Source organism: Trifolium pratense, linkage group LG5 (genome assembly GCF_020283565.1).
Source record: "Trifolium pratense cultivar HEN17-A07 linkage group LG5, ARS_RC_1.1, whole genome shotgun sequence".
In the NCBI taxonomy this organism is placed as follows: Eukaryota; Viridiplantae; Streptophyta; class Magnoliopsida; order Fabales; family Fabaceae; genus Trifolium; species Trifolium pratense.
Window position 1 is genome coordinate 57,808,434 of NC_060063.1, and position 72,089 is coordinate 57,880,522.

Below are 72,089 nucleotides of genomic sequence, written 5' to 3' on the forward strand. Positions count from 1 at the left end.
ATTACCCCAGATTACAGGTTATGTACTATTTTGGAAAAGGATTAAAAAAAAAAAAAAATACACCAAATCAAAATGCAATCACCATCTAAGCAACTTTACAATGACTATACATAATTTTTTTTTAAAAAAAGAAACATCAACTTACAGTGACTAGACTAATTTTGTTTCACTACTAACAAAAGTTTTAAAAAATGCAATCTTTTTTCTTTGTTATTACAGATCCAACAACGATCAACACTTTTTTCCCTTTTTAACAAATGATTGTTATAGATCAATAATAGAATTAGTATTTTTTTTAAAACAAAAAAATAGTATCAACAGTCAAAAACGAACAATAAACCTGAATCAAAACGACAAAAACAACAATGGAAACGGCGATGATGAACAACAACGAACGATTGAAGACATGCGAAGAAGAAGAAATGAATACGCTTCTAACAACAACACAACCTGAGAAAAAAACATGCGTTTTTTGACTAAAAGGAATAAAAATCTAACCTGGGTTTCGACGATGAAGCCCTTGCTCTCTTCGATTTTGTCATTTTTCAAGTTTGGATTGGAAAGGATGGAACTGTGTGTAAGTGTTTTGTGGTGTTAATGATGAGAAGGAGAATATGCAGAGAGTTTTATGTTGGAAAACGAGATAGTAACAGCTCTCCACGCATATATCCGTTCCATCCAAACAACAATTTGGTTTCCACGCGCGTACACATTATTATTTTTTATTTTTTTAAATTTCATTATTTTTATTTAGGACAATTGGAAGGAACCGACAACCCTAACCTTAGACTTAGGTGCTTGGTCCGGTTTCGATATTTGACTACTCGCCTTATCGTTTGACCTAACTAACATATATCGGTGACTTTTAAATTTTAAATGAGTAATTAATTGAATATTCGAAATTTAACTCGTACTAAACTTCGGTTATCTATTAGGAAACGACAACCCTAACCTTAGACTTAGGTGCTTGGTCCGGTTTCGATATTGGACTACTAGCCTTATCGTTTGACCTAACTAACATATATCGGTGACTTTTAAATTTTAAATGAGTAATTAATTGAATATTCGAAATTTAACTCGTACTAAACTTCGGTTATCTATTAGGAAACGACAACCCTAACCTTAGACTTAGGTGCTTGGTCCGGTTTCGATATTGGACTACTAGCCTTATCGTTTGACCTAACTAACATATATCGGTGACTTTTAAATTTTAAATGAGTAATTAATTGAATATTCGAAATTTAACTCGTACTAAACTTCGGTTATCTATTAGGAAACGACAACCCTAACCTTAGACTTAGGTGCTTGGTCCGGTTTCGATATTGGACTACTAGCCTTATCGTTTGACCTAACTAACATATATCGGTGACTTTTAAATTTTAAATGAGTAATTAATTGAATATTCGAAATTTAACTCGTACTAAACTTCGGTTATCTATTAGGAAACGACAACCCTAACCTTAGACTTAGGTGCTTGGTCCGGTTTCGATATTGGACTACTAGCCTTATCGTTTGACCTAACTAACATATATCGGTGACTTTTAAATTTTAAATGAGTAATTAATTGAATATTCGAAATTTAACTCGTACTAAACTTCGGTTATCTATTAGGAAACGACAACCCTAACCTTAGACTTAGGTGCTTGGTCCGGTTTCGATATTTGACTACTAGCCTTATCGTTTGACCTAACTAACATATATCGGTGACTTTTAAATTTTAAATGAGTAATTAATTGAATATTCGAAATTTAACTCGTACTAAACTTCGGTTATCTATTAGGAAACGACAACCCTAACCTTAGACTTAGGTGCTTGGTCCGGTTTCGATATTGGACTACTAGCCTTATCGTTTGACCTAACTAACATATATCGGTGACTTTTAAATTTTAAATGAGTAATTAATTGAATATTCGAAATTTAACAGAGCATGAACGTTTGGTTTTGATTCAGTGGTAATGTTTTCTGGCTTAGTAGGTTTAGATCTATAAACAATTTATTGCGGTATAGATTTTCAGATCTGATTGATTTTGACTGAATGTGAAACGTTAGGTTTTTGGTGAGATTGAACCGCAATTCTCTGAAGAATACAAAAGTGAATTGGGAAACATTTGGCACCTGTATGATAAGGATGGTCTTCAACTAAGAGTCACATTCGACAATGATGATGATGATGAAGATGGAGATGAAATCCCCAGAATCACAGATGGTTGGATGACAATAAGGGAGCACTACAAGTTTGAAGGTCATCACGAAATTTTCTTCAAATATTTAGGAACAAATCAATTCCAGATCATTCCTAACATGGACAGAACTGATCCTTCAAGATTCCCTACATGGCACACAAAAAGTAGATGTCTCCGAAAAGCTGTTTCCTTCAAGCTTACCATCACAGAGGATCCTAAAGTGGTTCCTGTTTTGGTTCGTCTCTAAATCTTAAATTTTAGTTATATTTATGTTAAATCTGCTTGATTTTTATTAAATTTACTCATAGTTTTGTTTTTTATTAAATTTACTATTAAATTTCACTCTATGTAGACATTACCGGAAGATATGGGAGAGTATTTGTGGGACACAATGCTGGATCGAGTGTTTATTATTGGTGGCAATCTTGAAAAGCAACTGTGCGACTTGGAGTACCAACAGGATCCGTTCGTGGTTAGGATATCGAGCGGTTGGAGTGAGTGTGTTGGCATCCATGGATTTGAAGTTGGAGATCGTCTACTATTCAACATGCGCAATATCTATGATTGCCATTTGATATGGGTTACGAAGTTGGACTAATGAGGGGCACCAAATGTTATTTTGAAGATGGTTGGTCATGAAGGGGTTGTTCTAAAACCTATCTATGTATCTATTTTTAATTTGTTTAAGAACTTGTGTTTTGCTTGTTTTTAATTTGTGTAAGCAGTTGTTGTGTTGTGCTTGTTTAAGTTTTGTGGTTGTTTAATTATTGACAATTGATAACTTGTAATCCAAGTTATCGAACTAGTAATATAATGGTTATTTTGGTCTTATGAATTGTGTGGCTAAATTGTTATCTATTTACCTAATTTCTTTGGGACTAATAATCAAATTTGCGTAACCAAATATGAAAAAAAAAAAAAAAAAAGGTTAGCACTAATTCTGACTTTACGTTTTATAAATAAATTGTTTCAAAAAAAAAAGTTGTATAAATAAGTAAAAAAAACTTACGAATTTTTTAAAAAAAATGCTTGATTAGTTAACACTAATTCAGATTTTTGAGTGATTCATGATTTGGAATTTTAAAGACAAAAAGTATAATATTCAAATTAGGATAAAAAAAGAAGTATAATATTCAACTTAAATAACAAAGAAGGCAATTTACATTGTTTATATTTGGTTCGTTTCTGCATTTCCAAAACATTGAGGAAATACACATTGTCATAAAAAAACAAAAAAAAAAACATTGAGAAACATTGAGCACACCAAATATTAGTTGATGCTTGGCCTTCTAGCCAACATGCTAATAATTACAACTAAAGTATAGACTAGATGCAACTTCCAAGAACAAACCACATCAAACCCTCCAAAACCTTTCAATTAACCTAAGCTACCCTAAGTACCATTACTCCACACTCAACTAAACACACAAACCGTCCAACATCCAAACACAAACATCTTCATCATCCAGCAAAAAGAACACCATGGAAAAACCAGATGCACCAAGTCCAACCAAAAAACGCACCATGCCAGAAAGCAAAGGAAAAACCAGTAACAGTAAGAGGGGAAAAGAATACGAAAACACTACTACAACTGAGAACATTACAACTGAGAAAATCAAAACTCACCAGCAAATCAACTCTACACAAGTCAGTGAGCAGTATTCTGAGACTACACAAAAGAACATCAAACATGAGATTATTTACATATCATCCAGGTATTTCTTATTGTGTACACACATGAAAAATACTATCAACATTCATAAAGAAAGTTTCTTATTGATTCAACAAATTTCTAATGAAAGATCCTTCAACAAAATTATGATTTTTGTTTCATGAGCAATCATATTTGTTTAAGCTATATGAATCTATGCTGAATGTAAACCCTTTATATGACAAGTGCATTCAACATTAATAAACAAACAGTCTTTGGAGTTGTATGTGCATGTGTTTTTGAATCTATCGTGAATTTCAAAACATGTGTGAGTGTGTGTTATTTTATATGATATTCAACAAATGTGTATGTAAAGTTATCTGTGAAGTTCAATTTTTGAGTAGGTTTTGTTGTTCCAAATTATTTGTAAATAACTCTAACTGGAAAGTATACCCTAAATAATCTTAGCTTTCACTGTTTTAGTTAATAATTCCATATTGTATATGTCAGTTACTTCATATTATATGATTTAATCCTGGTATATAACAATAAATAATTTTATTTTATTTTGTTTATATGGTTTGAATAGTCACCACACTACCACCCAAGGCTGGAATGACCAGGAAGATTCTGCAGATTGTGATTCAACAGCATCAACCCCTAAGCAACCAAAAGATAAGGCGACAAAAAAACAATACCCTGCCACAGAGAGAAGGGCATGCAAGAAAAAACTGTGTGACAACTTGGGATCAACTTCGGCACCGCCGAGACTGAAGGAAATCAAGGAGTGGACTGCAATGCTTGAATCTAAGCAATATAAGAAGATTAACAAAATTCTGTTCTGTCAGCCAGAAGAGCAGGATGACAATGATTTTCAAATAAACTACCATCCAAAGAGTTCGATGGGATATGAATTTTTCGATACCGGAGTTCCTATTCCTGAAGTAAGTGGTACTATATTGCTATTTTTAAACCTAATACATAACTTTCATTTAGTACTAATAAGAATCTTTGTTTCACATATTTTTTATTACAGTGGATGCCTGTGAAATTTAGGCCACTACCAAGCATGAATCTGAATGATATTTGCTCTTACACCATTGCATACATCTTTATGAGCGACAACGAGCATAAACATGAGTATGTGTTTTTAATATATCTTGCTAAACCATTTATTTAGTCTATTTAATTTGAATTCAACTAACAATTCATAAATCTACCTGTTGCAGTGATGAGGTTCTGATTAAAACTTCAACAGATGTTTATGGGGACAGAAAAGCAATTAAGTCGTTGATGCCTAGGTGTAATGTGGACCAAGAGGTTATATTTTGATCTAACATTGTAAATTTTTTGGCTATACAATGTGAAAGTGAATTAAAATTTGATCTAACATTGTTTTCATTTGGCTATACAGATAATCAATCTGGTTGTTGCACGAAGCAATTGGCTAATAGATTCGTTAGGAAAACATAAATCTGTTTGGTATTTGCCTACGTATTTTGCGGTAATTACATGACCAACACTGAATTATGTTACATTTACATTTACATTAGTTGAGTAATAACTACTGACTTAAACTACATTACTTTTTAAGCAATATGCTCTGGATAACAAATACAAGGCTGATTATATCAGGAGCAAATTTCAAGACAAGTACATGCCACCAAACTCTATAGTTTCAAAGGTGAGTTTCCTATAAAATCTGGTTAGTGTGTAGCAACACATGTTTGGTTGATTCAGACTTGAAAAATCTGTTCTAATGGGTAATATGATTTCTATAACTACAGATTTTTATTCCTATGAATGATGAGGGAGCACATTGGTTTTTGGTGGTTGTTGATTTTTCTGAAAGAAAAGTTTATTGGTTGGACTCTTTACCTTCAGATGAAAGATATCATCCTAGGCGTCATTCAATTATTAGATTGGTATGCATGTGATCTATACTTTGTTTTACATTCAAATTTATTTTTTGCTTTTTTAATTCAAATTTTATATTTACTATTGTGGCAGATTGTCAAGCTTGAGGAAATCCTGCTTCTTCCTTGTTTTGTTAATGTTGCTAATCTAATTGGTCATGATAACCTAATCACAAACTTCACCAAGATTGAACCTACGTGCCTCCCGCATCAGCGACCTGGATCGTAAGTATTCTTAACCCCTATCTCTATTAATGATTTTACTTAAACTACATATTAGTGTGATACTAATGCAGTTTTATCAATAATCATAGGAATGATTGTGGAGTGTGGGTTGCTAAATGGATGATTGAATGTCCATTCAATAGTAACTACGGAGGCATAACTGTAAGTTGAATTAATGTCATAATTATTTGTAAAACATATCCCATCTAAGTAAATTTATAATTCCTTGTTCAAAAAAAAGTAAATTTTTAATTCATCCACTGTTTGTTTCATTATATGTAGGTTGCCACTGCCACAAGGATGAAGCTTGCTCTATATCTTTGTCATTCCTCTAATAATGTGTTGTTACAATCACTGTTGTCAAAGTCTGCTCAATATTGGGATGATATGCACAAGAAAAGGAAGGCTTTGGTTGATGTCTGAAGTTTGAAGTTTGGTTCTTACACTATGGGATGGAAGCTTTGGTTGATGTCTGAAGTTTGAAATTTTATTTTGGATATTTTGGTTTATTTTCTGTTTTTATTTTTGGTACTGTTACCTTAACCAGTGGGTTTGTATTTTGCACAATATGGTGGTCTTATATTTTGGATATTCTGCTTTATTCGGTTTGAAGTTTTATTTTGGATATTCTGGTGAATTTAGTTGACAGTGTTCTATTCTGGTGGATATTGTGGTTTATTCGGTTTTAGGATTTATTATATGTTTGTCTTAAGCTGTAGGTATCTCATGCTATTATCCAATTTCATGCTATATGTTTTACTTAAATACATGACATAACTATTTTGATTTATTTGTTTGTTTCATACAATTTTCAAAACATTATATATATATATATATATATATATATATATATATATATATATATATATATATATATATATATATATATATATATATATATATATATATATATGTTGGGAACATACCTCTTAGTTCTATGTCTATGTAAAATTGATATGAATCACATTCTCCTTCTTAACATTTTTGACTTCAAGTCTAATCACCATGTTGAATGCATATTCATGTAACCTGTTTCAAATTGCAATAAAACTTAAGTTTCTGTAATTATCACCTAACAAACATACATTTAGCATTGTAACAAAATTTGGTATTGGAAATAGACATTTTCATGTATTTAATCAAAACTATTTAAAAATTGGATAATCAATATCAAAAATGTTATTGTCCAAAATTACACAACATTGTTCAATAAAAGTTGGATAATCTTCGTTAAAGTTACCAAAACTTATTAAAGTTACGCCTTTCTCATATGATAACTTACAAAACTTATACATCTTTCACATCATGTACATTCAACAACCTTTAATTGGACTTGTGTGATCAGTTAATGTACATTGAGCAGATTACAAAAGTTGCATGTTTCTCATTACATGACATGAATAATACATTATGAATAGTTAACTTAAGCTTGGAGCAACCTTTAAAAGTTAATTGGAATTGTTTAAAAAATTTCATCTTTCACATTACATTGCATAAATCATAGCTTATCAAAAATTAAGGTACATTGAACAGCCTCCAAAAGTTAATGTACCATGTTTTACTCAAGTAAAAAAGATTACAATATTCAATTTGAAAATTGTTACTGTACTACAGCTTAATGTAACACTGAGCATTAGCTAAAATATAGCACTGACTTCATATCATTAACTAGTGCTTATTCAACTCAAATACATATCACTAACTATAAACTTAACATTATAAAGCTTGATTTGTTTACCCTTCAAGCTCTTCTACATTGCCTGTTTTCCAGTTCAAACCTCTTAAACACAGGATTCCTTAACTGGGATCAGAGTGGATATATTACCATCCATTATTTAACTGCAGGAGATATGAACACTAATATCAGAATAGCACACTAATATCACATTCAAATTAACATAAGCACACTAATTAAGTGTGAATAACATCCCAGTCTAATTTTAACCCTAATCCCCAACTCAAATGACATCAAATTCATAATTATAAGATTTTGATAACACAGTATTCCTCAATTGGGATCAGAGTGAATATATTGTCATCCATTACTTAACTGCAGTATATATGAACAATAATTGATGCAATAATTCAGGAATATCACACTAATATCACAGTCAAATTCACAATAGCATACTTATTATTCCTATGAATCATACCAGTCTAATTTCACAATTAAAATGACTTACAAATCGTAATTCCCAATTCAAATGAAACCATAATTCCCAACCCATAAGTAACAGTATCAACATATACATTCAAAAATCAAATGAATTCAAATAAAATTGACAAGCAGAATTTAACAATTTGATAAATACAAAACCAAATCCCCAATTCCAAATGGATGGTTTATGCAGTAAGAATTCAAAGCAACTTCAATTAAAAATGCAACCCTAATCCCCAATTCGATCGTTTCAGGGTAACAATTTGAATCAACTTCAATTAACGTTGTAAACCCTAAATCGATAATTTCATAGGCTAAAATATATATACGAACAATTACCTGTGAAGTACACTACGATGCTTTGAACAATAGAACAATCTTGCACTGAAAATAGTTTTTGGGTGAACACAGATACGAATTATGCTTTAGTTTTTGGCCAGGAACACAGATACGACATTGGGTGAAAAGTCGATAATGCTTTAGTTGGATATCAATGAAATGAAACGAATGAAAACAAAGTCTGAGAGAGGCATAAGACGATGGATGACGAAGATTAAGACGAAGAAGAAGAAGGGATGAACAATCGAAGAAGGAGAAGAAGGGATGAACAATCGAAGAAGGAGAAGAAGGGATGAACAATCGAAGAAGGATAAGGTCGAAGAAGGATGAACAATCGAAGAAGGAGAAGGACGAAGAAGGATGAACAAAATGGAGAACAAGTGGGAATTTGGGATTTAGGGTTTTCACTCTCAATTTTAATTTGTTCAAATAATAATGTTAAAAATAATAATTTGTTCAATTTTATTGTAAATGATTTATGATTTTAAATTGAAATTAAAAATGTTTTTGATTTGTATTTTTAATTTGATGGAGGACTCATATGCAATAAATAAAAGTTTATTAAGAAAAAAGAGACTCACCATGGACCTTAGTTGATGTGGCAATTAAATTGAATTCTATTGGTTAAAAGTTTGGAATGCACCCATACATTCCAAAGCTGGAATGCACCATAGAAGCTCCCATTTGAAAAATATAGTTGAGTTGTTTAAATGTTTGGTAAGTGTGAAATAATATAAAATATTAAGTGAGTCTCATTTAAAGAACCCAAATAGGTTTCATGAATGTGGGTGTTCTTAATTTTTTCGACGGTACTTAATATTTCTTTATTAAACACACCTAATAATTGAAAAACCCTAATTATATTACATTCTTCTTTAAAAATCCCTAATTTATCCGCGCAAGCATTCCCCTCCAAAAAATTGAGAATGATAAATATTCAAACCAAATGACATGGAGCTATTACTCCATCTGTTTCTAAGGTCCTAACTCCTAAGGTACGATTTTCAAGTTGTCAAAAAGCGTTTAAAGCACCTCTAAAATTATTCTCTCTACCCAAATATTAAACCAACTATGATTAAACGCAAGTTCAAGGGCAAAAATTATTGCCATGACCTCTGCATAAAGAACAAACACTAGACCAAATTCAAAAAAATATAATTTATTTTATTAAAATTTATTGATTCTTTTAAAAATTTTCAAATATACAAAAGTTTCCTAATATATAAAGTATTATGAAATCTTGATTGTAAAAAGATTTTTGAAAAAAATTTCTCAAAATTCATTAAAATCATGTGTTAAAAATTTTGATTGTAAAAAAGTCTTTAAAATCTCACAAAATCAATATTGTCCAACAAAATCTCATAAAATCATCAAGATTTTTTTTGTCAAAATTATCTCGTAAAATCTCAATCCAATACACCCTCCTAAATTCCGACCCCTCAAATAATATTTCATGTAGCTATCAACCAAACTTCACTTACGGGACGTCAAAACTAATCTCTTCTATGATTTGTTTTAAAATTTTAAACTATTTATATTATATAACCAAGGGAGTGAGTATTAAACAATATAATATTTTTCATTGATCCTAGAGACATATAGTTTGGTGAAGATTGCAAAGTTACACCTACAAAACAAAGAACATTCCCTTGAAAACTTTAAAAGTCCACCGTCGTTTGTGAAACATACTACATAGGATAAGAATATAAGAAAAAGGTTTTGAGAGACAAAGGGACCCATAAAATGTTTGATGCTTCACTCTCTATCATCATATTATTTTGGAATTTTGATAGAAGAAGCATATGATTGTTTCATAGAATTCAGTGCATTCATATATACTCACTCCTTTCTTTCTTTCTTTCACACCCACAAATCGTATAATATCCTTCTTTTGCGGGAGTATATATTTTTATTACACTTTTGAACTTTGTATTTATATATCATCAATATGTCGGGTCGTGTATAGGTGTCATTTCCTATTTTCTACCACCATTCAAATTCAAATCAAATACTTTACTATGGTTGCATGTTGTATGGCCTAGTTTACGTTGTAACCATTTCAATTATTAAAAGCTTTTGTATTTTTTTTTCTTTTCGATAGCCTAATTACTAGACTCACACATTATAAAATAATTACTAATGAACAAAAGGTAGACAAACATTCATTGAAAAGCTTTTAATTTCTATGCAATCGTCTCGATACATGACTTACCTAGATATATATATATATATACACTACGGCTTTGCACCGCCAATCGACTCATCACGCATGCCTTCTTGGTTGACAAACGTCGTGTGATCAACATCACACGATGATATGTTGATCATGCATGTAATTAAAGACTCATCACGAGATTCCTTCAACTGTTTCAATGAGAGGTTACCCTATTTCACCTAGAATTTTTATTAGCACAACTAAATTAGTCAGACTTAACAATAACTAATTAGTGCTCTAACCAACTAATTATAGTTAAACTAATTATTATGATTAGTATTATATCTAATATTCCTCAGCAAGCTCCAACGTGGTAACAACACTTGAAACTTGAAAAATATAAAAAAGAATTGCAAGAGATACATCGGTTACAAAAAAATATGAAAAACTAAAATATCTCGAGACTAAAAATGTTTAACCATCATCAATATTTTTTTTGATCGAATCTAAAATGTCAATAAGGCAGAAATAATAAGTTGTGATTGCTTAAGTTTTCATTATTTTTATAGATAGAAGCTAAATTTCAATTAGGCAATTTTTTTTTTAGGGTAAATAGGGTTTTACTCCCCTGTAAAATAGCCGAGTTTTGCATTACCCCCTGCAATATTTTTTTTTGTGATTATCCCCCAGTAATATGAAGATTCCCTCAATTACCCCCCTAAGTTGCCAACTAGATATGCAATCTTTATTTTCGATGATGTGGCACGCATATGTGGATTTTATTTTTATTTTAATTTATTTTTATTGTTATAATGATTCCAAATCATTTTTATTTTAAAAAAAAATTTAAAAAAATCTGCAACAACATTGAAATGAGTTCACCGAAAATTCATCTTCTTCCATCTCCTTCTTCATCATCTTCATCACAATTGTCATGAGTTCATCACATAAACCCAGAAAAATCCATTGAAATGCAGTTCTCAGAAAAACTCTCTCACTCACAACAATATCACCTTAAAACTTAAACCCAAAAATTAAAACTTGAACATAGAAAAACTCATTCCTTAAAACACATCCAAACAGATCAAAATCGAGAGAGAGAGAGAGAGAGAGAGAGAGAGAGAGAGAGAGAGAGAGAGAGAGAGAGAGAGAGAGCAGTTTTTGCAATTCAATCAAACACGGATGCTTCTAACTCAATTATCGATCTCTAAGAAAACAGCTTTTCCAATTATCGATCCACCTCCGCCCCTCCACCGTCTGCAAAAATGAAATCAAGAAGCGAACTCATACAACTTTGTTCCGCCGCTATGCACCGGGTAGCCAAAACCGTCGATGAAGTCGCCACATATGACGAACTAAGCATCACAAAGTTCAACGGAATCGCTATTCTTTAAGAGTAGGCAGAAGAAGAAAGAAGAGGTTTTGGGCATGGTGTGATTTTCCAGATGTATGATTTTGAAAGCAAAAGTTTCATTTGGATTTGAGTTTGAATTTTGAGTAATGGAGCACAAGGCTACTGTTCGTACATAGTTTGGGTTGCTAATTTGTTATTGAAGAAGAAACATAAAGAATTAAGAAAAGATGGGGTAAAGGGTGTGAGAGGGATAAGAGTTAAAGATGAAGATGTTATTTGTTCTTCCTAATCTTTCTTTTTTTGTTGTTGCAGATTTTTTTTTTATATATAAAAATAATTTGAAATCATTATAACAATAAAAATAAATTAAAATAAAAATAAAATCCACATATGCGTGCCACATCATCGAAAATAAAGATTCCACATCTAGTTGGCAACTTAGGGGGGTAATTGAGGGAATCTTCATATTACAGGGGGTAATCACAAAAAAAAAATATTGCAGGGGGTAATGCAAAACTCGGCTATTTTGCAGGGGGGTAAAACCCTATTTACCCTTTTTTTTATAATTTTAATTGCTTAATTATATATTTTCTTTATGGATAAAAGGTAGAATGTGAATTAAAGGCTTAAATCAAGAAAGAATAACATAACCATTTTTTTTTGTGTTTGCATGATTGGAATCTAATGGAAAGTACGTAGGAAAGGAAATAAATACTACGAAGAAAGGAATGCTAAAATGTGCACTTCCTATAGTAAAAGGAACCCAAAAGAAAAGATTTTTTAATTTAAAATTAAAAGGGAGCAAACCCTAGTTCCCTTTCCATGCTCACAATGGCTCCAAAAAAGGCACATTGAACCCTTCACCATCTTCTACTAATTGATTGATTTAAACGATTCTTCTTGAAAGTTTAATATTTGAAGTTGAAAAAGTTGTTTACTTCTTCTATAGCACATTTAACTTTCGTGCTTCTTGATCTTCTTATGGATTCCAAGTCCAAAATTATAATATCTCAAACGACTTGTTGATGTCACAACAAAAGACTAAAATAATAATTTGCCTAAATTCTTTCATTGGTGAGGCAACTACAAAAATACTTTGGTGCTACATAGATTAATTTTGACTAATTAAAATGCAAAGATGATTAAGATGTACCTCAATGTTATCCAATTATTGACAAAATTTTATTGTACTTGTGTCATAGAAATGTCACCACAAACTATATTCCCATGTTTGTTTGTTAAAATTGACTGAAACTCTAATAGAGGAATATATATGTTCTATAATCTAGAGGAAGGAATTGGATACTCTTGGTGTGTAGGGTGACTCAAATTTCTTAACCCCATTGTGTCCTCACCTCAATGTCCCACAAGGGTGCATGTGTGGGCTCTTTATGGGCCCATAAAGATATCACAGGGCAGATTGGGTGATCTTTTGCCCCTTTTTTTTAGAGAACTATATATTACTACTTTTTAAAGAATTCATAAATTACAACTTAGGTTTACCAATATGGACACCATTTTATCTGTTTAAAGAAAGTGGGAATAAAAACTTTTATACTTTTATTCAATGAAGGGGCTAATTAAGTGTTAGATGTCTCACATTGACTAGAGATATGACATAGATAGTCTTTATAAGTGTAGTGTAAACCTCAACTCTCAAGCTAGCTTTTGTGGTTGAGTATAAGCATCACAAATATCCTAGATCCATTGTTGTTTGTTCTGGAGACCTCCCATATTTGGGCCATCCGTTGTTGTTGATTTCACGTTCCAGCTTGTTCAGTCCTGGACGTGTGGGGTGTGTTAAAAGTCCCACATTGAATAGAGATATGACATAGATAGTCTTTATAAGTGTAGTGCAAACCTCAACTCAAGCTAGCTTTTATGATTGACATAAAAATCATATAATTAGGGATTGAGGTAGTAATAACTAATATACTAATAATATAATATAACAAAGTAACAACATTAAACTTCTTTGATTATCAAATAGTGTCATTTTCATTTTATAGTAACAAATTCAAGGCCAAATGTACCCCTCTCATTCCATCCTCACTCCACCCATGCATATATTTATATTCAACAATCTTTTCTTGCCCTTAATCACTGTTTTTCTTTGTTGTGATGTCAATGTGGTTGCTTTTTTAGGTTAAAATTATTGCGCCCGATCGTTCCTTTTACGAGTGGACATGCAACTTTTTTCTTTTTTTCTGGAACTGGTAGAGTTTGGTAGAGTGTGGAGCTGAGTCTCTTTAGATTTGGTTCGTTGGTGGGTTTCTTTTGTCTCCCTTCCAAAGGGGTTTAAGATCTTCTTGTAATGAGAAGTTAGAGGTGTGTTTAGCTTTTGTTGGTGTGCCTCTGCCTTTATTTGTGTGTGTTTTCAGATCATGTTAACCGCATGTGGAGAGTATCTCTGGTACCTCTTTTTTTTTTTTTTTTCCTTGTACCTTTCCATTTTAATATAATATATTTTTGCCATTAAAAAAAAAGTGGTTGCTTTTCAAGAACTGCTAGCCACTTACCAAAAAAAAAAGAACTGCTAGCCTACTTCACACGTACGGCACATATAAGCTGCAGTGCATGTATAAATTTCAAATCATATAACATATCTTGAATAATAAGAGTGATCAAATTTCAATTTCAATGTTGAAATTTCATTGTTCAAACGGAAGCACTTTCCGTTGGTAAAACGTGATAATAATAATTTCACCTTATCCTTATATCATGTCACCGTTTATGTTGACAATAATCAAATGTGTAAATTAATCAAAGTAGATTGAATATATATACCACCTTTTATCCAATCAAATTTCTAAAGTAGAAAGTAAAGAAGAAAAAATAAACAAATTAAAATATTAAATTTAACCGGTTAATAAACTTATTTGAAAAAATTTAATTTTTTATTTTTATAAATAAAATTTAGGATGAGGGGACGGTGTCCTAGTCCAACGCAGGAAAAATCTTAGGGCTTAAAAAGCACTTAAAAAGGTAATTAAATTTACCTCCCTCTCCAAAATTTATATTTAAACTATGTGGGTAAAATAATTTTTAGCCAAACAGTTTTAGTCGAACTCTGAACTACAAGGAAACATATAAAAAACAAAAAGAAATAAATATGTTTAGACCAACCAATTATATCATACACGTAATATTCTTCATATTCTTTGTTTGTTCATATCATACATTCCTTTGGGATAAAGGGTTCTATTAAACTCAGCCATGATAAAACAAAGATAGGGAGACATTGAAAGATACAAAGAGATAATGAAAGTTAAGGGCAATCAATTGGGACATCTAAGTATTATTTTTTTGTTTCTTTAAGCTCGTCATGAGACTAATTATTAAATCGGTAATAAAATATTAGTTTTTTTTTTTTCCTTTATCTAACTTGAAAAAAAAAATTGGGATATCTTGACTCATTTTAAATGAACTAACTAAAAATTTGGATTTGACTTGTTAAGCTCATTTATATCTTTATTTTTTTTGCAATTAGCACTTTTTTCTTAATCTAGACTCCAATACAAAAGCTATATATATATATATATAAGGAGTGTATCCAGTGAGAACTGATCAGAAAATCTGAATCGGTAAATGAGGATGCAAAATAGTAATCTATATTGTGGAGGGAGTTGGGAGGGTCTTTTCATGAGAAAGACATACTGTAGGTGAAGTTACTAGTGAGAGAGCAAGTGGAGAAATTCACAAGAGAAGGTAATGTGGTATATGGAAGTTATAATTACAATTTTTTTTCCTTTTTCAGAGAAGGGTTATGTGAGTGGACACATGTGTACGTATTGGAATATGATTTGGCAAAGATTTGAAAGGCTGTGTTTTTTTGTATCTCGAGACATGTTTGACATGGATGCAACCCTACCACTTATTCTTCTCTAGACTTAAATTTCTAGTTTCTTTCTACTACATCTTAAACCCTTCTATATCTTTCTTTTTCCCTTTCATATCACATAATCATATCAAACAAATGCAAATTATTGATTAGATAAACTACTAATCACCTAACATTTACTATATACAGCCAATTTAGATTCTTTACATTCACACATTCATAATATATCACCAATCGTATAATTAAGATTGAACAATATTTTTTTTTAATTATAAATAAAATTAAAATTAAATAATCATTTTCTAGATTATATGTATGATCTTTGATCAGATTGTCACTAATATGCAGAATGCATAATATCATAACTGTAGAAAAATCTGAATTCATAGCTAGCCATCATAGATATAATATTATGATAATATTTTATTTTTTAGTTTTGGTACTATTCTCATTTTATTTTGGGCACACACTACAAGAAAATACGTGATTTGCTACCAAACGTTTGCTACGAAACGTTTTACTAGTTAATTTCAAGTATATTAGCCACCATTCGACTTAAATTAATTTTATATTACTTTTTTTAACAAATTATTACTATTCTTATTTATTTATGTTTTAAGGCTTTATCTCATTGTTATCTCAGAACACGACACCGCTTTTACTCTCTACGGTGAAACCGCTCCCGATCTCGCTCCGATCTCCTTCACACTGCGACCTCGCTCCGATCTCATTCTCGCTGCAATCTCGCTCCGGTCTTGCTCCGTTCACGATCTCGCTCCGATATGGACTCGATTCTCTTCGTTGTATTTCTCCTTCTCTCTATAAATTGTTGTTCGTTTTCTATCCCTCTCATGGTTGTTATTCTTCGTTGAAATTTGATGTTCTCCACTGTTTCTTCTCCGATTGTAGTGTATGTTAAATTTCGACACTCTAATTTAGTTCCTTTTCACTAATTGTGATTTGGATTTGAACCCTATGAATTTCATGTTTAGGTTTTGCATAAATTGAATTCATTAGGTTTTGCAAAAATTGAATTTAGGTTACTGAATTTGTTCACCAAATTGACAATTAGGTTTTGCAAAATTTGAATTCAGGTTACTGAATTCACTTTACTTTATGCGATAGAATTAGATGATACTTATTGGATTGATTCTATAATTCACATTTCCGGTGGCTGGTATTTAGATGATACATAATTCTTATTCTTACAAAAAAAATTTGTGTTGAGATAATAATCCCTCTGTATATTGATTGTCACTTTCTTTATATATGTTCATAATGATTGCCTTTTTTCTAGTGTAGGTGATTTGTGATATGGTTTAGTAAGTTAACAAATGCAGCTTTTTTTCATAGTTTATTCATATAAACCTTAGCAGCTATGTCTTTTGATAAAAAATGAATTGAAAGTTAGACGAAAGTCTTACATAGCTTAGAGGTATGCATGCCTTAGTATGAATATACTTATGTAGTTATAACTTATGACAGTATATAGATAGCTATCCAATGTATAATTTTCAGCGTTCAAAATAACACTTCTACAGTCAAGTCTTCATTGCAAACTACTTTATAGCTATACTTATTGTGAAGGGGTTATTTATATTTGATGGATTGTAATGAGTAGTGTACGGTGCCTGTAGTCTTTGATACTTTCAATTTAAAATTTGAGTTTCGTTTGTTTTTGTATGCTTAATTACTGTTTGGCAAATAAGCATGTGAAAATGCATTGCGGTGCATTGGTGATAATGATGTTCAAAAGCTTGGAAGAAGTGTTTTTCCTGAAAATTTGAAGGCTACTACTATCAGCGAGATTACTAGGCTCAGGAACGTTGCAATGACATCAATTACTTCACGCTTTGGTATATCTTCATCCGCTCCATTAAACATTCTTGCTAGTATTTTAGGTATTAATTCTACTAAATTAATTTCTCTAAAATCAAAAGGAATGCCTCTAATCACCATTCCTCTGACCAAACTTGACCTCAGTGGTTGATGAACGGACTATCCAGATGCCGGTAAGTCTACAACAAGAGACAGATACTTTACTTCAGTGGTCAGATACCAAAGTAGAGAAAGCTGGTAAGTTCATTTACTGGTGTTTCTTGATTGTGGATGCCACATTTATCTTCTGCTAATTTGCTTCCTTAATATGTTTAATCATTTTAAGATGTTTGTTGAAAGTTAACTGCTTCTAACTTCTAAATTTAGATTTAGGTGATGAAAGTTACTTTTGTTTACTTGTTTGACCAGATTATTCCAAAATAACTTGTTCAGGATATCACAGTTTTTAATGGTGTTCTGTAGTTTTATTTAATGTACTTATTTCATATCGATCATCTGTGTATCTATGTGTGAAAGTTAACTCTGGAAATCAGTTTCTCCTTGATGTGTTGTGATTTTTCATAGTAGAAATTGATGTGTTGTGACTTTTAAGGTACTATGTGTCAAGATTTTATTGGATTAAGTTATATATGAACTTTCCTTCTCTTTGGATCTGTGATATATCTTGTGCAACCTTTGGATTACGCTAGTAATATTTGTCACACTTCATATATATGTAATGGTACTCGGTTGAATTGCTTGTTTCTTCTTTTATTTGTTTATGGTTTTGTGAATCTGTGCAACCACATAAAATGTCTAGTACCTAGGGAAGGATAGGTGTGATCAAGTACAATAGTGAATTTAGTTCTGTTTGTTTACTTCTGTTTACCTTAACACTACAACCTTGTCTTGTTTAGGTTCCTTGTATAAACGCAGTACACAATGCTATATTTTTGTGACTATTTTGAAATGCTTATAGGGAAGGTTAGTGTCTTATGCTTTTAATGTTTATGCTCAACTTGCCTACAAATATGGCTATAGCAGATATTGTGGCTTCAAGTTTTCCTTTACAATAACTCAAAATGGTGGCATAATTTTGTTGGAATGCGATCATATCAGATGCAGGTTGTTACTACCTTAATGTCACTATGATAATAATGTAGATTTTGTTGTTAGCATGACATATGCAATGTTATCCTTGTTAGAGAAACTAAATGTGGTCCATGGAGATATCTTAAAATTCTTGTTTTGTGATAGGTTGACCTTCTACTGGAGGTTCTTAATATTGTGTCTGGTTTTGGTCCAACTTCTGGTTCAGCTCTTACCAGTCATATGGATGTTGACAAGGTACTCCTTCAAACACATGCTTGGTCTTTATGAATTCATTATTAGTTAACCTTGAGATTCAGTTAGGCTTGTTGATTCCTATAATTGGAATTTGGTTTGTTCTGGTTGAATTATTGTGTGTGTGTGTGTGTGTGCACGCACGCGTGCGCTTTTAAAAGGAAAAAAACTCATGCGCTTTTAATTGTTTCTTAAACAGGGTAGGTTGCTTAATTTGTATCTGTTATTGATCCAGGTAATTAGTGTTTGCTTGCTTTGGTTTACTATTTAATTACTAATCTTCTCATTAATGTGTATATATTACTTATGAACCATCTTTGCATATTGTGTTTGTCAGCAAGGAATCCGTCAAGATTCTTCTCCAAAGACTCTGGATATTGTCAATCTACTGCATAATAATACTGAACCATTCTGCCTCCACGTCGCAGAAAGGTATGGTTTTAAATTTATTGAAAAAACTTGGAACTTGCATCTGCAAATATGGTTTACTTTCTTGAAGTAAGGTAGATTTAAGCATACAACCATGTTTATATTTGTTAGTTACCCAAGAAGAAGAGGTCATTATCATTCTTCATGGAGCTATAGGAAACAATTATTTTGATGTTCCACTCTTTTCTTATGAGGGAAAATTATATAGTCTCATTGAAATTTATATGAAACACGACACAATTTAAAAATACATAGTCTAGGGACTATACAACTATACATACTTGTATAGTTCTCAGATCTGTAATTATACTCAATTGAATTGAACGGATTTATCAAATCTGTAATTATACTCGATTGAATTGAACGAATTTATTACTTTTCGTTGATCTCGCACTATACATAGTTCATCATATGGTAACTATAGACTGGTCCCTAGCTTGAAAATCTTACATGCTACACAAAACTCAAAGGTTTAAGTTCTTTTCATAAAACTCGTCTGGTACTTGGTGTTTTAGTTTTTGTTGGATGATCATTGGATCCAACTGAATGATTTATTTTTTGTCTGGTACTTAGTGATTTAATTTTTTCTTTTCACTCTTATCTTTCTGCTAGTCTTTTTTATTACTTCACTCATGTTTTTGTTTGATGTGGTTGAGTTATCTTGGGATTTTCCTGTTAATAAATTCAAAGTAACACATCTTATCTTAACTTATGCTTCACAACTATATATTTGCACAATACTTGAGTTTCTTCTCTGTGCTTTTTCTGAAAATCTATTTAAACAATGCTTATATTCCTTGTTTTGATTTGCAGGAAGTTGACTTGGTTAAGGACGACATCAAAATCATAGACATCCCTGTGCACTTGGTTAAGGTATATTCAACAATGGAGTTTCTTTATGATGTTTTTGTGTGTGTCTGTATTCAGCAATGGAGTTCATTTATGACTTGGGTCAATTCATGGAAAGAGGGAAATATTGGTACTTCCTTTAACACTTAAAATCTTTGAAAATTTCCAAGTATAACATGCATATTTGCTTCATTTAATTTAGCTTTTTTCAAATTTGTAACGGATGATAATTAATTTATAATTAGCTCTGTTTTGGGCATGGCTTCATAATTAGCATTTTATAATTATAATTTTTTTTTTCTAAAAAGCTTGAATTTAGCTTCGAAATCGCTAGGAAACATAAATTTTTTAACAATATTTAACTATGTATTTATTGGGAATTAGCTAGGATTCACAATATATTAGTTGCAAATTAGCTAGGAAATATTTTTATAGATGATTTGCCGCCCAATCCATGCTACGCCCATATGACAGCTAATTCACAACAAATCTGTAGCTAACTCTGTTTTACTAGAGATTAGCTACGCATTAGCTAAAAACGCCGTCGTAGCTAATCCCGTTTTTTCTTGTAGTGACACTAAGATAACTTGTGTGAATAAATTATTGTAGAGACAAATTTCACAAAGTAACTGATTTTTTTAGGAGTTGATGATTTTTTACTTCAAAATTTAGCTTCGAAATTCACACATATTAATATTGAGAAGTGAAAAATTGCTAGTTCGCATTTGTTCATTTGCATTTTCGTGACAGTTTAGAGTTTAGTTAGGTCAAACCTCTAAAATTTAAGATGGTATCAGAGCCTTCTCCACGAATTATTGGACTGCCTGCTATTATAGGTTTTTGACCGGGTCATCCACTATTTATATCCGCACACCAAACCCAACAGTGTTTGACACGAGATGACCTGAATACGTGTTTATAAGTAAGACACAATCCTTACCTTACAAAGTCGGTTTTGTAGAGTTGAGTTAGGTCTAACTCTCAAATCTAAGATTGACTAGGCATATGTTTTCGCTTCATATAGTCTTTGCCTTTTCTAAGCTATAGTATTTTTTGGAGTTGGAAGGAAACTATAAAAAATCCTCCTTTTGTTAAAGAGGGGAGACTAGCAATAGTAACAAATTAATAATGACTTTTGATAATGGAAATTATGTAATTCCTATTTGCCTAATTATAGCAAAATGCTAGCTATTCTTAGTGTTTGTTACTATACTTCTCACATTGTGTAAGCAGTTGATAATATCTTAATCATGTTTACTTAAAGTGAATGAATGAAAATATGAAGTTTTAAAGGTTAAGGACTTTAGGTACACAATTATTTAGTGTAATATGTCTTTTTCATATGATTGAGCAATGTTGATTCAATGATATTTTATGAGTGTAGTGCGATTTAATGTGAACCATTAAAATTTACACCTTCTTTTGGACCTGCATTTTACTATGAGTTAGGAGAGAAGATACCTTTTAAGCTATCTAGTAGAAGAAAACTCAAATAAATTTTTTATTTTAATATTGGATCAGTTTGGTTTGGTAAAGGCTGAATATTGTTTTCCATTAGCAATATTGGGTCCTTTGTGTTGGTTTGAAGGAAATTGATCGCAAACATGCATGACTTAACTCATCACATATACAAGGAAAGGACAAAGAAATAAAACATAGAGCTTTTATTGAGAAATAGAGCTTTTTTTTTTATTTTTATTTTTTAAATATTTTGCATGGTTATGAAAACTAATAACTGAAATTCTCATCCTCTCTTTCTCCGTATAAATAAGTATTTTATTTTAGAGTATAGTATTAACAATTCGGCTTGACACGAGTAATAGATGTTCTAAATCTTTTAATCACTTGATTTAAAGTTCAATCTTTAGTTGTGTATATGAAAAACATGTGTTTGGAATTTAACCTCTTAAAAATAGATCTAGGTTAATTCGATGAATTTGTAGTAGTTGTTGGGTGCAGCAATATCTTGGTTTACGACAAAAAAGTATAAAACTATTTTTTTTTAAAGGCATAAAACTAGTACTATTAACTGTTGATTAGTAAATATATGAATTATTTTTATAGAGTCACGTGACCAAATATAATTTTTTGGACACACTCGCAAAATTTGAATTTTTATTTTATTCTTTTAATTATTTCATAAATAATTAAAAATTATATGAATGTGACTATATATGATCACGTGATCATGGAAGTCTTGAATATATATTGTGGATATTATAAAATAAGTAGTACTGTATATCATAACTATATATGATGGTCTTTTATATTTTGTATGAGTAAACCTACACAAAATTGATAAACTTGTAGGTTAACATACATATTCATGTAACACTAATTTTTTTTCTTCTTTCTAATCAACAGTAATTAAGATTTTTGACCTCTTAATATATGTGCCCACAATTTTTTATACTCCTCTTTTAGCTTGGCGAAAATATAACATTTTACTCCATATTAATTATTACAAATAGTAAGACAGTAAGATTTATAATAAACATGATATGATTTTGGGCGAACGAAATGTTGAATAATAATGAGAGAATGGATGAATGAACCCTAATTTTTTTTTGATTAAAATCAACAAGGCAAGTTAAATACACAATCACCTATGGTTTGCCTAGTCATTGTATGTCATGTAAGCACTCAGTTTGCTACCTGTACAAATTAACAGTTTCTGGACGGAAACGACCAAAATGTTTAACGGCAAAGTTTTTAAGGGACCAATTTGGACATTTTTTTCTTTAAGGGACCAATTTAAAACCAAAAATATCTTTAAGAGGCCATTTTAATAATTAAACCTTTTGGTGTGTATATGTAGTTCCGGTGTGATTGCATTTTTTCTGGCTGATTGTGTTTCCATATACATTTAATTATTGCAACTTAATAGATTAATTCTTAAAATATCTCAAAAAAATATTTACATTGATTGGAGACTTTTGTAAACAAATTTTACTTGTCAAGATATACAAATAAAAATATATGTTTAACCTAAATTTATAAATACATAGCAAATTAACCTCAATAATGTAAGTCCTCATGAACTTTGCTAGTTGATAGGAACAACACACTATATGTGCAGGAATCAAGATTCGAATTCCAAAAACTTCACGTATTTATCTTTAAAGTGAATTTCTAGCTACTAAAAGAAGTAGAAAATAAAACACGTGAGCAAAAAGATGCCCATGAATAATGATCATATATTTTTTTGACTCACGAATAATTATCATATAAAAACGACAATATATAGTTTCATTGGTCACACACTTGTTGATCAAATATATTCCTATTAATTCCATAAAACACATACCTTTAGGACAATGCACGTGTAATCGAGAGAGAGAAAAGTGTGTATACAAAACTATAGAATAATAAATAATAGAGACTCTACCTTAAGAAAGACGATAAAGAATATTTGCAAGAAAAACATTCCCCTTTAGTATTTCATTTGCAACCATAAAATTCTTAGTTGACCAAACTATACACACACAAACCCTCACATGTCTAGAACCAAAAGCTAGCTAGGTAATTCACAAGAAGGAAACAAAAAACCAAAAGATATATAGCTAAGATATTCAAAATCCAATTTAGGATTTTCATTTCATAAAAAAAAAAGGGTATGGAAGGAGAAAGAGATGTTCCTAATTATGAGCTTCAAGTTTCATTCACAAACACTCCTCAAGCTATCCATGAAATGGGTTTTGTTCAATTTGAAGAAAATCATGTTCTTAGCTTCTTGTCACCCTCTACACAATCTCAACCTTCTCTTTCTCAATCTCTAAATTCCGGCGGTAGCACTACCAACGTCGCTACCGGTTCAGCTGCCACAACCAGCACCACGACCGCCGGATTTAGCCATAATGATCTTGTTACAAGAATTCCTTGGAATAATGAACAGGTTTTTTTTAGTTTATATTACTTTTATTTAATTTATGATTTTTATTACTATATATTTAATATCTATGCAAAATTAATATCAATTGAATTTTTGAGTGACTTAATCAATTGAAGTTTAAGCTATAATCTTCAACTTTATAATTAATTTGTTCGTTTTGTGTAATTATTTCATTATTATTTAGAAATTAATTTAATAATTATATATGGATAATACAATTGAGGTTTATAATCTTCATATTTATGAATTAATTTCAATAATTTGTGAGTTTTGTTTCTTTTACTCTAATTATTTAGTTATTTGTGTTCTTATGTCTTTATCAATGTTAGGGTATTGTTTTCGTGATCTATTCATTAAGATGATAATGATGATTAATTTACTAATTACATGGATGATACAATGAATTAATCAAACTTTTATCATTTTTTGATTAGGTGAGAACTCTAGATCCTAAAGCTGTGAGTGATGAGAATTGCACTGGAAATACTAGTGATGGCAACAACACATGGTAAGTCCAAAATTTGATTGCTAATTCCCCATCTTCTTTTTCTCTCTTTCAAGTGCATGCACGTAATAGAATTCATATATATATTTCTCTCAAACAAATCATCATCAACTTTTTCTTTCAAGTGTTTTTTGAATCATGTTTTTCTATTTGAAGACTCATACAGAGCCGATCCAACATATTTAATTAGAGGCCTAAAACAATTTATTTAGCGGCGCTTCTTAAAAATAACATAAATAATAAAATGTTAATTTGTGTGATGAGGTGGAGGAGTGGAGGGTCAGAGAAGAGCAAGGTGAAAGTGAGGAGGAAGCTTAGAGAACCAAGGTTTTGTTTCCAGACAAGAAGTGATGTGGATGTACTTGATGATGGTTACAAATGGAGGAAGTATGGTCAGAAAGTTGTCAAGAATAGTCTTCATCCAAGGTAATCTTTCATATAATACTTCTTCATTATCTATATATATTTTCTCAATTTTAATTTGAGAAAACTGAATAAGGTTTTTTGTTGAATAAGTTATGAGTATCACATATAATATATCACTATGTCCGTAAGTACGACTCAAATGATAAAAAAATATAATTGTATTAGTATTCGATATGTGTCAAATGTGAGTTTGAAACTGCAATGCTTGGCGTGGTCTTGGTGGTGGTTTGTCCTTTGGAACCCCAACCTGTGGAAAGGGTGCCTCTACTATTTTAGCTTGGGGTTGGTTGCTTTGTTTAGTACCGGTAGTCTTAGGTTGTTTTCTAGCATGGCTCGTCTTTTTTTATTTGTTGTTTTGTTTTTCCTTCCTAGTGACTATTTTTTTTTTTATTTGTCCCGAGTATATTTAGTAATCGTTGTATTTTGGTCTTTTGATTTTTTTTTTTAATATAATATTTACCATTAGAAAAATTGCATCACTTTTCAATATTTAGTGTGAGTTTGTCGCTAGGCTCATTAAAATAAAATCAACATTAATCAAGTGGTTAAAATTTTCAGTAAAAGCGAATCATTTGAAAGAATCCGAATTCGAATCCTTGCTAAAACAATTCTTAATTAGTCAAATTTTACTTACCTACCAACCAAATTACTTCAATACTAGATTGTATATAATTTATTAAAGAGTGTTTAGATGAGATGATGCAAGTCTTCTCTAGCTTAATCAAAGTCTTGAGTTCGATTATACCTGATTTACCGAAAGAAAAGAAGAGAATATGCATAATTTATCCATGTGAGATTTTTGCTCATATTTTTTGGCATTTGAAAGCATGAATTTGAGATGAAAATGTTAAATCTATATTAATCGAGTACATGGCTACATCAATGGCATTATACCCGGAGATATGAAGGTAAAATGTCTTTTTTGGAAAATATAATGGTGTCGGTAGTGAACAAACTAAATGAATATTCTTCAAACATTTTGAAAATAACACTTAGGAGGAGAGATAGGGTGAGAGAGAGAATCTCTCCAATTAATCTCAAAGGAAGGAATGATGAAGATGTTTACTTTGAAACTTCTGACTAAGTGAAGATTGATGGTACAACCTGACCATTGGACTTATTTTCACACAAAATATTGATTGGAGAAAGAAAAAAAAATAATTATTTTTTATATTAATTCTCTGATTTATAGAAAAATGAAGCTCCGATAATCTAGAGTTCAGTCAAAAGGTAAGTAAAGTATGATAAAAAATTATAGGAGAGTTTTTTAACCACTTGAGTTCAATGTCTTGGTCGATATATTAATTATTTTAAAGGATAAAAAGAAAAGAAATTATTGGTGAGAATATATTTACAAATCTCTAGTGGATATAATGACTATGGTTTTGACTATAGAGCACACTATAGGGTCCCCTCACTTGTCCTATACATAAATGTTCCAAAAATACCCAACGTCTTTCACTAAACCCTCTATCTGATTATAAAAAAAAAAACTAAAAAAAAAAAAAATACTAAATCCTCTATCTTTATACCGTTATTAATTAGTTCATTTTAAACTCTTAATGAGATTTGTCTGCATGTATTTTAGTCACTATGCCAGATCTGACTTGCTTATTGACTCTTCCATTTCGTTGACGCCCTCTTACGGTTTGCCATTTATGTTCATCGTCGTCCCCCATGAGTTATGCTTGAGCGAACATGGAAATACTACCTCGTGGATAATTATGTTGATTAGATGGTAAATAAACTGAGACACATTTTTTAATTCATTAACCATCAAATTTGTTGTCGAGTTTGATATCAGATTTTTGTGTAAAAATATAAATTTTCCTTTTTTTAAATAAAAGGTTAAATTGTTTTTAGAGGCCGGTTTTAAATTTAAAAAATGCAAAAATTGGTTTGACCTAATTAAAGATTCCTCGTTTAACTGATTTTCTTCTTCTTGAAATCGGTTCATTCACACCGGTTTGTACCAGTTTATTTGTATGACCGATCCAATGCTTGGCTTGAGCGGAATATTCCTCTTATTCCCGATTGGTCCGGTCGATCCGAGCCGGGTTTTAAAATTGTGGATGTACACTTCTAGCACTACTTGTGATCTTAAATATCAAATTTTGTTCCTTTAAAAAAAAAAATTACTCTGAGACAAATTCCCTAGGCCATACGTGGCCATGCTTGATAAAACATTATTTATGCATGGAAGATATTTAGGATAGGAAACATGCTAAGTAAAACAAAAAAACAAAAAGGCTAAGTAAAACAAATAATATAGTATAGTAAGATGAAAACCAAAGTTACTTAGACTGAAGGGAACTTCAACTAATAATTAAGGGAAAGAAAAACAAAAAATATAAATATCATTACATGTGTGTTAATTGATATTGTTGCGTTCATAGAAGAAAGTTTAATAGTTTTACTGGAATTAGTACCTAATGAAGCAATGCATAGTGGTTGAAGTGGTATATGCTTTACCATTATTAAACCAAAGAAAATGTTAGTAAATTTGCTTCAGTTGTAGACTACCACTACAAGATTGTACTTGAAGAGATGTACTTAGAAGATTGGACTTTATTGGGTTACTAATAAGTAACAAGTTGAAGTACAAATCTTTTATCAAAGAATGAACTACCAAAATAAGCTATAATCTTTTTTTGAAAAACGTTTACCAAACATGATTTTTTTTTTTGTCATATGAGCTTATAATGCTATAAGTTATAAGCTCGTTTTGAAGCCTTACCAAATAGAGTCTTAGGTTCTGTTCGGTAAAAAATAGCGAATAACTGATAAGCTAGCGTATAGCAGATAACTTATAAGTTAGCTTTTAGCTTATAATGAATAAGTTAACTGGTAGAATTTGTAGTGTTTAGTAAAATTAGCGGTTGAACTAGTTTATAAGTATGAAATGACATAAAAAAAATATGTTTAATTAATATTTAATTTTTTTTAAGTAAGATGATAAGAATAAAATTAGAAGAAAATATGATAAGTTGTAAGCTATAAGCTCATAAGCTACTTAAAATAACGTTTGAAAAATAAGCTATAAGCTAGTAAAATAAGCTTTCTGTATCAAAATCAGAGCGGATTCGGACAAATAGATGCAGTTACATATTCTATTGCGATGCCTAATTAAAATTAATTATATTATTCTTATTTTGTGAAATATGCAGAAGTTATTACCGTTGCACACATACCAACTGTCGGGTGAAAAAAAGAGTTGAAAGACTCTCAGAAGATTGTCGTATGGTGATAACTACTTATGAAGGAAGACACAATCACACTCCTTGTGATGACTCTAATTCTTCTGAACATGAATGTTTTACCTCTTTCTGATCCAAAAATGCCATTTCAATAAAACAATTATGTTTAAATTAATAATTAGTTGTGATTTTTTTCTTCTTCATATAATATATTATATATATATATATATATGAGGAATATTGCCATGTACTTATATATGATATTATACTGAAGCTCAATCTTTGTTTCAATATGTTAATTTGTTCTTTATAAAAGATGATCCATTTATGTATATAAACACATATTTATTTATGGGACATTCCATTCGTGCATGCCCCTATATATTCGTGTTATTGTTTTTTAAACAACAAATGTGTTGATATTGTGATAAAATAAATTATACTCACAATAATCTTTGTTAATCAACATGAAAGTATATAAAACAGAAACATAAACGCAGAGCCAATTTTCTAAAATTAAAAGCTTATTAATTTCCTATGTAAGCCAAACCATATATATATATATATATATATATATATATATATATATATATAGAAAGTAGATAGTTTTGAAAAATAAATAGAAAAAGAATTCCTTAAACTAACATAACTAATATATATATATATATAAGTTGTCTAAAAAAATAAAAAAATCCTAACATATAATTAGTTAAACTCTTACAGAGAGTTTACCACTCATTTGAGTTTCATAAAACTCGATAGATTAATCTCTGGAGTTACGTGGTTTACCCGAAGGAAAAAAAAACTAGCTAGATTGTAGTAGCTATAGTTATTTTGCTTCAAAGTCACATGATAGAGCATCCTTGTGTGTTGTCATCACTAAAGTATTCAGTTATCTTTATAAAGGCTAAAGCTCCTTCATCATTTGAAGGGTCCATTGGTTGTGTATTCTCATAATCATTGAAGTGTTTTTCAAACATGCCTTGAAATACCTCTTGATCATATGAATTAGGGTTACTTGGTTGTTGTATTACAACTTCTAATTGTTGTGGAGACTCTTCTTCTATCTTATCATTCTCATTCTCTTGAATCAAAATAACATCTTTCTCATGCTCTTGAGATGCATTTTTATCTTTCTTTTTTCTACGTAGACATATTTTGCTAAATTTTTCTAAAATTGATAATTTATTTTTGCACCTTTCTCCCATCGAATTCTTTTCTCTGCATTGACATCCAAATTTAATTCTACATTAATACATATATTATTAACCACTAACAATAATAAACAAACTTGCATATTATAAATAAATAAAAACTTGCACATATAATTGTAAATAAAAACAACATTTTATGTATAATTGTCCTAAATATATATCTATTTTTTTTAACGGCAAAATAAATATACTAACCACTGACAATAATAAACAACATTGCATATAACCTTTCAAAAATTCTAATGAAAAAAGGAAACAAAACAATAGAAAAACGATAGTAGATAAAAACAATTTTTTATATATAATTGTCCTAGATAAACCTCTATTTGAGTTATAAGTTACCTGAATAGTTAGTTGATAGTTGATAAGTGTCACCTTTTAACTGATGGCTGAAAAATCATTAGTTTCATAAATTTAACTATTATAAATACAAAGTGACATAAAAGTACATGATTATTTTATATTAATAGGTTGCAAGTTACCTTTTAAAACAAATAATATTAAATATCTAGCAACACATATTTTTTTGAACAAGCAGCAACACACATATTACCTAAAGTGAAAGTGAAATAACTCAAATATTTCCATCGTTAATATGTTGCTTATTGATATTTTAGAAATAATGTCCTTTTTAATACAACTTTTACTGGTTTGTTTGCAGATTCATTCTTATTAACTTTTATCGAAATTGAATATGTAATGATTTCGGTTGATGTATTTTTTATGAATGAATGAATATTGTTGTTTTTGAGTAAAAAAAAAAATACAACTTTTACCGGTTAAAATTTATATGGATTCGGTTAAATCAAAGTATATGTTAAAGTGTGTAATGCTAACACTCCTCATATTGTAATATTTTAAAACAAAAATTTGTAGGTTGAAGTATTTAAGTTTTTTATAAACCGAATATCGTGCAATTGCAAAACCTAATTCCTCGAATCAGAAAGGACCACAATATAAATAAATATAACATATTGAAAAACCACAAATAATTTAATCATTTAATTAAGGCCTAATCAAATAACCCACAGCAGTTGGAAGTAATTCTCATAATATTGTAAAAAAATAAATTACTTTGTTGAAATGATAAAAATAGTTTCAAGAATACAAAGTACATGAAGGGTGAAAGAAAATATAAAGAAACTTACAGATGGAAATAGTAACGATTCCCTCACTCTGTTTTTTTTTTTCCAACTAACCCACAGCTTAGCGCGATTTATAGTACAATGAATGAATATTTTCTATTAAAAAGTTTCCAAATTCAGAAAAATAAAAAAATCTCAATGGAAAACAAAAAACAAAAATATCTGAATAAATTATATGTTAGTTTGGTCATATTATTTTTACACAAATTAAGTTAAGGTTTATATATTATTTTATAGAACAATTTTTTTTTTTACCAACATAGTGTGACACAAGTGGTAGATACTTAATCATTTGGTCCTGGATTCGATCCCCGACGGTGCGTATGGAGAAACATTTGTTGGGAGAGGTCAATCTCTTAAAAGGATCCCAATTACCCTGAGGGGATTAGTCTCTGCAGTTGGATTACAAAAAAAAACGATTTTTTTTTCTTTCCTATTTTATAGAACCAATATTTGAAGTTTATATTTTTGAAACGTATTGCTATAAAATTTACAGAGTTATTTTCTAATCAAATAAAAAATTTAAGTATAAATTATTCTTTATGAATTTATATTTGAGGAAGATAAAATTCGTCTCTTCTCCATTCCATTGTTATGCTTACTATAAATGCACAAGATGACCCTAGCCAAACAGTCTGGACTTTGGATAATAGTCTTAAGGATCCAATCCAATAAAAACTTTCCTCTCACCCCTACATTTAATCCTTCACCCCAACAAATAATCTAATACTCCCATTTTACCCTTTTTATTATTTCACTTCACCCCAACATTTAGTCAAAGTTACAAACCGGAAAACTTAAAATAAGTTCTGAAAATTTAGTCACAATTAACCGTAGCTAAACTAGATTTTTTTAAGTGTTCCGATAAACAAATTACAAACTACACAATTGAATAATCTGTTCCAGTAAATTGTTCATTTAATTAAAATTCGGAACACTTGAGTTTTGAAACAGTAGTGAAGCAAATAGTAAATTTCAAAGGAATTGAGTACCACCTTATAGCTTAGAATATTCTTCCTTCACAATCACTTGATCATCCATTGGCTTTGTCACAATCTTTATAATAATAATAATGTATATGTTCATGAGATACATTAATATATAGCTCTTTTGAATTGCTAAAAGTTAAAAGCAAAAAAGAATTATAGGATGAGAAATTAAGAGATGGAGTATTTTGAATTAATTGAATTAGAGGACTTGTTAGATTCTTTCACCATGTTTACTTGATCTTCCAAAAAAATTGGAATCCTAGAGTAGAGAGAGAACTTTGAGTTAAATAAATATTGCAACGGTGAGGACTAACTGAGAAGGACTTAAATAGATAAATGAATAAGCATAATCATTAATCAAATTACAAACTAATAATCATTCACAAAAAGGGTCATGAAAACAACTCAAATGTTTAACATGAAACATAAAAACCGATTCCAATGAAACATTAAACTCATGTCTCAACATGCAGAAGGAAAGAAAATTGAAAAAGCAAGCAAGGACATTTTATTGTGAGGATAACATAATGTATCCCTTTACGCACAAAGCTGAAGCACCCTACATACAAAATTGCCATGTCATGATGATACCAATATCATACAAATTCCAATCACAAAGGCACCACAAAGAGGTCAAATAATTACACCACAATCATGTAACATGACAAACCACAACGTAACTCTTATAAAAATCGTTTTCTTTCTTTTCAAACTTATTAAGGTCCACACTTTATTTATCAAACTTCCCATTCACAATCAAATTAAAACTTTCATAACCTTTTTATTTTTCGTCCACATCACATACTCATACACAAAACATTTGAAAGATTCCAACTTTACCTCATTAATTATATTTTACCTTCTTATCTTTCTAAATGACAAGAATTTAATTATACCACAATTTCATAACACTAATCCCATGAGTATGAGTGTATCGGGAAAAAGCCCATACCTTGAATGCTTTAATTCCTAGCCGAAACTCTAGAGAACAATTTGACTTATGAGAGAACAATTTGACTTAAAAGTCTAAGACAAACAAAACGCAAGCAATTAAAATGGGAGTTAAACGTAGTCAAACACATTAATTTGTCAAAACAAATAAAAGGAAGGGTCAAAACTTAGTTTTAAGGGAGTTAAATGGAATAATAATTGTGTCTCAATAGGAATTAATCAATGCCAATAATGTGAGGAAGAAGACTACAATAGAAAGGTTAATTGGAAGCCAATACATTAGTCATTCACGTAAAAGCTAAACACATTTTCAGACAAAACGTTAGGAAATGATTTAGGAATATTAGGCACATTGAATAACATATCATATATAGAGGGAGAAAAGATCATCGTGTGCATGTAGTCAACATAGAAGCAACCAAGGTCGTCATGTTGCTAGGCATTCACGTGTGATGTGATTAATTAAACTCTCACAAGGATTCATTCAAGCCACTCTCTATCTACAAGAAAATTTCTACATAACTAATGATCGACTTATATCCAATAATTCATATATATATATATATATATATATATATATATATATATATATATATATATATATATATATATATATATATATATATATATATATATATAAATATAAAATATTGGGGCGTTACACTGGTGGCTGGGGCGTTATTTCTTCCGACCCAGGCGTGAGTTCGTGAGTATATATATGCAACAAGAATTGCTCAAACACAGGAAAAAATTATGAATTTTACATTAAGAATTATATTCAATTTAGGAAACTTTCATATATTTAGTTTAATTCATTTAAATATTTTTTAATTTAGTATATAAATAATATATAAATAAACATCATATATTTATTTTTGTTGACCAAAAATAAACATCATGTATTATTATATAATCTTTGATCGTCTGATTATTTTTTTAAAAGATCTACGGATTTTTTTTTTTGAAGAAAAAGAAAAAATAAAGATCCGTAGATCTTTTAAAAAAATACGGATCTTTATTTATTTTGCAATATTTTTACCTACATATATTATTATCTAATTTTGAATGTCTGAATTAAAAGATTCAACGATCCTTATTTTATGTAGTCAAATTTGAACTCTAATGTAGCAGTGTTCAAATCAATTTGACTTTATATGTAATGTTTTCTCTCACCCCAATTAGCAAATTTATGTATAATATAATTTCTAAAGTTTATTAAATTATTCTATATATTCTTAAACGTAAGTATTTATTAAATCAGTTGTCTAGCATCGGTTGAGCTGACACTAAATTTTAGATGACATTTCAGCGGAACTTCCTATGGGGTGATTATCAATTACAATATAAGAAATTCATAGTACCTGGTAAAGACCAAGTTGCCCATCCTTCAAAACCTGCCACCTGTCCAAAACAGGGGTATTTGATGTCCAAAAAAATATAAATTGAACTAAATGTTGAAGAAACTAAGCCATATTGATGAGTAACTAAGCCATTTTTATGTTTTGTGAGACAAAAGGTAACCAGATGTGCAAGCCAACCAAGCCATTCTACTGTTCCCAACTGATTCAGTTTTGTCTCAATGGCAAACTTTATGTCACATCACTACTTTTTGCAAGGAAAGAATCAAAAATCAGTCCAAACTGATTTTCTTCCAAACTCATTTTCTTCCCTCTCAAAGCTCTCACGGTAACCAACATTCCAAAAAACTTTCATCTCTCATCTACCAAACAACAAGGTTTGTTTCATCTTCATCTTCTGCTTGATTTTGTTCATCTTCTTCTTCATTTTCATTTGAGATATGCTTCATATTTTGTTCATATTCATTATCAAATCGGTTACACAGTTTTTTAAAAAATTAAAACTGCTTATATTTGATGAAAACAACATTTTTGTGGAATAATCTTATGATTATGTCATTTTGTTATGTTAAATCACTCGGATCAAGGTTCGAAATCATTAAAAGGTCTATGGAAGGTTGTGATTTTTTTAGTAAGTAGATTGAACTCACCTGAAAAGGTTTTATTTTTCGTGTATTTGTCAGGAAAATGGCTAGGAAATTTGAGAGTGTCAAGGACATAAGTGATGCGAAGGATCTTTGGAAGATCTCTGTGAAAGTGAAAGAAAAATGGACTAACGTCAAGGATGGAAAAGAGTCTACTGAACTGTTGGTTGTGGACGAAAAGGTAACATTTTAGTGATATTAGCTTTTTATATGTCTTTAAAGTTGTCATGTTTATAAATTATGTTGGTGGATGAACCTTTCAGGTTACATGTTTGTTCATAGATGTATGTCATATGGCTTATATTTAAGACGAAAAATGTGGACTATGTGAGGTTATGTTTTTTACTTCTTGAAATAATTACTTTTGTTCAAAGTTTGACTGCTAATTGTTGGAACAAATTCGAAGGTTACATGTTTCTTCATGTGTCTATGTTATATGTCTTATGTTTAAGACAAAAAAGTGTGTTCATATGTGAAGTTATGTTTTGGATCAATGAAATAATGTGTTGGTGTTCAATTATATATATTGATGTTAAGATAATTGTTTGTTACTCAAAGTAAAAAACAAGCAAACAAGTGAGTTGTACATGAAACTATCAAATCTGATTATATTTGAGTTTCAGGGAGATGACATATCTGTGTTCATTCCTAATGAGCTACATCAGAAATTTGAAAAAGACATTCCTATATCTGTGAACAACACTTATACCATGCAAAATTTTCAAGTTACCAAAAATGATGATCAGTTTAAAACATCTTCCCATGATTACAAGCTGAGGTTCAATGGTGGAACTTTAGTCAAAGATGTGAATGTTCATCAAATTCCTGATGCAGTCACAAAGTTGAAACCTTTTAGTGAAATCGTCAATCAAAATTTCCGTGAAGATTTATTATATGGTATAGTTTATTGTTGTCTTGCATTTACAAATCAAAAACATATCATTTTAGTTAACACAATTATGGTTTATGTTTTCAGATATTGTTGGATTGGTGGATCAAATTGGTTATTCACAGTCTATGTCTGGAACTAGAAAAGTTCAAGTTAACCTTACTCTTCGAGACCTTAGGTAATAACAATATCTACATGTTATGTTGTATATAACAAATTATCATCCATTAACGTATACTAAGTTTGTTAGTATGTTGATTGATTGTAGCAACATTCCAATTGCTTGCACTCTATGGGAAAACTATGCAGCTAAGTTCTTCAATGTTCAGAATCAAGCTAAGGGAGATCCAATTATTGTTTTGATGAAATATGCTAAAATCAGAAAAGAAGGTACCATACTTTCAATTTAATTTAACTATAACAAACAACCATTGATATTGAAAGTTTCATAATATATATATATATGTGCAGGAAAATGGCCGTTAACAATATCAAACACATGGAGTACCACTAAGCTTTTCATTAATGAAGAAGTTCCAGAGATTGTGGAGTTCAAGAAAAGGTAGTTTTCAGTTTTTACACGACAAATTAAATATATATATATATATATATATATATATATAATGAAAAAACTGTTTTCTTCTCCAATCATTGTGACGTGTTATATTATAAGCTTAATTGCCGGTATTGAAAGCGGTACTGTGGATCGATTTGCTGAAACTCCATCACAAATGATGAGCCAATCGTATGGAAGTTCGCAGTACACACCGCAACAAATATTCATGCACAATTCTGAGATCATGCCTCTGAGGAAAATTGTTCAACTACCGCAGGTATTCGATGATTGAAAGTTGCTTGAATTCAAAGTAACAGTTATTGAAAATTTGCCAATTCTAACTATGTAGGAAACAAAATGTGTGACCATTGTCAACACAATTAAGGTCAAGCCTACAAAATATGGTTGGTACTATTTGACATGCTTCAAATGTCCTAAACAATGCTTTGGTGAAGCTCCTCCATACAAATGTGGCGATCAACATGAAACTCAAACGGAAATTCTGAGGTATAACTGCATGTTGATTAATAGTTTTTTCCCACAATATTATTGCTATGAATTTATTATTTACCCATATACAGGTACAAGTTGGATGTTGAGGTTGGTGATGGTCAGGCTAAGGCAACTTTTGTTTTCTGGGACCGCGAATGTGAACAATTAATTGGCAAAAGTGCCCTTGTCCTACGATCTGAGATGTTGGCGGTAAATGTTGAATCACTTATATGTATTTTTGTTCTATGTATACATTATATACTTTAAATTTACTGATGAACCATTAATGTCATTCAATTTACATAGGATGGAATCCACGATCCTCTTGATTATCCAGAAGACATTGATCTAATTGCTGGGAAAACTTTAGCTGTTAAAGTTAAGTGGCAACCGAAGTGGAAGACCGGTTCAGTCATACAAATCAATCAAGCAGATGACTTTATCAATGAAATCACCTCTCAGTTCCCACCTACTGATGTAAGTTGTATTTGGAGGTTATGTTTTATGTACTTAATAATATTATACTTCATTTCTTTGGAATTAGCTGATTCATGTAAACTTTCTTAACTATTATGTTTTTTTTTTTTTTTGTAGGTTCCTCAAGGACTGGTCAAGGCTGTTGCTAAGAAATTAGCTATAGAGGTCAGCAAATAAATCATGATGGTCTTCTCCAATGTACATTATGTTTATATTTATTGTTTGAATGTTATAATGCAATCGTTCTTCCTCATTACAGGACATTAGCACTGCAGAATCTGTACCACCAAATATATTTGAAGTCGAGGCTGAAGTTGAGGTTAGTTCATATTTCATTGATTCAACATATACATACATACATGTTATAAAAATTTTAACTCAGTTAGTTCATCCTACTTATAAAATGACATTTATAATTGCAGCCTACTCCTACTGCTGAAGAAAATCCTGATGTTGATGACGTTATACCGACGGTACGTCACTTGAATTATTATATAGCTATCGAGTTACTGTCATTTTATAGTGCTTATTTTAAAGTATATAATTCAGTTTCAGCTACTGCTTATATTCAGATTTCTCTTTCTGCTTCTGATGAGATTGATCCACTCATTTTTGAAATGAAGACACCATCAAAACGGTCAAGTAATGACCTAACATCAACATCTCAAGATGCTGAAGTTGAAGATTTAATTGGAGAAAAGGCATCATCTACAAAATTGTTGAAAGTTGGAGGAAAGGCAGCAGGAAAGAAAGGTCTGAAAATTCCAAAAAAGGAAAAGTGAAGAGTTCATGAACTAGGGGTTTAGAATTATAAGTGTGTTTTTCCTAAATTTACTATTTTGTTTAACTATTAGGCTGATCAAACAAGAATTGTTGTAACAATCTGATTACTCTTTTAGTCTGTTTTCGTATACAAACGCTACGTGTGATGTGTATGATCTTTTGGTTTTAGGTTACGATGTTTTGGTCAATTTGTGTCCTTGAACTTATTCACAAATGTAGTATCAATTAACTATTAAAATTGACTATATCTTATTGCCCCTCATTATGACTGCATATTAATTGCTTATTCAACCTCCAACATTGAAAGTTAGTGTATCAAGTACCAACTTCAACTACTTATTTATGAACATCAAGTGTGCATTTGTACTATAAATACATCTTCATAACATTTATAGGGTATCTCATTCTACACTACACATTCATATCATCATGCCAACATATTATGAGGATCTGAATACTATTCTTGGTAGAAGAATGCAAAAAACCATTATGTATACAATTCATGTCAATGATGTTGTAAGTCAAACTTTTTCATTTTTAATTTGTTTGTTTCATTTTTAACTATCACTATCATTTAGGTATTCTAATGTTTTTTTTATACAAACTAACATGTGAAGCCTTATGGTGAGATCGATCCTTTCTTTGTACATAAATACTCGGATGAGTTAGACGATCAATGGCAAATTTATGGCTGCAATTACATGCATTTGGTGACTTGGAATCGTGATGTTAACCAACCTCGACTAACAACTGGCTGGCAAGAAATTCGTCAAACTTATGAGCTGCAGTTTCAATATCATTTTGTTGGTTTAGTCTATTATGGTGACAGTATGTTTCACTTGGTTCTAAATCCAACTAAGGAATCATCAACTGACGAATTTCCTGAGTTTCATTCTCTATCTACAAAACCAAAGGATCCTTTTACTTTTGAGATTGTAATTTCAAATGATCCTAATAGCACAAGACAATTAGTTGAGTATTATTCTTATTAAATTTAGTTGCACATTATTTACATTGATACATGTTAAATTTTATTTTTTTAATTTTGCAGTTTCTAAACCAAAGCCTGGGTGAATATATTACTTCTTTTCATGACTACTTGGTGCTTGAAGGACCAGTTGCTGAACCAGTTTTGACTCAAATCATCAAGTCAAGAGGTCCAAACCAAAGCACAAGGTATGAAGTGGATGTATGGCAACAATTCTGCCTGGATAACTATTTCTCCAATGGAGATGTTGTCAAGTTCACTTTCTTTGATCTTGAAAATAGTAATAGAGTTGATGTTGATAGGGTTATTCAGGATGTTGATAGGGTTATTCAGTAAAGCTATGTGTTTTAATCCAACTATTGATTAGTAAATTTCTTCTATCAATCTAAACATGTCATTAGAATGTACTGTTTTATGTAAATGAAATATCAAGTTTGTTAGTTATGTGCTTAAATTAGTAAGGGCATTTTCTATGTTTTATGCCAAATTGTAGTTTTGTTTCATTGATTAATATTGTTTTTAAGTTAATCTAATGTTTAACAATATTGTTCCCTTCCCTTCCTGATTTTCTTACATTGAAATTCATCCACCAACTCTCACCTATATCTATTTAATGGTGATAGAAAGTTTGCATTGAGTGGAGGTGTTTTGCAGGAGGAAAACCAATAAACAAATACACTAACCCAAGAAACTTGCTTTCAAAACTGTCCATCGCAGGTTTCCTGTACAACCTATATAATAGCTTTTGACTTGCTTTTAAATATAATAGTAGAATATAAGCTCATAAAAGTGATTTGCATTTAATGTTCTCAACAACTTATCTTATTATACAAGTAAATATGCAAACAAGCTACCAAAACCAGCTGGAATTTACACTTACCATCATGATTGATACGAAATTTAAATTTCAATTTACCTTCCTTTTTCCTAAATTCAAATTGGAACCTTCATTTTTCCCACCACATTTTTGAAATTCAAATTTTGGTTTTAACTTTAAGTCTTGAAAACTAACTTAAACATGGTTAAATTTAGATTGTATTGTCCTTATAATAAACACTTAACATTCTTACAAATAGTTTCTTTCATGTCATAGCAAGTTAACACCTAGACATGGATAACCAAAAAAATCTCAGACAAAAGAGAAAAGCTGTTGTTGATAACAAGAAAAAATCTGCAAAGAAACCAACACCTCCAAAACGTTCTTCAACAAATGAAACAAAAACTCCACTTGCTAATGTTACCAACACTAGCAATATTGATGTCAACCTCATCAATCCAACTCACATTCATACACATCCAAGTACATCTACAATTGCTTCCCAAAACTCAAACTTCAATGTTCCAAGTCAGACACCTCCATCACAAATTGTTTTCCCTTTAGCTTCATCCAATTTTATTCGAAATTGGAATGCTACTCTCAGACAAATTGCTTCAAATGAACCAAATCCTGCTTTTGGTAACATGCGACCAAATCATATTGAAGAATTCAACCAACAAGTTCATACAGTTCAAAAGGAAGCAACAAATAATTCAACTAAACCTGCTGAAGGTTCAACTTCTTCAAGGATTCAAGTAGAAAAAAATACTAATTTGTTAACATCCTTTTGTAATGTTAGCCAACCATCTCAGTTGAACAATGTTGTGGAACCACCTCCAACAAAACCTCATTATCAAACCCGGGGAGTTAATCTATACAACAAGTTCACTGCCACACTCAGTGAAAATCAGACAACTTTAGGAAACAATGAAGTTGGAACCAAAAAGAAATCTCAGTATTCCACAATTTTTGAGAATCATGTAATTGAATCTTCTTCTGATGAGTCTGACACATCAGACAATTGCAGCAGTGATGGACAATCAGCATCTGATGATGAACAAGATATAGAAGATGATGATCAACAAGGTTTCTTATGACAATAAGCATCTTTAAAAATTTGATGCATACAATCCAGCATATTTGCAAAACTTAACCTATTGTTTATATGTTTTTGTAGGTTATTTTGATATAGGTGATCCTATATGGGAATGCCAACAATGTGGTGCATTCATGTGGTATCAAGAAAGGAAGAATAAGAGAAAAGATTCCATTACACCTCAATTCCAGCTATGTTGCCATGGAGGCAAAGCTCAACTGCCATTGCTAGACCAACCACCAGAACTTCTTCAACATCTATTATTTAACTATCACAGTGCAGACAGCAAAAATTATCAGGCTCACACAAGGATATATAACTCAATGTTTGCTTTCACATCACCTGGAATGAAATTGGATGAACGGAAAAGAATTGGTAAAGGTCCACCAACATTAAGGATTCAAGGACAAGTTTGTCATCGAATTGGGAGCATGTTGCCGGTTGAAGGTCAACCTCCTAAATTTGCACAGCTATATATTTATGACACTGAAAACGAAATTAAAAACAGAATGCAGAATTTCAGGTAACCATATTGATAATTACAGTACATTATCATCATCATCATAAAAAAATCATGTCACTGCACATATTTGTAGCATTAATTTCATTTATTATCATCATCATAAAACAATTCTGTACCTGCACATATTTGTACCATTAATCTGATTTACTAATTCCTTTTTCAGCAATATCAAAGATCTTGATGCAAATATTGTTCACAAATTAAAAGTTATGCTTGATGAACACAATGTTCATGCAAGATCATTTAGAATGGCTAAACAGACTTTGCAAAATAATTTTTTCCAAGACCTCAAGTTTAAACTAATTTCTGAGAGAACTACAGATGGTAGGATTTATAATAAGCCAACTGTATCTGAAGTGGCTGCTCTCATTGTTGGAGATATTGACTCTGCTGCAGAAAGAGATATAATCATGCATAAGAGAAGTGGTCAATTGAAAAGAATAAATGAATTTCATCCAGCTTATCTTGCTTATCAATATCCACTGATTTTCCCATATGGTGAAGATGGTTTCAGGACAGGCATTCAATTTAGATATAGGCATGAAACTGAGATAACCAAAAGGAATCGTCTTACGATAAAAGATTGGCTTTGTTTTAGAATCCAAAAGCGAAAAAAGGAAGCTCAGACATTGCTATGTTCAAGAAGACTTTTCCAACAGTTTTTGGTTGATGGATATACAATGATGGAAACTGAGCGTTTGAATTGGTTAAGGAAAAATCAAAATAAACTCAGAGTTGGAAAATATCACAAACTAAAGGAAGGAACTCAAAATCCCAATAATGACCCAAATCAGAAAAGAGGGACAAGAGTTATATTGCCTTCTACTTTTGTTGGTAGTAAAAGATATATGGATCAATTGTACTTTGATGGTATGGCAATTTCTTCTGCAGTTGGTTTTCCTGATATATTTATAACTTTCACATGTAATCCTACATGGCCTGAAATCACAAGGGAGCTTGCAAAAAACAACTTGAAACCTCAAGATCGACCGGACATTGTTTCAAAGGTTTTCAAAATAAAGTTTGATGAGCTTATGAAGGATTTGACTAAGAGACATATCTTAGGCAAGGTGTTAGCATGTAAGTCATTCTTATAATATTAATATTAATGTCCATTTATCTGAAACATACATACATCACTAACTGAATATGTTCTAAATTGATAAACTTACACAGATATGTATACAATTGAATTTCAAAAAAGAGGTCTCCCACATGCTCATATATTGATTTTCTTGCATCCTTCAAGCAAGTATCCTTCACCTGAAGACATTGACACTATCATTTCTGCTGAGATACCAAACCCTGATTCTGACCCTGAGCTTTACAACCTGGTTAAAAAACATATGATACATGGTCCATGTGGATCATCTAGACTTCAGTCACCATGCACTGTCAATGGAAGGTGTACTAAGTTCTTTCCAAAAAAATTCAATGAAAAAACCATTGTTGATCAAGATGGATACCCTGTTTACAGAAGAAGTTCCAATTCCTATACGGTGGAAAAAAATGGTGTTACTTTGGACAATGGTTATGTTGTTCCATATAATAAGAGACTATTGCTCAAATATCAAGGTCATATCAATATGGAATGGTGTAACCAATCATCATCAATTAAATATTTGTTCAAATACATACACAAAGGTTATGATAGAATCACAGCTACAGTTGAAAGAGCTCAAAACAATGGAGGAAATCAACAGATTCAAATTGATGAAATCAAACAATATGTTGATTGCAGATATATTTCACCATGTGAAGCATGTTGGAGAATTTTTTCATTCAAAATACATGGTAGGAAGCCTGCTGTAGAGAGAATGTTTTTTCATCTGGTCGGAGAAAATACTATATATTTCACTGATTTTGACCGGATGGAAAACATTTTGGAAAAACCAAGTGTCACCGAGTCTATGTTCACATCATGGTTGCAAGCAAATAAAGACTATCCAGCTGCTAGAAAACTTACATATGGTCAGTTTGTCACAAAGTTTACCTACAGCAAGAAAAAGAAATCTTGGACACCAAGGAAAAGAGGTTTTAAGATTGGTAGATTGATTTGGGTTCCCCCGACCACAGGAGAATTGTTTTATTTGCGAATGATGTTGACTGTCGTCAAAGGCCCAATGTCATATGAAGATATTAAAAAGGTACGTAATATACAATATGACACATTCAGAGATGCATGTTTTGCAAAAGGATTTCTTGGAGATGATAAGGAGTACATTAGTGCCATTAGAGAAGCTCATGGATGGGGACCAGGTTTCTTTTTAAGGAGATTATTTGTCATTTTACTATTGTGTAGTTGTATGAATAGACCATATTTTGTTTTCAAGAAGACAATACAGTGGCTTTCTGATGGAATCTTATATCAACAAAGGGGAATTGCACTTAATAAAGGTACATTACATGAAACAACGAAAAGTTTGAACAAACATTAACCTGGATATTTTTTTATAATAACTTAACATAGCTTTTTCTATGCAGATTTGCAACTGACTGATGATGAAATTGAAAATTTAACCCTGTTAGAGATTGAACAGTATCTGCAAGGTAACAGGAGGTCATTAAAAGAATTTGGTTCAATGCCGTATCCGAAAGGTTATGTGCTAGAACAACTGGGGAATAGACTAATATATGATGAGAGAAATTACGATATTCAAGCACTTAAAGAAGAATTTGCAGAATTATCTGCTTCACTCACAGGTTTCATATCATACTTTAATTTACTTGATTGATTATCCTTATTACTTAATGTACATGACTTATTACTTGATTGATTGATCCATTTAATTATTGTACATGACTTAACTATTATGATGTAGATGAACAGAGAAGGCATTTTAAAAAAATAATGAGTGCTGTGAACAAACAAGATGGAGGAGTGTTCTTTTTGCATGGTTATGGTGGAACAGGAAAAACATACATATGGAGAACACTTGCAAGTGCATTGAGGTCAAAACATGAAATTGTTATTACTGTTGCAACAAGTGGAATTGCAGCTCTACTCCTGCCTGGAGGAAGAACAGCTCATTCAAAATTTAAAATTCCTATTCCCACTTTAGATAATTCCAGCTGCAAAATACCACATGACAGTGACCTTGCTGAGTTGCTCAGACAAACAAAGTTAATCATATGGGATGAAGCACCAATGGCTCATAAATACTGTTTTGAATCTTTAGACCGTTGTCTACAGGATCTAATGACTAAAAATGGAGAGGAGAAGAAAATTTTTGGTGGAAAGGTTGTCGTTTTTGGAGGTGATTTTAGACAAATACTTCCGGTAATTCCAAGAGGAAGCAGATCTGATATTGTCCATGCTTCAATCAATGCATCTTACATTTGGGATCATGTAGAGGTTTTGACTTTAACAAAAAATATGAGACTGCGACAAGGACCAAACAATGAGGGAAACAATGAGATTGAATCTTTTTCAAATTGGCTCTTGGCAGTTGGAGAAGGGAGAATATCTGAACCTAATGATGGCATTGCACAGATTGAAATTCCAGATGAACTCCTCATCAAAAATTTTGATGATCCAATCAAAGGAATTGTTGATAGTACTTATCCAAGTTTTTTGCAGAATTACAACGATTATCAATATTTGCTCAGCAGAGCAATTTTAGCTTCTACAATTGAAGTAGTTGATTCAATAAATGAAAACATGCTCAACATTATGCCAGGTTAACATATACTTATTCAATATTGTGTGGTACTCTAACAATTTTGAAGTTACTAAAAATTATTTATTTCTTATATGAATTGTGTTTAGGTGAAGAACAAGAATACTTGAGTGCAAATGATATTGACAGATCAGAAATTCATGATTATCAAGTTACACAACTTTTTACTCCTGAATTTTTGAGTTCTCTACGGACTTCTGGTCTTCCAAGTCACACTATCAAGTTGAAGGTTGGAGCACCAATAATGTTAATGAGGAATATTGACCAAACTCAAGGTTTATGTAATGGTACAAGAATGATTGTAACCAAGCTAGCTAATCATGTGATTGAAGCTAAAATAATTGGTGGCAAGCATCATGGCAGTGTAGTTTACATTCCAAGATTAGATATGTCTCCATCACAATCTCCATGGCCTTTTAAATTGACTAGAAGGCAATTCCCTCTAATGGTATCATATGCCATGACCATTAATAAATCACAAGGACAATCTTTGGATCATGTTGGTATTTATTTGCCAAAAGATGTTTTTAGTCATGGTCAAATATATGTTGCCGTTTCAAGAGTTAAAAGCAAACAAGGCATTAAGTTGTTGATTCATGATGACAACAAAGTTGCTAAAGAGATGACTAACAATGTTGTCTTCAAAGAAGTGTTCAACAATATCTGAAGTTGCTTAACTAAGAATTTTGATACTAGGGATTTCATCTTTTGTAATCAACTTTATGTACTTTTTGTTGTAACATATATGATTACTAAATTATTGCTTATCTAACCTGTTATATGTTTTCTAAACTATGTTTTGTAACACCAATTGCTCTATCATATATGTCAATTAAAAAAAAAATTGGTTGTCCGAGTTTCATATGGTTTCAATTTAAACTATTTAGTCCATAAGTTAGTCTATAACTACAGCTAAGACTACAAAAACTACATATATTGTGTTGCAACAATTTTCTATACGAAGTAATTATCAACTGCCAAGTCACACAACCAAACTTAAGAAATTAAGTTGTCATTTTATCACGTTAAAGAAAAATTTGGTTGAATTTCATCAAGTTATTGAAGTTATTTCAAAATTATAATTCATCATAAACACAGCTATCCCATCCTCGACTTATTTGAGTTTTTGTAGAAATTTGTGTTTAACATCAAATCAGTACAATCTATACTTTTTTTATTACAAAATAGTACAATATATATTTTTTTGATCATGTTATATACCTAAAACTAAGACTAAAGGAACTAAATCAATCAATTACTCATTTATACTACAGGTGTTTTTTTGGAACAATATTGTCATATATTATTTCCCAAATTAGTGACTTCATAAACTGAAAGTTATTCATATGCCGAAAGTGAATGTATCTGAATTAAATTTTAAACCAAATTCATCAACTTGTGTTTGGAAGTACTTTTATAAAAATCACTGGATTGGATCATATATTAGAGTTGTTATTCAAGACCAATCCAAACCGAATCAAACCGCATAAATCATTTTTAATAGTTTTTTAAATTTTTTTAGTTCAATTAATCTATTTATTTTTACTATTATATAGATTTCAAATATATGTAATGATTGTCATTGCCAAATATTTATTCTTAGCATATTATGTGTTATATTTTACATTAAAAATAAAAATTGTAAATGTATTTAGAATATTAACATTTAAATAAATAATATTTAATTCATTAGAATCCAAAAAATAATCACAAACCAATACAAAAAAACAAAAAATAATCACAATGAAACAAATATATTTTGATGTGTTTGGAAGTCCTTTTATAAAAATCACTGGATTGGATCAGATATTAGATTTATTATTCAAGACTGATCAAAACCATGTCAAACCGCATACATCATTTTTAATAGTTTTTTAACTTTTTTTAGTTCAATTAATCTATTTATATAAAATATATATTTCAAAAATGATATTAAATTTATAAATTTAATATTTATTTATGATTATTTTTAAATACAATTAAAAAAAGAATTTAATTGATATGCACCGACGATGTAAAATAATTGAACACTGTCAAACAATGCCAAATATGTTTTCAGCCACATCACCCTATTTAACCCCAATTTCTTTAAATGACATGACAAAATTATGGTTATTTATTGGACGATTATGTAAAACTATTTTACACCGTCAGTACATATAAATTAAACTCATAAAAAATAATATTACATAGAGTTTAATTGTTGTGCACTGTCAGAGGAAAGATTTTTTACATATACACCAAATAATGAGTTGTCAAATCATTTAATTAATGTGACACATCATGTGTTTTTAATTACCATACATTATGTGTCGGATACAATTTGACATCAAAACTGCAACTAATTTTAACTTTGAATCGGATAAAATTTTGCCACAACCCAGATGAAAACTAAACCGCAAGCACGAATAATATTGTGATATATTATTTCCCAAATTATTTATTTCATAAACTGAAAGTTATTCATATGCCGAAAGTGAATGTATCTGGACTAAATTTTAAACCAAATTCATCATTATTCATATGCCGAAAGTAAATGTATCTGGATTAAATTTTAAACCAAATTCATCAACTTATGTTGAACTATTTTTGCTTATATTTTTGGACGCATCGAGTAATTTATAATAAAACCCCAAATTGTGGGACCTAAATGTTACTAAAACTGATATAAAAATCCCTAAAATTAAGTCAAGCAATCATTGTACAAATTTCCTCTTTAAACTAAATCTAAGTAATAAGGACCACACAGTTATGTCGTTATCACTTAGAAGGACAAAACCATAACTTTACTATCACTATCTTTTTCATACCCTTTTCACGCAAACACCTTTTCCTTTGATAACGACTGGATCCTCTTTGCCGTTCAACCAAAATCTTCGCCTTTGCGGTCAACATCAATGGCATCTACTTCACGAAGGTTAGATTTTTCATCCCTCTTTTTACGCTTGTGATATGAATCTATCGATGAGTCATCACTGGTTCTTGAAATGAAATTTTACTTATTTTGATTTTGTAAATTATATGTTATGTATTTGAATTTTGTTAAAGAATTCATATTTTCAAATTGCATGTCTATGTATTATGGATGATTGTTTATAAAAGAGAACTTCATTAGGGTTTATCTGATTTGTTGTTGATATTTGTGTTCTTTACTTTGAGTGTTTGTTATTTTGTTCAGAATACCAACTGCTGAGGATATTGCTAAGTATAAGAACAAATTTCACACTATAATTGATCCCAATATGGTATAGTTTTAAATTTGTTGTTTTCTAACTTAATTGTTTTCATTACAATTTCGTATATCACTTTAGATCATTTACAATTTTTTAATTCTGTTTAGGAAAACATCAAAATTCCTAATGATTTTTATGAAAAATGGAAAACTTCTTTTGAGCAACAAACTTTTGGTTGGATTCGAGGTCCAAAATTCAAGTGTACTGAAGTCTTCTATAACAAAACTAACACCGGAATGGCTCTAACCTCTGGTTCAACTGTGTCTAAATATTTTGGTTTTCTTAAACCAACAAGAGTAACACTGAGTTATGTACCACCGGATAAGATGTTTTGGATGAGAATATTACCGGATACAAAACCAAGTAATAAAACATCAGTGGCAACTGCTTTTACAAGGTTATTTCTCAAATACTTATTTAGGTTTAAAATTATTTTAATGTGATTTGTAAATGATACTATTTATGACATATTACCTTGAATGTTATCTTTTTTCAGAGTACCAACTGCTGAGGATATTGCCAAATATAGGAACTTTTTCCAAACTGTAATTGATCCTAATATGGTAGTTTTTTTTTTTTGGTTCTTTTAGTAATTTATTTCTAAGTTCATATCTACTTTTGCAGTGTCATTTATTTTATTATGTATAGGTAAACATTGACATTCCACAAGTTTTTTATGAAAAATGGAAAACATCTCTTGAGAAACAAAAATTTGGTTGGATTAGAGGTCCACGACACAAGAAGGCTTTAGTTATCTATCGTTACGGCAGCAATGGAATGATCCTGACCTCTGGTGAAAGTGTTTCCAAAACTTTTGGTTTTCTTAAACCAACAAGAGTAACACTGAGTTATGTACCACCGGATAAGATGTTTTGGATGAGAATATTACCGGATAAAAAGCCAACTAATGAAAGAACTGATGACCTAAACATTCAATCATCAAGTCAAGTGTCTTACCCAAGGTTATTTCTTACATTCTTATTTAGGGTTTATAAGATTCTTATGTTGTTTTTTTGACATAGGTTGAATATTTCATATGTTGGAATTGCAAGTATCTATTATATATCATGGTTGTTTGTTTATGTTCAATAACTTTGTTAGATTTTATCTGATTTGGTGTTATTATAAAAGTAATAACTAATTTCTTATTTCTTGCTTTTCAGAATACAAACTGCTGAGGCTGGAGATATTGCTGACTGTACCAACTTCTTTGACACTGTCATTGATCCTGAAATGGTATTCATTCTTTTTAATATATCATATTTAATCATATAATTTTTTGGAAAACAATTCATATATCCTTATTTATCAACTTATTTACAATGATGTTTAGGAAAACATTCACATTCCGGATGATTTTGTTGAAAAATGGAAAACTTATTTTGAGAAGCACAAATTTGGTTGGATTCGAGTTCCAGACTACAAGAGCACTGCAGTCTTCTATCACCCAACTACTTCTGGAATGAATCTAACATCTGGGATGACTGTTTCAAGATCCTTTGGTTTTCTTAAACCAACTAGAGTAAGATTGAGTTATGTACCAGCAGATAATAACTTTTTGATGTCAATCTTTCTGGATACAAAGCCAAGTCATGAACCAACTGCTGAGCATAATTTGGTCACAACACCAAATATTACAAATAAGGTCAGTAAGGAAGTTTATTTCAATTTACAAATACATTCTTATTATTAAATGAGGCATTCAAATTTATTATTCACTTTTTACAGTTAGCTGGAAGTCAAAATGTAACAAACAAATTTCAGAAATCTGCTGCAAGTTCTGATAAAACAATTCCTATGTCTTCAACTGCACCAACCTCGGTAAGCTAAGGAAATATTTTTTCAATTCTGAGTAACTTGATCTGTCAGATAAAATTATTTAACATTCTAATTTTTTTAAAAGGAATTGAAGATTCAGAACTTCAAAAGAACCAAAAAAAGGAAGCCAGACAATCAGGAAAATCTGATTCATGATAATGTTCCTGAATCACATTTGAGGAGATCAAATAGGTTGATGTTCAGCAACAAAAGAATTAAGTCTGAGGTAAACATTTAACTCAAATTTATAGAAGAATGTATAAAATAGTTTTATATAGTAGTTTGTTGTTAATGATTTATATACTATTCTTACAATGTATTTTCTAATTACTTATGTCAAAATACTTTCAGCCATTAACAAATGATCAACCAAAACTGCCTTCAAACCCAAAACCACATCATAAGATTAAAAAGTCTCCTAACCAAGCTTTAAATGGAAGAATCAATATCAAAAAGAGTGATGCAGGATATGAATGGACTATAGTTGTATCTGAACCAATGGCAAGACAAATTGGTTACAACGTCATGGTATGTTTTTTAATGTCTGTGAGAACATAATAAACTTTGATCTACCTTTTAATAAATATTCACAGTTAGTGTAATATTTATGTGTCAATTTTCATTTTCAGCACTTCCCTAAAGAAATTGCAAGAGATGTCTTGAAACCAAAAGTTAAGCATCTTTTGATTGAGATTCAAATCAATGGGGTGACATTCATGATTATTCCAAGCAACATCATTGTTGCTAAGAGAAACAAAGCTGAAAGATACATCTCTAAGGAATGGTCTCGAATCGTCAAGGCGACCAATTTGAAGGAAGGAGACAATTTGGTTTTCAAGCTTGACAATCCTCCAAAAAATTTGATCATTGGGCTTCTCAAATGAGTTTCCATCAATATATATATATCTTCAACTGTTTGTTTGACTTAACCAAGACATCTTTTTATTTTCCCTGTGTTTCACTTGAATCCTTTCATGAACATGTTATTGTAATATGAACTTATTGTATCATGCGTATGTTTCTTTCTAGACCAAGCTATGTTTCAAATTATTGTCACTTAATGCTAAGACCAATCAATGAACTATTTTATATTATCTAAGTCACTTATTATATCAATGAAAAAATTTTGAACCAATTCATATATGTAGTGATATTCTTTATGTTCAACTATTTATTCAAAGTTTTATGTATTATTTAACATTTTAATAATTTTTATATTCAAAAAATGTAATTGATTATTTTATTTTAAAACTTTGATTTTTTACAAACTTTTGTCATATTTATTCACTTCCATTTGGAGAAGAGTGGAAGATCTTTTGTAGAATGAACAATTTTGAGCCAGGAGACAGGATCCGTATGAAATTTGCATCTGCTTATCAAAGTTTAAAATTGTTCTCTAAATCAGTTCGTTTGTTCATTAATATGTATTTTTTTATGTTAAATCAATGTAATTCTCAACATTAATGTTTTAAGTTTTTAATTTTAATAATTTATTTATTCATATTTTTCTCACAATTAATATGTTTCATATATTTCGTGTTTTTAAATTTTATATATTACCTAGGTCAATTATATTTATAAATTTAATTTGGCAAAAACAAAATTTAAATAAAATATGTTTCATATAGTTCAATAATAAATCATGAGTAACATAAAATATATCCAAATGGGCCTAAAAAACAATAACCAATTTGGCCCATTCATTATTAAACCAATTATTACCTTATGCAGGACCACATATATGATAACATTCAATTAAAACACCAAACCATATCCCTACAATTCAACAATCTGCATATCACAACATTTCCATCCCTTTCAACATCTTCATCCTGCCGTAAATTCATCTCCCTCTTTCGCGATGTCTTCTAGCTCAAAAAGGTAAGTTTTTTCGATTCATCTGTTTAACATCAACCTCTATGTTTATCTTCACTACATCTATTTTATATTCCGAAAAAAACTTATATTAGGGTTTAGTTTGGAAAAGTTATAATACAAAAATCATGACAAATGATTATTATGATAATCTTTAACTTTCTCAACTTAATAGTACAATTTTAAAGTAATAATCCCAATAATTATTATTTTCAATTTTTTTATTTAATTGGCAAATTTAATTAAATAAAATCGATCAATATTGTTATCCTTTAATTGAAGATAATAGGTTTGAATATTACGTTTATTCATTAGATCCTTCTTAAGTTTGAAGGTTATTATCCTTTAATTGAAGATTATTATCGTTATATAATCTGTCTATTTGAATATTAGGTTTATTCATTATAACCTTCTTATTTTCATTTATATAATTTCATCTCAATCATATGTTAATAATTTACGTGGTTAGTATTATATATTCATACTTGATACAACAACATTAATTTAAATTCTTTTTTCTATCGAATATTATCAAACCATAGATCCAGATTTTTATCCTTTCATTTAAGGAAATCTGTTTGATTAACTAGGAACAGTGATTTAACAGTCGACTATAATCGGATGCTTTCATTTTCATATCTAAAATGTATTCATACCAAATATATATACTTTCATGCTTTCTATTATTAAATGTTTTAATAACAACAATAGGTGTATATGTATTACATTCGTACTTATCAACAAAAGTGATTGTTTGCAGACTACATTTTATTTAATTTGTTTTCTTTGTTTTAGTCAATTTAACCGTGAAAATTATGAAGAAATTGACCCGGATTACGCTGAATTCCTTGAGAAAAATGGTGAAGATTATTATGATAGATTGGAAGATTCCAGACTTGGAGTTCAAATTCAAAATGCACCTAACACCTACGCAGTAAGTTTTATTCCATTGGGATTTGCAGATCATGAAATTCCCGATGTACATATCTTTGAATTCACTCTTAACCATTTCAACCATTTCAGCAAAACACAAATTGTAAGTTTTTCTCTTTTCATTTGATTTTTCACATCTCAACTTAGTTTTTTTAAATGTCTATGATATTTATTATCTCTTATTTATATTTTGTCTAATTGTTCAAATTTTGTTTTATAGACTTTGCCAAATGAATTGTCAAAATATGTTCGTGATTTGAATTTGCAAACCCTAATTCTTGAAGTACCAGGAACAAACACTTCAAAGGTCCATTTAAGGTATCCAACCAATCCTTCTGAAAATGTCCACATTGTTGGAGGATGGAAAAACTTTTGCTTTGACAATGGAATTCAATTCGGTGATAGGCTTCGAATTGAGTTCAAACATGTTTATCCAAATGTTGGTAAAGTTTATAAGGTTACAACTTAATTGGATACATATATGTGAGATCCATATGTAACCTACCTAAATGTTTGATTTTTGGTTTCAAGTTTTCCTTCAAATTGTAATAGACATTGACAAGAAATTGTAATTCAGTTACCTTGATGTTTGATTTCACATGTTTCATTTCTAATTCAGTTATATTAATGTTAATTTACATATGTCAACTTATGAAAAGTCGAACTGAAAAAAATACAGCGTAACGTTACGACCCGTGCGATAGCACGGGTCTATTACTAGTATTATGATAATGTTCATAAGTTTCATGTTATTAAATGGAGTGAGCTAATGCCAAAGTGGTTGGGAGATTCGGGTATCAGACAATTTGAGGTGATGAACCAGGCGTATTTATTGAAGCTAGGATGGAATTTTAACAATGGTTCTAGTGACTTTAGGTTTGAGGTTTTGAGAGGTAAATATGGTATGTGGAAGTCGTTGGTGAGTTTGAAAGATCAGCTATTGTGTTGATTTAGAGGAAACAATTGTTGCATGCGCTTCGTGAATGCATTGGTATTTGGTAGTTCCATTTTGGTTACATTTGGTGCATGTGGAAGATAGAAGTAGTGATTTCTTTATGGAAGATTTGTCAGCAATGAATTCATGTGCATATTGTCCAGCAAGTGTTTCAACGAGTGGAGGATTATTTTCAAGCAAGAAGGGAAAATAAAGTAATGGAGCGTAGGGAAAGCATGATAGTTCAAGTTGGTTGACTCCCAAAGAGAGTGACTTGGTGGTTTTGTAAAGGTTGTGGGGAATTTTTGAAGGATTGACATATGCAAAGAGAATGAGGTTCATTCGGGGGCGATTCCAAGATGATATCTTTAAGAAGAAGAAGAAAGTTGTTTGAGAAAGACGGTGACGAAACTCGTAAAAAGATTTGAAGAAGAAGAAGAAGAAGAAGCAAACAAATTAGAAGAAATTAAGACTTAAATATAAATTCATAGAATATAATATATAAAATATAATTAATTTAAAAATTAAAGTAGTTAAAATTACTTTGTGGTTAAAAAATAACTACATGACCGGCTACAATTTAAAATATAATTGATTGGTGTCAGCATATAGCACATACCCTCAATTTATGTGAAGATTAATTAAAAAAAACTATTTTTATTGAGATAAACAAAATTCTAATATATATCCATAAACATTGTAGACTAAGCTTTTAATAGCCTAAAACATGGGTAAGACTTAAATTAAATAATTGCCATGAATTTCTTGATTCCTTGTGAGAGAATACAACATTTTCACCAACATTTTTTTAATGGCAAATATATTATATATAAAATTTTCATGAGATATAATCTGCTAGTAAGAACACATGAATGAGTATTAGTGTATATGCTAGCCCAGTTATGATTAAAATCTCAAATTCGCTTTTGAGGATCTTTAACGTAATATGAAATAGCAGGTAGTGAAGAAAGAAAAAAGGAATTGCTGAGCATGATCCACAAATAATCATGATACTTTGCCATGAATTCACGACCATTTGATGTTGTCTTCAATATAGGAGAGATAATAAATGATAGCCACAATATTGTTATTGAGACCACAGCTAGAATGTACCTATATATAATTAACACATACTATCATGAGATTAATAATCCGAATCTTTTTATAAGAAACAACCAATTATTAGTTGGTATTGATGGTGAACTTGGTAGGGAGAATCGCGGTTCGATCCCCCGCAACTGCGATCGGGGAGGGCTGGAACCACTTGATGACAGAACCGACTCCCGAACCAACCAAATTCAACTGATGGTGGAAAAAAAAAAAAGTAAAACAATAATAGTTTCATGTTATTGGTGAACTGGAACCCCAATACTTTTACTTATCCACCTTAAAAAAAGTGAAATTCTAGTCACTATATTACTTGACAAGAAAAACTCTAAAAAACAACATTAAATCATCGTCTCTTTGATAGAATTATTAAAATAATATGGATTGCCTATAAATTTAATACTACAATTAACTTTTTTAATCTTCATAAAGTGTTATGTTTAGGAATAGATGTAGTGGTAGATAAGTTAGAGAAACTAAAGAGTAAGTATTTGTGGAATGAATTAAAATTTATAGTAATATTAAAATTTATAAAAGTACATAGCAACACAACATTGATTTATGAGTTTCTGTGCTTCAATAAATTAAAATCCCAAAAAAGCTATTAAAGGGATTGAGTACCTTGGCTTAAAATATTCATTCATCAAAAGGGTTGAGTACCACCTTGGCTTAGAATATTCTTCCGTCACAATCTTTTGATCATCCATGGCTTTTTCACAATCTCTATAATAAATACATATGTTCATGAGATACATTAATAGAGTATGTAACTTTTTTGAATATATTGCTAAAAATGAAAAGCAAAAAGGAATTATAGGAGGAGAAATTAAGAGATGGAGAACATTGAATTAGACGACTTAGATTCTTCCATGATTTTCCAAAAAAATTTGGAATCCTAGAGTAGAGAGCTTTGATGAGGACTAACAAATAGGAGGACTTAATAGATGTGTACCGTAACTAACATCACAATATGATAGGGATTAGTTTCGAAGATAATGTGGATTAGTTAGTTAGTTTTTTTTTATTGACTAGTAAGTTACGTATATAATCTAATCGATTAAGTGCACATTCACTTTATTTGGGTTGGACCAAGGCTCTAAGTATTAACGTGATATTCTGTGTTCTGAAATATTAATATAAATAACATAATTATAAATACATTATAATAATGATATAATATAATAATGACAACATAATAATTACACATATTAATTATAATATGATAAAGAACAATAATGTCTGAGCCCGGGTTCGAACCGGGGACCTCTAGTGTGTGAGACTAGCGTGATAACCGACTACACCACCCAGACGCTTCTTTTGTAGTTATTATGTTGTCATTATTATATTATTATATCATTATTATAATGTATTTATAATTATGTTATTTATATTAATATTTCTAAATTATATAATATAGTATTTATAGTGAAATAATAAAGTATAATGATTAAATCATATTATAATTACATAATATCAAATCAATGAATAATAATGTAATAGTAAATGAAATAATGTAAATGTTTAATATTTTATAGAAATCAAATATAAAATAAGAAAATTATATGAATACTACATTAATAATTTATAATTAATGATAATTGTGTATATAAAATTATGATAATACAATAATAATTAAGATATATGAAAAGTATGTAAAAACAAATAAATGCAAAAATGATAAGAAAGTAAAATCATATATATAACACATATAATAATATACACAACATATAGTCATTATTTCATAAAATGATAATCATAAAAAATTCAATCAATTAATGTATTATGTATTGTAAATTAATATTAACACAAAATGTATTACAACGTTATCATATAGTCTATGATTCATAAATTAATAGATATAAAAAATGTTATGTGCAATTACTAAGAAAGTAAATAATAACATAATGATAATGAATTTATAATATAAAATAATAAAATTTACAATATACATATATAATTAAAATTATAATTGCATTAATAGATATTAATAATACAGAATATGATAATTGATGTTCATAAAATAAAATTAATTATAAATTATCATATTAATATTGGTAACAATTTTTATGATATATATTGATTGTATATAATTAAAAAATTATTATTTAAATATTGAAACTTTATAATCATATGAAAATTATATTCAATAAATAATATGATTATACAAAAATATAATTAACATGTATTATTATTATTATATGATGTAAATTAATATAGTAAAAGTCAATAAAATTTTTTGGCCTTAAACATAAGCAAAAGTTATCAAAAGTAACTTCATTAAATGCTAATTAATTGTTCAACTTTTTACTTGATTGTAGAGTCTCAATACAAATTTACTCGTTTGGTGCACATGATAAGAGACAGGATAAGATAACTATATCATATCCTGTCTCAATCCAGTGTTTGGTGACACAACAGGATATGATAAGTTAATCCTAAAGCTTATCCTATCATGTTTCTCTAGTTAAAATCCTTATCCTGAATTTGAGGTGGGTTACCAGCAGGATAGGATAAGAAAAAAAAAATCGTTGATTTATTCTATAAAATATATTTTAAAATAAAAAATTGAAAATTAATAAAATAATTTGATAGTAAATTAATAATAAAATAATTAATTTTTAAATATATATGTGATTTTCTCACAAGGGTAATTTTGTAATTTATATAATCTAAAAAATCAAAATTCTCCTAAAATTACAATATTTTAAATTAAAATAATTATTAAAAAATTGCAAAATAAGAATATTAATTTAAATCTAATAACAACTTAAATATAATTCTTTTGCAATGGTAGTTTTATTATTTACATATATCATATATTTATTTAGCTTATCTAACATGTATAATTGAGTTATTTATTTGATCATGATTCATATAAAAAACTTAATTTGTTTATTTTCTCATGATTTGTATTTAAAATTTAAAGTTATTTGATTACTTTTTCTTTTTGTACAATTACTTATTTATATTTTTATTTATAAAATTCAAAGTATTACAATATAATTTTTAACAAATAACAATTGTTTTCCGAGGGTAATTTTGTCATTTAAATATATTATGTATCTTATCATATTGGTATGAACAAATATGTATTAAAAATATGATATAATAGTTATCATGTTTGTTATCCTGTGTGCACCAAACACAGGATAGGATAACTGAGGATAACTGTTATCATGTTGATATCCTATCCTATCACTATCCTGTTGTACTAAAAATTTCACATAAAATCAAGACAAAACAATTATAAAAATTTATGGCGCTAGCATACAAAACAATTAAAAAAATTTAAGTTTTTTTTTCATATAATGGAGGGCAGACTAGTCTTGGAATACTAATCTCAGTTTTATCATAAAGGAAAACATGCGTAATTTGAGTCGGACATGACTCATAAAAAATCACATAAGAGCCTAAACCACACCCGATATACGCAAGAGCATCGGCACATTGATTCGCTTCTCGGTAAGTATGACAAACTAAAAATAAATAAATTTATGTTTTAAATAAATAATAAGTTGACTGTTTTTTTTCTTTCATCACTAGTTTAATCTGGTTCGGGATCGGTTGCATCAAGTGGTTTCAGCTCCTCCCAATCACAATTGCGGGAATCAAATCGCGATCCTCCCTATCAAGTTCAGCTTCGATCACCACCGACCAACTAACAGTTGAAATTTTTAATAATAATAACGTGACTGTAATAAAAACATATAAATAAGCGTTGGTTTGATGGGAAGCGACCCAATCCTGAAGTGAGCGCGAGAAAAAAAAATGGGTGAGGCGCTGAAACTGTTGAATCTAACATGGCACCCACTCAAGAACAATTTCTATCACTTCTCCACTTGCGCATTTCGTCGAACACCTCGCACTCTTCTTATCCGCGCCTCCTCTTCTTCTACCACCGCCTCTGGTCGTAACCGCCGGAGTTCTGCTCCATCATCCTCCACTTCCACCTCTGATAGGGAGGCTATTCGAGCCATCCGCTTGAAGAAGGTACCTTATCCCTTCACTCAGATTGTTGTTTGTTTGTTTATTTTCGTTGAGCTGAATTCAAGATTAGTTTGAAATTTCCATAATATGAAAGTGTTCACTCAATAACTTCAATGTAGGATTGTTATTTTTGTTGATTTATTGTTCTTGTTGGTTGTTTTCGGTTTCAAGCTTCGAAATTTGCTTTTGAAACTTACTTTAGTTGGTAAAGAAATTTTTGATGATATGGTGGAAATTGAAATATGGATAAGCAACTTAATTAAGTGCTTATGTGTGAGTTATTTCTCCAACAAAAGGTAAAATATAGTCAAACTGTTTTCATATAAGCTATAATTTGTTTTCATAAGCTATACTGGAGAGCTTAAGAAAATAAGTTGAAAACAACTTATGGGCATTTCATAGATTGCTTCCATAAGCTCTTGCAAACAGTCTCACAAATGCTTATGCAAGTATATAAACTCAAATAGGTCAATCCAAATAGGCCTGGTATTTGATTTGGTGGACCTTTCTTTGATTATGGTTAGTTTGAACAATGTGATGGATTTTTGTTTTGTGCTTGTCAAAGGGATAAACTAATGGTCTTTATTTTGAGAAGATTGTTTTCCCATTTGAACAAAAAAATTAGTATTTTTGACTACTCTGATTCGTATATTTGTAGGTTGAAGAACTTAGAAGCAAGGGGCTTAATCCTTATGCTTATGAATGGAACAAAACGCACAGTGCAAATCAGTTGCAAGATATATATAGAGATTTGGGAAATGGTGAAGAAACTAATAATGAGAATGATCATGTATCCATTGCGGGAAGAATTGTCGCAAGGAGGGCATTTGGAAAGCTTGCCTTTTTGACACTAAGGGATGATTCAGGGACAATTCAGGTTTTTAACACTTACTGCCTTTGTACATTTATTGTAACTTTGATAAGATAGAAATTGTATTCGTTCTTTAGGATAAATGTTGTGGATAGATTCTAACAGAAGTTAAAATCTATGTTTTTAGCTCTATTGTGAAAAGGAGAGACTTATAGATGATCAGTTTGAGCAGTTGAAGGCACATGTTGATATTGGTGATATACTAGGTGCAAGAGGAACAATAAAACGCACAGAAAAAGGTATTTCCTTGAAATTGGGGTTTTCAGTAAATTATTTCATTTATTGAAAATGCATGCTATATATTCGGCCCAAAAAGTCTATAATTTATCCTGGATTTCCATCTGATTTTTGTGTTACCTCCATGTAAAAAACAAAATTTCCTTTGCTTTTGTTTACTTGGTTTCCTACTAGGGAGACCTGTTCTGCAGTTCCATATATATGGATTTTTACTTGATTAGAATTATAGAATTTAGAATTCATGAATAAAAGGGAATCTATGGTTTCTTTTGGTACAATAAGGAAAAATAAATAAAACATGAAATAACTTAATAACAAGCCAACAATAAGCAAGGCCAATGGTCTTTGAGCAGTAAAGATCCCAAATCTGGAGGGTGGTTCCTCCAAAGCTTCCAAGTCTTACGATACCTAGCACCATAAAATTGGCTAAATGATCAGCATAAACATTGCATTCCTTAAAAACACATTGAATTTGCACTTTCCAAGGACTACACCTTCTCATGTTATTTATTGTCTTCAGGAGAACTTTCTGTGTGTGTGCTATCTTTTGCAATCCTTACAAAATCTTTGCTTCCACTGCCTGACAAATATCACGGTCTAACGGATATAGATAAACGCTATCGCCAGAGGTATGCTTGTACTATTTCATTACAATTCTTTTATACTACACAGTTCTCGTCTTCTACCTTATTCTATTTTTGTTGGAGTACATTAAATCCTCTGTTCTTTCTGCTTTCAATTTGTTAATCATTCTTTCGTTGTTTCTTTCTTTTTCATCTCTTGAAAATTTTTCATCCCTCAAATTCTTTGTAATGGTTTTTATTTTTATTTGTTTCCTGTTCTCTCTGTTTTTTTTTGTCTGCTACGTATTTTTACAGCATCTCTAGTTATCATTCTCACCCTTGGACTGGAAATTGGATAGCCCTTTTTACAAATATTTCTTCTTCATGTTTGTTGTGAACTTGTGGTTAGGTATGTGGATATGATTGCAAATCCAGAGGTAGCTGATGTGTTCCGCAAAAGAGCCAAGGTAGATCATCATCCAAACTTATTTGCTTAAGGAAATCATGTCTACTTGTTTTTTTTTATATAGTTTATTGTAAATTTAGAAATTTCATTTTATCTACCTATTTCCCTGTTTCAATGTCTCTTAATTGGGTTAGAACTATCATGTGGCTATCTTCCTTTGCATTATTTTTTTAATGCGTCTAGTGAATATTGAATGTATCCTATTAATTGGGAGCCGTTTCTCATGATAATGTTCTAGTTACAACCAGAAGAGCAAAATTTTATTGGCACTTTGATGTTTACGCTATTCATTGGTATATGTTTGATAAAAAAAATTCATTGGTATATGATTTGAAAGATTATTACTGTAGCCTCACATTCTGTGCCTCTTCTTGTATATTGTTAAAAAGAAATACTTCTCCATTTATCCATGCTTGATCATTTAACTAATATTCGTATTATTTTTCGGATCAAATCCATTCAAATAGGTTGTATCAGAAATACGGAGGGCAATGGATTCTTTAGGTTTCGTGGAGGTAGAAACTCCAGTTTTGCAGGTTTGTTGATTTTCATGTACCGACACAATTTTTTCTTGGAAGGAAAAGTGCATATGGGGAATCTGCTAAGCATTTTGCACTTGGAGGGTACCTTTTTTTTCCTGATTAATTTCATTGACTAGGGAGCAGCTGGGGGAGCAGAAGCCAGACCATTTGTTACACACCATAATTCTCTTGGAAGGGACTTGTATCTGAGAATTGCGACTGAATTGCATCTAAAGAGAATGCTGGTGAGATTTAAACTAGTTTTAATTTGTAAAGTCCCGGATCAGCTTACATCCAGACAAGAGATATGTTTAGTATTCACCTTGAATGTAGTGCAGACGAATTAGATAACTAGTCAGATCTTGATTCTTTTCTGAAAATTTAAAAGCTCTTTGAGTATCCTGAAATATTGCTCTGTCTATACAGTACTAATAATTAGAATATTGTCTTTTCTTTAAAGGAGAACTCCATTTGTTTTAGCTTCAAACTTTTTGAAAAACCTATGTCTTGATCGTGGCATAGAAGGGACATCCTCAAGCTATAAATTTGAGATTGTGAACACAAACAATGTCATAAATGTCTAGCTGTTAACCATTTTAAAGTTTTTCTTGATGGCAGGTGGGTGGATTTGAAAAAGTTTATGAGATTGGTCGAATATTCAGAAATGAGGGAATTTCAACTCGTCATAATCCTGAATTTACAACTATAGAGGTAAATCGAAGTTCAAATTTGGATGTTATTTTGGATATGTCAAATCACACAACTATTGGATTTGTTGCCATTTGACTGGCGGTCTTGTTTTTAGTCATGTAATTAGCTTCTTGCAAATGCTTGGTGAAGCTACCTACAAAAATATACAATAGATTCATTGGGAAAGGTTTGTTGACGCAGTACGGAAGCGCTAGGTTAGCAAAACGCTAAACCTAATGGATAAAGACAAGCCGCAAACACAAACTTGTCAAAATAGGGTTTCGGAGTCCACCGAAAGAGTAATTTGGAGTCCACCAAATTTGAGAAAATTCTCTATAATTTTATTGAATGAAAAAGTTGCCTTCAAGGCTACAAGAGTTTACCTTAAATAGTAGTGAAAAATAAAAATAACAAATCTTCTAAAAGATTGTAAAAATAAAAATAACAAACCTAGCTAAATAAAAATAACAAATCTACCTAAAATATAAAAATAACTACTCTAGGTGAAATATAAAAATAAGAAATCTACCTAAAATATAATAAAACTAAATCTAACTAAAATAATAAAATACTGAAGAAATCCTCCTACATCAGTCTCCTCTACCTCAAAAGAACTCGACCCCGAGTTCTCATCTTGATAAGGAGCTTCCCTTGCAAGTTGATTCCTCCAATGAACAAGAGACCACCCTCCTGGATCCCATTGAGTGAAGTGGGAGGACCCGTCTTGTGCCAACACATCCAAATTACCACCGGGGTCCCATTCCTCAAAGATGGCATACAAAGTTGGAAATTTATCACAGAAGGATGTTTGACCCACCTTAGTTAACATGTATGAGTTAGTGTCACTAACCTCAAGTTCACTAATTAGGTAATAATAATGGTGCTGAATGAGGGAAGTTTGAGAACTCCAAGTATCAACTTCAAGTGGCTCATTCTCACTTATTTGAGTCTCGGTTGCTGCATCCATGATCCTTTCAAACGCAACCATTGATTCATTGTGATATTTAGACGCTGGTACTATGCAATCTGTGACTGGCGTCGCCTCTGTTTGGACACAGATTAAAGGAGCAGATTGCACATTGGGATTGATGACGTTTGAAACCATAGCTGATTTGGTGTTATCGATTTCAAAATCCACGACTTCATCGTGTTGGGAATCTCTAATAACATCGTGAACTTGCTCGACTTCATCGGCCTCTTTATTTTCATCTTTGGATTCTTCACCTTCAACTGAAACATCTGGTTCAACAACTACTTCAGTTTCTTTCGGTTTGGATTTATCAGCAGAATCGTCAAGTTTCTCGGGATGAGATGGTTGGTTATCATCTAGGGTTTCATTAGCTATGTGACGTAGTTGAAAATTGTTGGCATGATTGTTGTTGTTGGAATTATTGATGAGGCTCCATGCTTCATCGAATTTAACCTTAACATACCAATTAATATACGTTATCAAAACAGAATGTTTAGCAATATCTTTAATCGTCTTACGCAAGTTACCTGACATTCTGTAAGCATGTCTCAAAAGGTCGGACAAGGAGTAATCTTTGTTGCAACAAAACGGACAACGATATGTCGAATCAGAGATTTTAAACGTGTAGTAATCATCCTTCAACCTTTTGTAGTATCTACGCTCATAGTATTCCAAATCAGATTCACCACGCGTATGTTCTGATTTTATGTAGGTAACAATAGTTTGGTTGTTATTACGAACCCTAATAACCGGAATTCGTTCTCCTCCCCTATTCGGATTGATTCTGTTGTTGTTAACGTTGTTGGATAACGTCGTCATCTGTGTTGTCAGAGCGGTGATGGCCCCGGTTAAACCCGCTATGGCACCATCAAACTCTGTTTTCGTCACCGGTTGATCTCCCATCTGATCACGTTAGAAAAGAACAGGAGAAACCTGCTCTGATACCAACTGACGCAGTACGGAAGCGCTAGGTTAGCAAAACGCTAAACCTAATGGATAAAGACAAGCCGCAAACACAAACTTGTCAAAATAGGGTTTCGGAGTCCACCGAAAGAGTAATTTGGAGTCCACCAAATTTGAGAAAATTCTCTATAATTTTATTGAATGAAAAAGTTGCCTTCAAGGCTACAAGAGTTTACCTTAAATAGTAGTGAAAAATAAAAATAACAAATCTTCTAAAAGATTGTAAAAATAAAAATAACAAACCTAGCTAAATAAAAATAACAAATCTACCTAAAATATAAAAATAACTACTCTAGGTGAAATATAAAAATAAGAAATCTACCTAAAATATAATAAAACTAAATCTAACTAAAATAATAAAATACTGAAGAAATCCTCCTACATCATTTGTGAATCCCACTATGGCAGGAGCTTTATAGCACTTGGTTGCCCTTTTTTTTATGCGTTGTTGCCAATATTCACATATCCAGTCCCAAGATCAAATAAAAGAAATATACAGTCCCAAGATCAAATAAAAGAAAAGGGTTGTTCAGGGCCTTCAGGCATCCAACAACCATAATAAAACTTTGTCAAATCCTAGTGGGAATCAACAATTGTCTTTTCAAATGTGCTCTGAAAATTGAAGTTTTTTTAGTACTTGGGACGGGCATATGTAATGTTTCCCCTATCATTTCATGGCTAAAGCTTTCAAGTTAGTTGTTTTAACAATGATTACATGATATTTTAATTTCCATTATTGTATAGTTTATTTATACTTCTCACTGTATCGTGAATTACATTCTGAAATGTATCCATATTAGCTAATCTTTAGATGTATGAAGCATACTCAGACTACCAAAGCATGATGAATTTAGCAGAGGAAATTGTGACTCAATGTGCTCTTGCAGTTCACGGGAAGCTTACCGTTGATTATCAGGTAAACATTGTTCTTAATGGCCTAAAACTTCATTGGTCAGGTGCCAAGTTGACGAAAAAAAACTTGATTCTAATTAGTATATTTAAATAAATATATTATTAATCAAATTTCAGCGCTGATGTTACTAAAAATAGTTTACTTACAATGTTATTAAAATAAACTTTGGAATTGTGAGTTACTGGCTTGTATTTTTTTTTTTTTTTGGTACATACTGGCTTGTATTTATAAAAAGTATATGCAATATAGCTCTAGTTGTAGTGATAGTTGTATCAGCTGTATGATAGTTGTAATTGTATCTAGCTAGCTAAGTGTAGTAAGTGATAGTTATAAATCTTGTTATAGTACACCCAGGGTGTGCAGGATAAGAGTTTGTATAGCTGCTATTGTGCTAACTTACACTAAGCAATGCCTATATAAGGTTGTAATGCTTCTCTATTATCATAATGAAAAATAGAATATTGAGATCACAGAAAGTTAGCTACAGAACAGTTATGAACTCTCAAAGTTTTACAATATTGAATCTCAACGTGGTCTTTAATGTTACAAGTGTTCTTCTATAACTCCCTTTTGTATCATTCCACTTCAAATATTATATTATACTGCTTGGGATTGGGTGGACCATTTTTGGTTATTGTTCGTTTGAACAATGTGATAGATTTTTGTTGTGTGCTTTTGTCAAAGGGATAAACTAATGGTCTTTATTTTGAGAAGATTGCCTATATAAGGTGAACTTGTTACTATAATATTATACTGCTTGCTTTGTTCACAGTTTACTCATACTGGTGTATAATGAACGCCAACAGTCATTCTTTTGATTTTTTTTAATAACAAATTTGTTGAAGTGTGTGTATTGATTCTGTACAGGGAGTTGAGATATGTCTGGAAAGGCCATGGAGGAGGGAGACCATGCACAATCTTGTAAAAGAAATTTCCGGGATCAATTTCAATGAATTGGGAAATGATCTTGAGGTTGCAAAGCAGGCTACTCTGAGTACCCTTGGAAACGATCTTGAATACAAGGACAAAGCTTCCATTGAAGCTTGCCAATCTGTCGGCCACCTCCTTAACGAGGTTGATTGGCTTCACCTTTTATCTTCCTCTTTGATATAGGCATCTATTTTATTCATTTTATTTGATGAAGTTTGTTCTATTTGTAATTAATCAAACTTCTTTTGAGGTGTATTGACACCCCTTTCTGACAACACTTTTTGCATTTGTTATACTGTCAATTTGACTTGCATACACTAACCAATATGTTTCTATTGTGTAATTTAGGTTTTTGAGATATTTGTAGAACCAAAGCTCATCCAACCTACATTTGTTTTAGACTACCCAATTGAGATATCTCCGCTGGCTAAACCACACCGCAGGTAAACACATTTTAGAAAATACCGTGTAATGTTAATTATGTCCTTTGCTGTTATCAAAATTGTTTTACAACTTTCTGTTCCATCCATTGAAGTTGAAATTTTCTGTTATCAATTGGCTTTGCCCCTTGTTTTCATCACAACAGTCAAATTATCTAACACATTCAGATTGTTCCTAGATTTTGATCATCATTGTTCACTACTCTTGTGTTGCAATATTTCCTGTTTCTAGATATTATTGTCTATCTTACACTTTCTCCTCCATTAGATCCACAGGTTTGACCGAGAGATTTGAACTTTTCATTTGTGGTCGTGAACTAGGAAATGCATTCTCCGAATTGACTGATCCTATAGATCAGGTAAGCTTCCAAACTTTTCACATTCAGGCATCATAGTTTCAGCTTGTACGTGTTTAACTGGCCACAAACTAAAGATAATGTGTTTGTCATCAACTATTTCTCATTCTTTACAACTTGGAAAAGGAAAACAAGAAATACCCTTGTAGGAGATGAATATAAGATAATTTATGCATTCTTTGTAAGTTATGTAGGTTTATCTTCAAAAAAAATTTGAGGAAACTTCATGTGATGGTTTGTTCAAAGGAGTTTATCTTCTTCTTTTGTGGTATGGTATATGTCTGTAATGACACCTTAACTAGATAGATGGCATTGAATAACAAAAAATGATCATTGATGCACATTTAATGACTTATCACTTATCAGCATAGCAAACGTATTATAATTAAACCAGTGTGTATTTTAGTATATGTGGAAGGTTGGAGTTTTGTTATTTATTAATCTGTCCTGACTCCGAGCATGCATTAGGATAGAATAAGGACTACTGTTCTCTATTAGTCGGCCAGTCCGTTAGGTAGTTAGAAGGGGTTAGAAGGTTGAATTCGGGGGAAAAATCATATTAGGGAGATCCATTCGGCACATCAGATACCCCTAATGAGTGAAAGGAAAGATTCTCCGTGAAGGGGAAACCCGTTCGGAGAAATAGATAGTGGGGCTCTGTTCATGCTACCTTGTCTCAAGTTTATTAACGAAGACTGAGTAGTTTGAAAGTGAACATGGTTGCATTTTTTGTCCTTGCCAGAGAGGACGCCTAGAAGATCAAATTAGACAACATGAAAAGAAAAGAGCAGCTGTTTCAACAAATGCGGATAAGAAAGAAGGAACAGAAGATGAGGATGAGTCATATGAAGTGACTCTTGACGAAGACTTCTTAACAGCTTTGGAGTATGGAATGCCTCCAGCTTCTGGAATGGTACATAATCGCATATCTTTGTATAGTTATTTTCTTTTGAGTTCCTTTTAACCATCATTTACTAAGATTATATTATTTCCAGGGACTTGGAATTGATAGACTCGTGATGCTTTTGACAAATTCTCCCAGCATTAGAGATGTAATAGCCTTCCCTGTACTCAAGGTTCAGCAATAGCCACAGTTTTGTTATTTTAGCACTCAATATATTAAGACAATAAAACACTCTCCATTGTTATTATATACTCTTTCTAATTCAGTGTTAAGTCACTTCAATTTGTTATTTATTATTAATTACATTTGAATTCTTTGTATATCAAACAAAGGGATCTGATAAGAATGAGTTTTTTCATTGGGTAAATGAGCAATATGAATTCAAAGGTTATTTTGTCTTGGAAGGAAGGGAAATCTCTGATTATGCTTTTAATACTTTCATATTCACCCATGATCTCAGTTGTTACTTGCAAAATTAATCAGCTTTCTTTCTACTACATAACCATAGTGCAATCATATAAACTCAAAGCATACAATAATTATTAAGAAAGAATACATTATTCCTAAACATTGTTATTCTTATAATAAACATTCACAATCTTTTTTTTTTGTTTCCCTTTCTTTTTCTAGTTTAGCTTAATAATATTAATACACGAAGCAATTGGACCACCTCATTAAACAAACAAAATCAAAACTACATTCATTTATTCACTGTCAAGGTTGACATGAATTAGAACAAATATTTAGGAAGTCATGAACTGATAATAACATCATTAACTTGAGAAGCAGAAAATGAGATAAGTTTCTTTTTCAGCTTATCTATAGATTCCAATGTTGTGTCAAAAGTTGTAGGAACAATGGATACTTGTCCAGGATTTTGACTATTGAACACTGAGTAAACAATAGCATCTTCAAAACCTTGATTTAGAATGTAATGGAACAAACCTTTAGGAAAAACACAAACATCACCAACTTTGAGAACATTTTGGAAAACTTGGTTTTTTGTATCAATGAATCCAGCTATTAATACTCCTTTTTTAACAAAAATAATTTCAGTAGCTCTTGGATGATAATGAAAATTTACTAATCCGTCATTTTCAATATCGATTCTTCCAATTGAGAGACCGAGAGTATTCAGCCCTGGAAATTCAGCAGCAGTGACAAGTTTTACCGATGCACCAAAAATGTCGGTAGGACTAGCATTACTTAATTCATTGGTCTTGAAATCTTGAGCTGTTACATTTGCTGGATTTTTGCAAGGTAGACCATTGATGAATATTGTTTGTTTATTTGGTGGAATTGATGGACATGTGTCTTGCAGGTTATCACAATCTGCAAAACAAACTTGGATTTTGGTTAAGACAATACAAAAGAACACAAAGGAAATGTTGTAAACAAAGGATTTCATCTTGAATCTCCTTCACTTTGTTACTAATTTCTTGCACCTTTATCAGGATGGATTTGAATAAATTATTCAATTCATATCATATATATATAATATATAAATATGTACATTGAATAAAGTTTTTGATGTGAGACATTGCTAATGTGGATTGCAAGTAATTATAGTCTTGGAGTTCACTTCTGGATTTTGAAGTATAATTTAAGAAGTGTTTGCTTGAAACAACGGATTCATTGAGTTAATTTGTACCATGTCCTATAGTTAGATTCCACCGTTGTTTCTAAAACTTGAAGGTTTGTATAATTAACAAGAAATTTCATGTGTAGTCGACGTAAGTTGATTCAGTTGATAAAAATTCAACTTAAAATTCACGAATACCTGATTTCGAATCCAATTGCCAATATGATGACTTCGTTGGCAGGTAATATATACAAGTACTTCTATTAGTGCTTTATGAGTATTGATGTTTTTTCTGACCGTGGTGAGCTCTGAAACTCAACTCGCTTAAACTATTTTTATAAAAATAAAAACAAAAAATCAATGTGTGGATAACCAATTATGTTAGTAGAAGCTGTTTGAGGAATATTAGGCATTTGGTTATCATTTTCAATATGGTCAAACTCAAGTAAGTTATGAAGTCAAATTTTATGCCATGTTTCTATTTTGGATAGGACATATATTGTAGTTAACTACAAGTTTTAATTTTTTATAAAATTCCTTTGTACTTACTCATCTTATCTTATTATATATTCATCCAAGTAAAAGTAAAGTGCAAATTTAACAGTATTAAAAAGTTAAAGGGTATCCAGTAGAATCTTTTTTATGGTAAAGTATTTTTGACAATGACAATCGTAGCATACATTTTGTGTACAAGGTATTTGAGTTATATGCAAACAAAGTAACATCATGACAGTGTAACAAAAAATTGATATATGAGCAATAAGAGGCTTATACATAATGTAGTTATATATATATACTCTCTGCATATTTTAGATAATTGAAATGTATATATACTACATTATTCTTTTCTTTTTTTGTAGTCAAAGTCTAAAAATAATTATTACCTAGTCATTTTGTTTTGTTTGCCAGGGACAACTTGATAAAGATGCCAATAATTCCATACATTGCAATGAAAACAATCATACAATGAAAACAACTCTTTCATTACCTAGGATGATAAAGTCCAACCACTTGCTTATTAAGTGCTTTGTGCTTATTCATCAAGTGTTTATATTCCAAGATAAGTTGTTTTTAAAATTATATCCAAAAGTCGGGGTTCAAATCACGGATACTTCACTTATTTGACTCCAAACACTTATCCTTCCAACGTAGTCCTTTCATAAAAAGTGTTTTTCTTTTTCCTTCTAAATATTGTGTTAATATAATTTGAGACTTTTATAGTTATGTACAATTTAATTCACATATTAAAATTATAAATTTCAATAAAAAAATCTTGTTATTTAAGATTATCTTTTTTTATAAAAAGCAACGTTTTGGAAATTGAAAAAGAAAAATATTCTTAGAAAAAAAAAGAATAAAACAAAAAAAAAAATGTAGAGTATTTCTTTTTACGCCCAATAGTTTCTCACGTGCCCTTTGAAATTATCAAAATACTCCGCCGACTATTTAAGTTGCAAACTCAGGTCACACCTTAACGAACAACAATTTTTTTTTTATCTCAACTCCAATGTTTACACCTATCACGTCCCCATGAAGGAAAACATTCCGTAACTTAGATTGCGGCCTCGAACACAGTTCGTTACTTATGGTGCGAACTCAAACTCAGTTCAATAATCAGAATGCGAATTCAATCTCAGATAGTTGCTTAGAGTGCAAACTTAGTTTTTACTTTAACTAGTAAACCTTATAAAAAGATAACAACCGTCCAAGACCATATTTTGATTGACCACTAAAACGGTTATGACATTGTATCGACCACTCACACACACACACAAGGAAGGGTGAGGGGGACACTTTTATTTTTTACTTACTACCTAACCTGAGAGGGGGTAAAATTGAAAGTTTAAGGGGCGCGAAAAGAAATACTCTTTCTTATTATCTTAAGAGGCCCTAGAAAAGTCTTAAAAGGCCCATGGCCCACGGTTGAGAAAAGAACAAGCCCAACAATATTTCAGATTCTGTTTCTTCTTCTTCTTCTTCTTCTTCTTTGCTCTCTCTGAAACACACTGAAAACGAAAACAATGGCTTCTTCCAATGAAAAATCAGCAACATTTTTGAAGAATTACGGTTACGATTTCTTATTGGGATCAATTGCCACTTTCTATATACTCATGGTGCCTTACACTAAGGTCGAAGAAAGTTTCAACGTTCAAGCAATGCACGATATTCTTTATCATCAATTTCATTTAGATAATGTGAGTTTACTTTATGCTATTTTACTTTTGCTTATAAACTTTATAGTATTAATTTATAATTTTGTGTATATAATTTATTGATTGATTTTATTTCTATGTTTTTGTTGACAGTATGATCATCTAGAGTTCCCTGGTGTCGTTCCTCGCACTTTCATTGGTAAGCTTTTGTATTTTCTATTATTTTATGTCTTTTTTTTTACTAATATGATTTCGATGTATAACAGAATATGAAGCCGTTTGGATTTACTTATTTTTGAGCTTATGTAAAACAACTTATGCAAATAAATAAGCTTTTATTATACATAACAGCTTGTCAAGGTAGTTTATTAAAAAACTGTTTATAAAGATACAATTTTTGTTAGTGACAATGGATGAATTAAGATAAAAAGTTATTTATTTGCACAAACTATTTTTCATAAGCTCAAAAATAAGTCAATCCAAACAGGCCATATACATTATAGGATTAGAAATGACAGCATTATAGAGAGAGTTGGGGTAGCACATGTCATAGAAAAGATGGTGGAAACTCAAATTAGGTGGTTTAGACATGTAGGGAGAAGACCTGTAGAATTTGTAGTAAGGAGAGTAGATCAGGTAAAGGGTAGTCAAATCACTAGAGGCAAAGGAAGACGGGCTTAGTGGGATAAGGCTTAGTTGTTGGTTGGTATTATTACTATGTTCTTCATGTTATGCTTTCATGTTTCGCATGGCTAGCCA

The 72,089-nt window shown here is 30.7% G+C and overlaps 8 protein-coding genes and 1 non-coding gene across 10 annotated transcripts in view; 7 read left to right on the forward strand and 2 right to left on the reverse strand.

Moving 5' to 3' along the window:
• The first annotated feature begins 16,357 nt into the window (after positions 1-16,357).
• LOC123882924 lies at positions 16,358-20,529 on the forward strand. Of its 2 annotated transcripts, none has more exons than XM_045931578.1 (8): positions 16,358-16,625; positions 17,532-17,678; positions 17,806-17,898; positions 18,685-18,765; positions 18,898-18,987; positions 19,184-19,219; positions 19,322-19,416; positions 20,227-20,529. In XM_045931578.1, exons 4-8 carry the CDS (start codon positions 18,745-18,747, stop codon positions 20,261-20,263), a joined length of 279 nt encoding a protein of 92 aa, XP_045787534.1. In that variant the 5' UTR covers positions 16,358-16,625; positions 17,532-17,678; positions 17,806-17,898; positions 18,685-18,744; the 3' UTR covers positions 20,264-20,529. The 2 variants fall into 2 exon arrangements, with proteins under 2 accessions (XP_045787534.1, XP_045787533.1); XM_045931577.1 differs by having other exon boundaries at positions 16,361-16,625; positions 18,070-18,765.
• Positions 20,530-23,545: 3,016 nt separating this feature from the next.
• LOC123884736 (probable WRKY transcription factor 12) lies at positions 23,546-28,473 on the forward strand. The gene is made up of 4 exons (XM_045933910.1): positions 23,546-24,157; positions 24,589-24,662; positions 24,924-25,085; positions 28,253-28,473. The coding sequence occupies exons 1-4, from the start codon at positions 23,879-23,881 to the stop codon at positions 28,413-28,415; spliced, it is 678 nt and encodes a 225-aa protein (XP_045789866.1). The 5' UTR covers positions 23,546-23,878; the 3' UTR covers positions 28,416-28,473.
• A 5,787-nt stretch (positions 28,474-34,260) lies between these two features.
• LOC123887332 lies at positions 34,261-38,040 on the forward strand. Its single transcript, XM_045936633.1, has 14 exons — positions 34,261-34,316; positions 34,623-34,764; positions 35,207-35,480; positions 35,560-35,650; positions 35,741-35,862; positions 35,944-36,034; positions 36,146-36,305; positions 36,378-36,535; positions 36,610-36,730; positions 36,827-36,997; positions 37,115-37,162; positions 37,257-37,316; positions 37,420-37,470; positions 37,570-38,040. The coding sequence occupies exons 2-14, from the start codon at positions 34,627-34,629 to the stop codon at positions 37,777-37,779; spliced, it is 1,695 nt and encodes a 564-aa protein (XP_045792589.1). The 5' UTR covers positions 34,261-34,316; positions 34,623-34,626; the 3' UTR covers positions 37,780-38,040.
• A 1,838-nt stretch (positions 38,041-39,878) lies between these two features.
• Positions 39,879-45,551, forward strand: LOC123886981. The gene is made up of 7 exons (XM_045936243.1): positions 39,879-40,671; positions 40,763-41,204; positions 41,368-42,284; positions 42,381-43,601; positions 43,689-43,907; positions 44,027-44,884; positions 44,974-45,551. The coding sequence occupies exons 1-7, from the start codon at positions 39,879-39,881 to the stop codon at positions 45,549-45,551; spliced, it is 5,028 nt and encodes a 1,675-aa protein (XP_045792199.1).
• Positions 45,552-51,725: 6,174 nt separating this feature from the next.
• On the forward strand, positions 51,726-53,308 carry LOC123882975. Its single transcript, XM_045931647.1, has 3 exons — positions 51,726-51,816; positions 52,606-52,846; positions 52,964-53,308. The coding sequence occupies exons 1-3, from the start codon at positions 51,797-51,799 to the stop codon at positions 53,210-53,212; spliced, it is 510 nt and encodes a 169-aa protein (XP_045787603.1). The 5' UTR covers positions 51,726-51,796; the 3' UTR covers positions 53,213-53,308.
• Positions 53,309-56,020: 2,712 nt separating this feature from the next.
• Positions 56,021-56,094, reverse strand: TRNAV-CAC. Its single transcript has one exon. It is a non-coding gene; the product is annotated as a tRNA-Val (tRNA).
• A 2,402-nt stretch (positions 56,095-58,496) lies between these two features.
• Positions 58,497-68,003, forward strand: LOC123882970 (lysine--tRNA ligase, chloroplastic/mitochondrial). Its single transcript, XM_045931641.1, has 14 exons — positions 58,497-58,774; positions 59,430-59,648; positions 59,770-59,881; positions 60,400-60,508; positions 60,852-60,909; positions 61,376-61,444; positions 61,567-61,674; positions 62,048-62,140; positions 64,864-64,968; positions 65,833-66,039; positions 66,244-66,338; positions 66,604-66,694; positions 67,434-67,604; positions 67,687-68,003. Exons 1-14 carry the CDS (start codon positions 58,553-58,555, stop codon positions 67,777-67,779), a joined length of 1,752 nt encoding a protein of 583 aa, XP_045787597.1. The 5' UTR covers positions 58,497-58,552; the 3' UTR covers positions 67,780-68,003.
• Positions 68,004-68,110: 107 nt separating this feature from the next.
• On the reverse strand, positions 68,111-69,076 carry LOC123882974 (germin-like protein subfamily 3 member 4). Its single transcript, XM_045931646.1, has one exon. The coding sequence runs from the start codon at positions 69,001-69,003 to the stop codon at positions 68,347-68,349; it is 657 nt and encodes a 218-aa protein (XP_045787602.1). The 5' UTR covers positions 69,004-69,076; the 3' UTR covers positions 68,111-68,346.
• A 2,076-nt stretch (positions 69,077-71,152) lies between these two features.
• The window catches only part of LOC123882973 (dol-P-Man:Man(7)GlcNAc(2)-PP-Dol alpha-1,6-mannosyltransferase), a 10,707-nt gene continuing 9,770 nt past the window's right edge, over positions 71,153-72,089 (forward strand). Inside the window, exons 1-2 of the mRNA XM_045931645.1 lie at positions 71,153-71,372; positions 71,484-71,529. Coding sequence (XP_045787601.1) covers positions 71,199-71,372; positions 71,484-71,529 — 220 coding nt within the window. The 5' untranslated portion in view covers positions 71,153-71,198. The remainder of the gene's footprint in view (positions 71,373-71,483; positions 71,530-72,089) is intronic.

Bases quoted from the DNA above. Each gene is read 5' to 3' on its own strand.
- LOC123882924 (XM_045931578.1), top strand. From the start codon at position 18,745: ATGCGATCATATCAGATGCAG. The intron at 18,766-18,897 runs GTTGTTACTACC...GTTTTGTGATAG, and splicing joins TGCGATCATATCAGATGCAG to GTTGACCTTCTACTGGAGGT. The intron at 18,988-19,183 runs GTACTCCTTCAA...TTTCTTAAACAG, and splicing joins GTCATATGGATGTTGACAAG to GGTAGGTTGCTTAATTTGTA.
- LOC123884736 (XM_045933910.1), top strand. From the start codon at position 23,879: ATGGAAGGAGAAAGAGATGTTCCTAATTATGAGCTTCAAGTTTCATTC. The intron at 24,158-24,588 runs GTTTTTTTTAGT...TTTTTTGATTAG, and splicing joins TTCCTTGGAATAATGAACAG to GTGAGAACTCTAGATCCTAA. The intron at 25,086-28,252 runs GTAATCTTTCAT...TGAAATATGCAG, and splicing joins AAGAATAGTCTTCATCCAAG to AAGTTATTACCGTTGCACAC.
- LOC123887332 (XM_045936633.1), top strand. From the start codon at position 34,627: ATGGCTAGGAAATTTGAGAGTGTCAAGGACATAAGTGATGCGAAGGAT. The intron at 36,035-36,145 runs GTAGTTTTCAGT...TTATATTATAAG, and splicing joins ATTGTGGAGTTCAAGAAAAG to CTTAATTGCCGGTATTGAAA. The intron at 36,731-36,826 runs GTAAATGTTGAA...CAATTTACATAG, and splicing joins TACGATCTGAGATGTTGGCG to GATGGAATCCACGATCCTCT.
- LOC123886981 (XM_045936243.1), top strand. From the start codon at position 39,879: ATGGATAACCAAAAAAATCTCAGACAAAAGAGAAAAGCTGTTGTTGAT. The intron at 42,285-42,380 runs GTAAGTCATTCT...AAACTTACACAG, and splicing joins CTTAGGCAAGGTGTTAGCAT to ATATGTATACAATTGAATTT. The intron at 43,908-44,026 runs GTTTCATATCAT...ATTATGATGTAG, and splicing joins ATTATCTGCTTCACTCACAG to ATGAACAGAGAAGGCATTTT.
- LOC123882975 (XM_045931647.1), top strand. From the start codon at position 51,797: ATGTCTTCTAGCTCAAAAAG. The intron at 51,817-52,605 runs GTAAGTTTTTTC...TCTTTGTTTTAG, and splicing joins ATGTCTTCTAGCTCAAAAAG to TCAATTTAACCGTGAAAATT. The intron at 52,847-52,963 runs GTAAGTTTTTCT...TTTGTTTTATAG, and splicing joins ATTTCAGCAAAACACAAATT to ACTTTGCCAAATGAATTGTC.
- LOC123882970 (XM_045931641.1), top strand. From the start codon at position 58,553: ATGGGTGAGGCGCTGAAACTGTTGAATCTAACATGGCACCCACTCAAG. The intron at 60,910-61,375 runs GTAGATCATCAT...CCATTCAAATAG, and splicing joins TGTTCCGCAAAAGAGCCAAG to GTTGTATCAGAAATACGGAG. The intron at 67,605-67,686 runs GTACATAATCGC...TATTATTTCCAG, and splicing joins TGCCTCCAGCTTCTGGAATG to GGACTTGGAATTGATAGACT.
- LOC123882974 (XM_045931646.1), bottom strand. From the start codon at position 69,003: ATGAAATCCTTTGTTTACAACATTTCCTTTGTGTTCTTTTGTATTGTC.